General features: G+C 39.1%; 1 protein-coding gene across 1 annotated transcript; it reads left to right on the top strand.

Annotated features, from left to right (window-relative positions):
- Window positions 1-24,296: 24,296 nt before the first annotated feature.
- Window positions 24,297-64,435, top strand: LOC137032405 (uncharacterized). The gene is made up of 9 exons (XM_067404161.1): window positions 24,297-24,437; window positions 24,773-25,024; window positions 38,730-38,833; window positions 38,902-39,005; window positions 61,146-61,339; window positions 61,670-62,059; window positions 62,137-62,258; window positions 62,329-62,432; window positions 62,687-64,435. The coding sequence occupies exons 1-9, from the start codon at window positions 24,329-24,331 to the stop codon at window positions 62,826-62,828; spliced, it is 1,521 nt and encodes a 506-aa protein (XP_067260262.1). The 5' UTR covers window positions 24,297-24,328; the 3' UTR covers window positions 62,829-64,435.
- Window positions 64,436-72,089: the final 7,654 nt, after the last annotated feature.

Below are 72,089 nucleotides of genomic sequence, written 5' to 3'. Positions count from 1 at the left end.
AGGGCACAGCAGTTTCCACCGATCCTCCGAGGAGAGTCGGCCAGCACGTGATTCGTCTGTCTGCCGGTGCGCCGCGTCGGATAGACGAGCCAAGTGCTCAAAAAACACCAGAGACCAGTCTCGAGAGACTGGTTCCCTTAGTAGAATATTTGGAAGAGTGGAAAAATCCCGAATGTTTCGAAGTGGGTGCTGCTCATGATAGAACAGGTCTACAGAATTCAGTTCGGTTCACGACCGCCCAAGTTCAATGGGGTGCTTCCTACGGTGGTAACCCCAGAGCAGTCTCTGATGATGGAGAAAGAAGTAACGACGCTTTTGCAAAAAGGGGCTATAGAAAGGGTTTCCCCTCCCAGCAAAATGTCGGGCTTTTACAGCGGCTACTTCATTGTTCCGAAGAAGGATGGAGGGTTGCGTCCGATCATAGATTTACGTGTGCTAAATCGATCCATAAAGAAGCTGAAGCTCAAAATGCTTACACTCAGACAGATCATCCCTCAGATCAGGTCCGAGGACTGGTTTGTAGCGACAGATCTGAAAGACGCATAATTTCATGTATCCATCCATCCTTCACACAGGAAGTTCCTCAGGTTTGCTTTCGGGGGCGAAGCTTACCAACACAGGGTTCTTCCGTTCGGCCTATCCCTCTCACCCCGCACGTTCACGAAGCGCGTGGATGCAGCGCTGGCTCCGCTGAGACTCCAGGGCATCCGCGTGCTGAACTATATCGACGATTGGTTGATATTAGCTCAAACAGAACAACTGGCAGTTCAACATCAAGATGTTGTCCTGTCGCAAATGAAGTGGCTTGGGCTGAGGCTCAATGCCAAAAAGAGTGTGCTGGTCCCGAGTCAGGTTGCAAACTACTTAGGTGTAATCTGGGATTCCACCACGATGCAGGCGCAGTTGTCCCCTGCTCGTTTGAGTTCCATTCTCGGGGCCGTGAAAGGGGTGAAGTTAGGCCAGTCACTCACTGTAAAACCGTTTCAGAGACTGGTGGGTCTGATGGCAGCTGCGTCCAACGTTATTACTTTTGGCCTTCTGCACATGAGACCCCTACAGTGGTGGCTCAGGACCAAGGGGTTTTCCCCGAGGGGAAATCCTTTTCGCATGATCAAAGTCACGCGGCAATGCCTTCGTGCTCTGGTCATGTGGAAAGAGCCTTGGTTAATAACCCAGGGACCCGTGCTGGGGACTTCTGGTCGTCGTGTAATGCTTACGACAGATGCTTTCCTCACGGGCTGGGGAGCGGTCATGAGTGGCCGCTCAGCTCAGGGTCTGTGGGAGGACCATCAGCGCTCCTGGCACATAAATCGGCTGGAGATGATGGCGGTGTCTCTAGCACTGAAACACTTCCTCCCAGACCCGAGGGGCCACCACATGTTGGTCCATACGGACAACATGACGGTGGTCTCTTATGACCAGTCACTCACTGTAAAACAGTTTCAGAGACTGTTGGGTCTTATGGCAGCTGCGTCCAACGTTATTACTTTTGGCCTTCTGCACATGAGACCCCTACAGTGGTGGCTCAGGACCAAGGGGTTTTCCCCGAGGGGAAATCCTTTTTCGCATGATCAAAGTCACGCGGCGATGCCTTCGTGCTCTGGTCATGTGGAAAAAGCCTTGGTTCCTGTCCCAGAACCCATGTTGGGGACTTCTCGTCGTCGCGTAATGCTTACGACGGATGCTTCCCTCACTGGCTGGGGGGCGATCATGAGTGGTCGCTCGGCTCAGGGTCTCTGGGAGGACCATCAGTGCTCCTGGCACATAAATCGGCTGGAGATGATGGCGGTGTTTCTTGCATCAAAACACTTCCTCCCAGACCTGAGAGATCACCATGGGTTGGGCCGCACGGACAACACTGCGGTGGTCTCATACATCAACCATCAGGGGGGCTTGCGGTCTCGCCTGTTATTCAGGCTGGCCAGTCGCATCCTCCTCTGGTCCCAGGGAAAGCTCCTCTCGCTGAGAGCAGCTTACATCCCCGGGCGGTTGAATGTGGGAGTGGACGCCCTGTCGAGGCAGGGCGCGAGACCGGGGGAATGGAAACTCCACACTGAGGTGGTGGAGTTGATATGGAAAACTTTCGGTCGAGCTCAAGTCGATCTATTTGCCACAGAGGAGTCAGCTCAGTGCCCTCTGTGGTACTCACTTCAGCACCCAGCACCTCTAGGGCTGGATGCCATGCTACAGACGTGGCCGAGGCTACGTCTGTATGTGTTCCCCCCAGTCTCAATGCTCCTGGGAGTTCTGGAGAAGGTTCGCCAGGAGAAGGTCGACCTAATATTGGTGGCCCCGTACTGGCCGACCAGAATATGGTTTTTCGGACATAATGTCTCTACTTCAAGGCTCTCCCTTAGAGCTTCCTCTCAGGCAGGATCTCCTGTCTCAAGCGGGCGGCACGATTCTCTATCCCCGCCCAGAAATGTGGAAACTGTGGGCCTGGCCCCTGAGGGGGCAAGGCTCATAGGAACTGGTCTCTCAACCGAGGTTGTAGAGACCATCCTTCACTCCAGAGCTCCCTCCACGAGGAAGTTGTACTTATGTAAATGGAAATTGTTCTCTGTGTGGTGTGAACAGCATAATTTGGACCCGGTCCATTCTTCTGTCTTTGACATGCTTCAGTTCCTTCAGGAAAAGTTTTCGGAAGGTTTAACCCCTTCCACGCTGAAAGCATATGTGGCCGCTATTTCGGCTCATCATATCCCTGTAGGGGGCTCCTCGCTGGGTCGAGACCCCCTAGTAGTACGCTTCCTCCGTGGTGCACTCAGGTTGAGACCTGTGGTGCGCACAAAGACCCCGACCTGGGACCTCACTATTGTGCTCCAAGGGCTGGCTGAGGCTCCCTTCGAGCCAATAGAGGAGGTGTCAGACAAGTTCTTGACACTTAAAACTATCTTTCTCTTGCCGTCTCTTCTTTGAAGAGAATTGGTGATTTACAAGCGCTGTCAGTCGCTCCATCTCGTCTTGAGTTTGCGCCTGGTATGGTGAAAGCCTTTCTGCATACCAGGCCGGGCTATGTTCCGAAGGTTCCGACGAGGGTCCCAGGTCCCATTGTACTCGAGGCTTTCTGCCCGCCTCCTTTTACGAGTTCGGATCAGGAAAGAAAGTGGATAAACAAGTGGGTGGTCGAGGCCATCTCACTTGCATATGAGACAGTGGGATGTCCGTGTCCCTTAGTGGTGCGCGCTCATTCCACGAGAGGTATGGCCGCGTCCAGAGCTCTCTTATCTGGAGTCTCCATGGACGACATTTGTGGTGCGGCTGGATGGTCATCCCAGCACACCTTCATCAGATTTTATAATCTTAATCTTAATATCACTCCGGGGGCCAGGGTCCTACAAGATAGCAGCCAGGCACTCGGAGACACGGCGTAGTTGGGATTGCGTTCCCATCACGTCATTCGACGTAGCGTCAATAGTTCCCACGAAAGGGAACGTCTCGGGCTACGAGTGTAACCCCTGTTCCCTGAGTAAGGGAACGAGACGCTACGTCACGTGGCCGTATCTCCTGCATACCTGGTGCGCTTGCTTCAGACATTTTACAGAAGCTGGCGTGCTTTGTGTTCAGGTGTGCTTTATAGCTTCCTGATCCGTGACGTCACCCGCCTCTGACGTCACGTCTCTTCATTGGTTGGATACAGAGGTGCTTCACGAACACAAAATACAGAGGGTTCCCATCACGTCATTCGACGTAGCGTCTCGTTCCCTTACTCAGGGAACAGGGGTTACACTCGTAACCCGAGAAGTTTTTAGTTGTTCTCGTGGATCCGTGTGAACAGGGATCATTTTAACAAAGAATTTTGACAAAACTTTCCTGTTTTTAGTACATCGTTGCTGTGTAAATGTACTCAATTGGACACACTTAACCAGTGCATGATTGTGGTGCTTGAGTTAAAAACATTTTACAAAACACATATGGCACAGTCTCTGCACCAATAATGTGCAACTTAGCATTTTACACATCTAACTTACATTGGAAAGTGTTCCTAGACATGACACAAAATCGGAGCACATGTAAGTTACTGAACATGATGATTGACTGGATATGCTTAGCCCGCTACAAAGTGGTATTAGTCCCTATCCCAAATGGCACGCTGCATTTTTGGTCTTGACTTACTATGGTCTTGTGAAGCTTTATTCACTGTGGTGACGTAATTCCACTGAAACAGGAAGACAAGGCAGGACATTTTGAGAAGCTCTTCCCTTTTTTTCAAAATAGCCTTTGAGCTCGGTAATGCCACATTTTTCTCCTAACCTCTAACTGTTTCTCATCCAAATCACTTTAAAATATAGCATTCTTTGTAGAATTTAAATAGGTTCAATATATTTTGTGGTCTGGTCCATCTCGCATGTATGATCCGCATTATGCTCTTGTGTCTCAGGACTGCAGCAGACTGAGCGCACACTGCGGTGGTTCACGTTACACTAACACGAAAACTGACTTTATTTGCCTCAATAGAAAGCATGTTTACACTGTCTGAATCATTCTCTATCCCCTATATAGTGCACCAGAAAACATCACCTTAGCACAACTTGCATAAATGAGTTAGGAATACTCACAAAGTGTATTTTACTTGAAATGATTTAGTTGTTTAAAATAGTAATTCTGAGTAGTCTATACTAAGACAAGTACATCTAAAATAAATGATTAAGTATACGATACAAATTTGTTTTAAGTTACAGGAACTCTCTTGTAAGTGTACAATACTAGACAGGCACTTGTTAGTTCTACATACTATTCCTATTTCACCTTTTTTCAAGGCAATTCGTTTGCATGCTTTTTTTTAAGTAAGGTTTACTTATTAGATTTTACAGTGTACCTGAAGTAGAAGAACACCACTCATCATTCTAAAAAATGCATCTCATCTGTGAAGGTGAATAATGGAGTTAGATACCGTTTATGAAAATGTTAATCAAAAACATATTAAGGACACAAGTGGACCTCAAATACACAGACAGGATGAAGGGCAAGTTCAAAAGCTAAGTAAGTAGAAAGTTTAGTTTGAAGGAAATATAGTGTTGCTAATGTGTGAGGAACGTCTAGGTTACTATTGTAACCCCCATTCCCTGAAGGAGGGAACGGAGAGATTACGTCAATACTGACATAATGGGGTCTCGCTTGGGAGCCCAATCACCTCCAAGGGAAACAAAACATGCCAATGGGAATTGGCCAGTGAGATTTATATGCCGGGCCCCTCCCCCGGCATCCGGGTATAAATAGGGCCGGCATTACTCACTTCATTCATATTTTTGCTGAGGAGCCGAGCCAGGGCACCCGGCCATTCAGCGGTGACTCAGGGCTATGGCAAGGGGACGTAACATCTCTGTTCCCTCCTTCAGGGAACGGGGGTTAATAGTAACCTAGACGTTCCCATTCAGTCAGTCACGGTCGACGTAACATCGATACTGACGTAATGGGGTCTCCAGTGGAAAGCGCCATAGCTACTGAACCACGTTACAAGCGTTAGGGACGCAGATGCTGGCAAGCCGAAGCGTGCCCAAATGCAAGTGCGGCCCATACTCGTAACCCTACAGTGCCCAGAGTAAGCCCAGGAATGTCTTCCATACCAGTGGGATGGAGAGGACAGGGCGTTACAGTGGGAAAGGTTGAAGCTGCTGTTCCTTACCTCCAGGGAAGAGTGCTTTGGGACTCAATTCCCTCATTTTTCAGCCGTGACCAAAACGCCAGGAAAGCGTTCCCCGAGGAGAACACACCCTGCCTGAAGGGAGGTAATATGTGGAAAACACATATGGACTGGCCTGAGGACAGTAGTATATATGGAAGATCTCTGATGTAGGTCCTACCTCTCGGGAGGAACATACTAGCAATCAGAGATAGGGCAGAGCAAAGCCGCCCAGGGAAAGACATGGGTTTACCATCAGGGAAACTGTACCGTGGACAAATACATATGGGATTACCCAAGGAGTACTGCTAGCAACTCAAAGCAGTTGATGTGCCAGTGGCATTGGGGTCCTGTCCAGGAGCCCGACGCCACCTGGCCACTGCATATGGCACCCCAGTCGGTGGTGGAGGCATCTGTTGTGACAACAACATGCCTGGACACTTGTACTAGGGGCACTCCGACCTGTAGAAAACAAGGTCTGACCACGGGCTGAATGTACGACAACAACTCGGTGTGATGATCACACGGAGTGTGGCCTGGTGCCATGCCCACCTTGGGACTCGGTTGTGTAACCAGTGCTGAAGCGGTGTCATATGCAGCAATCCGAGCGGCGTGACAGCAGCTACGAATGCCATATGCCCCAGGAGCCTCTGAATCGCTTCAGTGGAACCGCTGTTTTCTGCGAGAATGTATTCAGGCAGTTCAGGACCGACTGTGCGTGCTCGCTGGCGAGACACACAGTTATACTGACCGAGTCCGTCTCCAGACTTAGAAAAGAGGTTTTCTGCCTCTTTTCCCAGTTGACCTGAAACCCCAGATGGCTGTGGTGTGTGAGCACCAGGTCCCTGTGTGAGCATGACTGATCTCGAGAGTGAGCCAGAATGGGTCAATGAGCTTCCGCGGCTTTGGAAAGACACAGGAAGGCAGGGACAGCCAAATAGGGAGGACCTAGTACTGGTATGGTCAACCATTGAAGCAGAGCGCAACACGGACTGTCGAGGTGAACAAGAGTACATGTCCTTCAGGGCAATCGCTGCAAACCAATCATAGGGTGAACGCAACTTGAACGGGAGCCTGTTAGGGATACGATTCAAGTCACGCACTCCAAAGACCGGCCATAAACTACCGCTATGTTGGGTTCGAAGAAGGACGCTTGCAACCTTCATTTCGGCTGGAGGGACAGGCTTTATTGCGTCCTTCGCCAGCAGGAATGCAATCTCCACTCACAGGACAGGGGTGCGCTTGTCTGCCATGAGGCAAGCAAGACACTGTTGAACCTGGGGGACCGCCCGGCGAACTGAATCTCACAGGTCTGGGAAGCTCTAGTGAGGCTCCCAAGGCCCGTATGAGTTGCACCAAAGGGACAACAGACATACCCGTGGGGGGCAGAGAGGGTGCTTGGGCCTAACCCAGGAAGCACAGCGTCCCGAAGTAGAGGCAATGAGTGTGGTGCACCCAGATTTATGGGTCCCATGAGGGACTGGGTAGGAAGACATGAGGAAGCAGCACAACCTCTAATGCACTCTTCCTACATGTGGCGAAAAAACAGGGGCTGGAAAGGAGGAAGCAGAGCGTCGCTCACTGCCCAGCACACCCTGTATGACCAGAGAGTTAGGAAACTGCTCTTTCTTGAGAATTTGGGACCACCGGCCATTGAGCCAATGGCGGAACAGTAGAAAAAATTCTTCACCCGGCCCTCCTCTGGGGGAAGGAGTGGTGCGTACACCAGCTCCTGAGAAAGAGCTGTTCCCTGAAACTCCGGGTCACCCAAGGCCGCCTCCCCAACCATTAGGTTAGTGGTGACCTGGGGATGGGCTGTATCACCTTCCTGCAGAGGGCTTGGCCTCACGGCAGAGCCGGGGCGAAGCACTGCTGGCCGGGGGAGATGTTCTTGGTGAGAAGCAGACTGGACCCTAGTCCACTTCTGCACTGACAGGAACTGCTGTGCAATCCCCGCCAGTGTCGCCAAGAGATCACCTTGTGAGATTGGAGTGTCAAGAAAGCGCACTTTATTGACTCCAGAGACACCAGCAGCTTCAAATACCTGTTTGCTGCTCAACACTGGCTTTTTTATAGCTGCCCTTTTAATACAATTAATTTTTTTTGATAGGAACTTTAATTAATAAGCCTTTATCTGACCAAGTTTTGCTATGCTCTAAATCACTCACAAATCTTATGATAATTTGATAATCTCCATTCAGTTTCACACAATATTAGTTGTTTTCATGCCTTTTGCACAACATTGCAGCATTTCATGCTTTTCATCTTCAGAAAGATCTTTCTTTCTCCCCATATTGCATGAGAACTGTGACTTGCTTAATAATGTGGAACAACCTCTAAGTAGGGTTTCCATAGATCTGGCAAATTATTTTGTCTGAGATACCAGTTATATAAAAAGACATGGACAAATAAACAAACATTTTCTTAGAAAAACTAAAATCTGAATGTTTATTGTACTGAAATCTTACTGATATGTCACTTGCATAATAATTTGGAATGCAGTGTACAACTGACTTCAGCCACAGTGTGAAACCAGTTCACAAACCAGTTTGACATTATTTCTTTCCTACATGTACAGAAGTTCTTGTTGAGAATTAACAGATATGGATGTTGATGTTTTATTGAAAATAATAAAGTTTGTAGTCACCATCATAGTGAGGTGTGTCTGCTTTAGTTGGACTCTTGACTCTTTTACATTAACTTTCTCTGGCTGCTGTAACTGAGTGTTTATAAAACACTTTTGTTATGGCAAGAAAAAGCCAACATAAAGTTGATCAGGTGTTTTTGGCTGTTGTGATCATCGTGGACTTGTCTAATTCACTGATCTCTTTCTGTCACGATCACCGTCGGCCCCTGTCAAGTTTCGGACTACATTTCCCATCATCCCCCCTGCCGGTCACATGCTCACACTCCTCTCCAATCATCATCTGCCACATCCACTCTTGCACACCACACTGATCCCCACACCCAGCTGCAGCTCATTTACAGGACTATAAAGGACTGTCACATACACCACCTCACCGCAAAGTCTTGATAACCTTGTGTGTCATTTCCGAGCGTTTATATCCTGTTTACCTTTTGTTACTGTTCCTGTCTGTTACCCGTTCTTGACCCGTTGCTCCTGTCCAGCTCCTTGCCCATGAACCCGCCAATGCCTCCCTTGATTTCCCCAAGAACTTTTTTTGGGGGGGCAGTATACCTAGGGGTGGGGACCCTGCCCAGCCACTGCTGTCATGGCCATTCATGGACTGTAGGCCACTAGGGCCAATGTATGGACTCTGACCCGCTGGGGTCACCCATGGACTCTGCCCTGCCGCGGCTGCCTAAGCCGCCTAACCTGCCGTGGTTACCCAAGCCGCCTGACCTGCCGTGGCTGCCCAAGCCGCCTGACCTGTCGTGGCCGCCTGAGCCACCTGACCTGCCGTGGCCGCCTGAGCCACCTGACCTGCCGTGGCTTTCTGACACTCCTGACCTGCCGTGGCTGCCCGTAGCACCTGACCTGCCATGGCTGTTCTGGAACCTGCATTGGAGATTCCGTTCCTGTCAGCTGCTTAATCTCCAATGCACCCACCCCCGTTATGTCACGATCACCGTCGGCGCCTGTCAAGTTTCGGACTACATTTCCCATCATCCCCCCTGCCGGTCACATGCTCACACTCCTCTCCAATCATCATCTGCCACATCCACCCTTGCACACCACACTGATCACCACACCCAGCTGCAGCTCATTTACAGGACTATGACATTCTTAATAAAGCTGCAAATGGATCTTACCATGAGTCCGCATTCGTTACACTTTCTGTGTCTAATCTTCGATTTCATTGTTATTTTATGTTTATTGATTAAACTATGCCTGAAATTTAAAAGCATGAGATCCAGCAATGTTTCAGTTATCAATTATTTAGAAGAATATTGAAGTCATGGAGTGCATTAGACACATAGAGACATCAACGATCAGAATTACATTGCTGTAGTTTCACAGCAATGTAAAACCAAAGTCCTTTAAGACAAGTCATTTCACTCAGCGGCCATCTTTGAAACACCTCTCGGTCATCCGAGTGCCACTCCTATCTCTTTGAATGGGGAAACATCAAATTCTCCACAGCTGTTTGCCAAGCTTTCGATTAAATTTCATATTTGTAATCACCAATGAAATCTGACAACAACTGTCATATCATTTATTTTCCAAATGCTCGAATCATGACAAAAAAAACTGTATTTTCAGGCTGGATCAAGCTAATGTGCATGCGCATACCTAAATGTGCATCTCTTCAGTGGTGCACGTCTGACTGTTTCTATAGAAACCGGTGATTCTAACGGCCGCTGAAGTGACACGATGACTTTACCAGCTGGCGACTGGCTCTTATTTAGAAAGCGGGACTTATTCTGCCATATTGTGCATTTTATTTCTCTCCTATTCCAAACAATATGAGTGACACATCTTGTGTTATTCTATAGTCTTCGGTAAAACTTCTTTCTATTAACAATGTAACCCAAGGGATTAAAAAAGAGGGGGGATAAAACTGATGTTAAAAAGTCAAGGGTCAAGAGCACAACAAAAGCAAACACTGTTCTCCTCAATGGTAACATCAAACCAAACTTTTTTCAATTAAACATCAACATCTAAACTTCTGTTAATTCTCAATAAGATCTTCTGTAGAAATGAATTCAAACTGGTTAGTAATAAGTGTAATAATGTGTAATGGCTTTAAGACAGTTTCTTGTGTTTCTGCTCATCTCTTTTTTTCTGTTCTTGTTGTTTCTCTTCTCTTTAGTGATTCTGCTGAACAAAATAAAACTAGCATTACAAGCACATAACAATGTTCTCAGAACATTCTAGAACAATACAATTTCTAGGTGGGGTGACCTCACATTGTGACCACATGTCGAGATCACTGTGAGTTCAAATTGTTGACTGGAAATGGAACCACTTCCTGTTTAAAGCTAGCACTATTTAATAATAATAATAATAATAATAATAATAATAATAAAACACTACTTATTCTGAGGACCACACCTCATCTTTGAAAATATACTGTCCGACACAGCAAATGATGGATTTAGAGGACTTTTATGAAAATTACGAACCCAGAGATATTAAGACCACAACTGGACCTCAAACATTGAATCACAAACGGGATGAAGGAAAAGATCAAAAGCTCAGTAAGCAGAAATTACTTTATAGTAGAAATGGTGTCATAGATGTTGTTCAATGTTTTGAGGAAATGAGAACTGTTACATACAATGTCAAATATTTTTTTCTGAGAACATTATGTCAGTGTATCTGCTTTTATATTTAATGTATTAACAGTAGGGTGACCATATTTCTCATGGTGGGGTGAGCAACGGGTGGGAAATATGACCATTTTATTTGTAAATTGTAAATTGTATTTCACGATAATTATTGTTATATAAAAAAAAGAAATTTACAAACATTACGACAAATACAATAGAGATACAAATTAAATAAACTTTGTTTCAGATACAGTAGGTTTTTATATATATATATATATATATATATATATATATATATATATATATATATATATATATATATATATATATATATATATATATAAAGTTTCCTTTAGTTGGGCAGTTTAACTTTTGGGTTTTTATGTGAGTTTGTGGTCTTTGTAACTGTGTTAGCCTGTGAACTGTATAAAACACATCATTTGTTGAAATTTCAACATTTTTCAACATTAATTGAGGGTGCAAAAGTGATATTGATTCAATGAGGTTAACATTGACACATTAACATTGATTCAACATTAGTTTGATCATTGTTTGCTATCTGGGCAATCAGTGCTGTGATTGACAAGGCCAAAATCTTAAGAATGGGCTGCAGGACAGCATGGGCCTGGTTTCACATTCAACCCTCTGGAGTCTGAGGCTGATTTGGGGCTTGGAGAAGTTTTGACATGCCCTGACATTTGTGCTTTTTTCAGTTGTTCATAAACATATAAATGACAAAAGTGTCATTACACTGTATTCAGCACAAACTAGGCTACCATAATATGTGAGGAACATGTTTGTATTTTTGAAGGAATAATGTTTATGCGTGGTTATTGAAAAAACAAAAAACTTAAGTCACTGAAATAAGGCCAAAAATGTATCTTAAATCTGTGTTGCAAACAAAACTATTATTTTCAACAAATCATCAACATCTAAACCTCTGGTAATTCTCAATAACAACTTTTGTAGATGTATGTCAGAAATAAAGTCAGTCTGGTTAGTAATAAGTGAAGCTGGTAATGTTGTTTGTGGAGTTGTTTGATCTGATCTTCAGAGATTTAATGTCTTTTATCTTCAGTTGATTTCAGTGAAGGCTGTGGCTGAAGTTGTAGTTCTTGTTGTTTCTCTGTCCTTCTGTGATTCTGCTCGTTATCACCTAATTATCTCATTAACTCCAACACAGATTCAGTGTTACATTTAACAGCATGTAGTGTGCACACTGAAGAGTGTGGACCTAAGAGATCTGGGCTAACCCATGTGGCGTCTACATGGGTGTGCTGGCTGGGAGGCGTCCCACCAGGGGGACAGTGACAGTTATTATCTGTGTTTTCTCTCTGTTTGTCAGGAGGAAGCAGGTGTTTGGTGTTGATGACAGTGTGTCTCGGGATCATTTGTGGTCTTCATCATAACGCAGCACATCTCCATCACAGCAGAGAGAGAATCTCTGTTCAAGAGTTACAAGAACACAGTTGAAGATTTCAATCAAACCATCAACAGCTTACAGGACAATTACACTGAACTAATGAAGAAACTGAAGTTAGAGACTGAACTAAGGAAGTTATATGAACAAGGTCTGTACAAATGGATTTATATGTATATTTGCACTTTCCAACACAATAAAATAGTTTGTATTTATTGAAAGAAAGTGGCAGATTCTTAATATCTGCTGAGCAGATGAACTGGTCTGACAGCAGGCAGTACTGCAGGGATCGAGGAACTGATCTGGTCATTATCGACACTGAAGAGAAGCAGGTGAGTTTGTGTGAGAGTCTGTTCATGAATGAGAGGAATCACACTTATTCCTGTTTTCATTCACACACAGAGACTCATATCTTCATTCATCAAGGGTAGAATGTGGATTGGTTTGACTGACACTGAGAACGAGAAGATAATGAAATGGGTGGATAATTCAACACTGAAACAAGGGTAAGTGCTAAAACACTTTGGATGCTCTTTAATGATGAATAGCCTTAAGCTCCTCATTTATAAATAAAAGTGTGGCAACAGATTACAAGCAATATTATTAATTAAATTCAACAAATAAGAATTGAGTTAGAATTAATCAATTAATTCCTTAAAATGCAATCATTTAATATTAATAAAAATTTAAACAAAATATCAGAATAACAGACAGACTTCAAAGATTAATTAAGAACTCTTTAGTTGTTATTGCCAACATTGGTCTACGGTTCATCTACAGTTCTTTTTGAGAATTAACAGGTGATCAGTGTTTCTTTTAGTTTGACTTTGTGTTTGTTAAATCAAATGATTTGTTGCAAAAAAAAAAAAAAAAAAAAAAAACCTGAACAAAAACAATCAGAAAAAGTTTAACACTCTTAAAAAAAATAGACTAATTTCAAATTAATACATTTTAAGTAACAATTTTGTGGATCCAGATGAGACATTCTTAATTTCTCTTTTTAAATACACTGTAGGATTTTATTTTTTGATTCACAGACATACAGAATCAGTATATGAGTCTCAACAATGGTAACATACTTCATGCTGCAATGCATGCTGGGAGCCATGAGTTTTATTCTATGGTGTCTCACAGGATGCATTGCAGCATGAAAGCGTGTCACTATTGTTGAGATTCATATGCTGGTTCTGTAAATCTGTGTGTATCTAAAAAATGTAAAAAAAAAAAAATAAAAAAAATCCAACAATGTATTTACAAACTAAAATCTGATCTGTCTGATCTGTGCCAACAAAACTAGATTGTTGAAAGTCTATCAATATCAAATATCTATTTTTAGTCAGTTAAAGCTGCAGTAGGTAACTTTTGTAAAAATGTATTTTTTACATATTTGTTAAACCTGTCATTATGTCCTGACAGTAGAATATGAGACAGATAATCTGTGAAAAAATCAAGCTCCTGTGGCTCCTCCCAGTGGTCCTATTGCCATTTGCAGAAATACACCGCTCCCGGTAAGAACCAACCAATCAGAGTCAGGAGGAGAGTCTTAGCAGTGTCAATCAAGCTCACATGCACGCTGATCACACCCCTCTCATGCAGAGCGAGTACAGGCGTTCAAATTCAAGATGTACCGGTGTGCCACAGCTTTGCTTATGCCAGACAAACAATCCAAACTGCCGATTCCTCGAGTGGCACCTGCTCATAAAATAAAGACGGAAAAAGACAGATGACGATGATAAAAAACCCAAAAAGGAAGAATTAGATAGAGGGTAAATATTGGAGCGGCTTTTCCAAGGTGGAGGGAGCTACGTGTCCCGAAAGGATTAAAAACCGATGCAGAGTCAGCCACATTTCTGCTTAACAAGTAAGTATCCCTGCTTGATTTGTTTCATTTTTTAAGAACTACACAACTAAGATCATTTCAAAACAGGCCTGCCCGTCCCCTGCCTGATGCTTCCTCTTCTCCCCGCCCGTTGACTCCTCGATGTCGCTGCGGGTGTGGATTCCTCGTCGGAGCCCATTGACTCGGTGTCAGAACTCTAGCCGCATAACATACAGATAAAATGTCACGCACTGTGCAAAGCAACTATTGAAACCTACTAATTCACTGGCTTGTCATGTTGCTGAAATAATGTACTAGCCAACCTTATTTAGCATTACATATCGATAGAATAATTACTTGCATACTGTAACGTTAGTTACCGTTATATTATCATACTAGCTATTTATTACTTAATAGTGCAACGTCATATAGTTACATTACATGTATTGCAAAATACGTAATGTTTTGAGGAAGTTTGTAGTCAAAGTATGGGCAGGCCATAGTCAATGTAAATCATATTGTTGATGTTTCGTCCGTACCAGTGAATGTGCCATAACTGTTTATCCGCCTTATGGCCCTTTCACACAAGATGCGGTATGCGCTGCGCTCGCCGCTGGGTTCAGCGCAGCCCTTCAGATACAAAGCGATTTGCGCTGCTCTGGCCAGAGCACAGTAGGCGGAGTTTTCCAAACTTGTACCGGGAGTTCTATACGTAGTCATTTGATTGTTGTTTCACCTTTCGGTCAGCAGCAAAGTATATGACCCGTGCTAGGAGTGTCTGTCATGTCTACATGACACAGCTTTTCTCCCGATGTCAATATACGACCAGCAAACTTGTATAGCTCTGGAAATTCCAACACAGTATTATAGCTGTTCATCCATTTTGCTTTCCGATTGTTTGGATGCCCCGTTGCTACTGGTCGCACGGGTAATCGTCACAGAGCGCAGCAGCAAAAGTTGAAATATTTTGAACTTTGACCGCAGCGTGCGCGCAAGCTGCGTGTGCGCTTTGGTCGATGCAGTCCTCACGCGGCGCAAGCCATTGAAACAAATGGGTTTCATAGCGCAGTGCATACCGCGTCCTGTGTGAAAGGGCCTTTACTAGCCTGCGCGTTCACGGCAGGCTCCGTTGTGATGAGGGAGGAGCTGTGGAGGGAGGGCTGTAGCGAAGCATAGAGCAGGGGGAGTGACCTGTGAGTTGTGCTTGTTCAAATTTTCAGGCTAAGTCAACGTTTTCTAAAAACTCCCTACAGCAGCTTTAAAAGACAAAACAATCAATTTATTTAGTTTTTTTTTTTTTACAACAAATTATGTGCTTTAGCAAGAACTTTCATTGAACATTCAGGGCTCTGAATAACTGAAAAACTGACACATTTTATTCAGGTTTTGGTTCAAAGGTGAGCCCAATAACGATGGAAATGAGGACTGTATTGAACTGGATCCTGAAAAAGACCCTGTGAACAACTGGAATGATCTGCCATGCTCTGAGAAGAGAAAGGGGATTTGTGAGAATTAAATTGTATCAAGTCTTGTATGTATAATTATATACTTGAATGTATAATTTCTGCCATGTGATGTTATTTGAATTTGTTAAAAGGAAAAAATGTAAAATTGTCATTATTTTCTCATTGCTTTTATAATCTCACAACATCCTGTTTCTCATTATGTGAATTAGGGTGATCTGAGACACCAAACCTCTGATGTGTTTATGTCTTGTTCCATCACAAGCAGTTCCATGATCTTATTCTAGCTGTTATCATGAGCCAGTCTGACGTGTTGAGGTGAAAATCAAAGTGCAGATGTTTAAATGCTCTGATTCACTATTCTGATATTGAGTGTCTGTGAAACTGCTTTTAAATTGCTTGTTTTAATAAAATTGTAATTTGGCATTATTATCATAGCATTTTGTTTTTATTTCATATTTAATGCTGCATATCTGAATCCAGGAGGGAAGTGGAACGGAGGCAGAACCGGTGGAGGGACAGAGAACCAGGCCCCAGTGGTGGAAGAATGAGTGCCCTCTGTTGGTTATCCTGGGCAGCTAGCAGGTGTAACATACATATCACTGTATTCATTTTAGAGATTATAAAAAATTAGATTATTACTTTATTTGAATATTTTATTAAATTATGGGATCACAAGTAGACGAGGGAGACGCATTCCTGTGTACACTTGCTGCTTTAATCTGTCTCTTTTGTCCACTTTTGATCTAATACTGTTGAAAAAAACAGCATATGCATAAGCATGGACCAGCTCAAACCAGCATACCAGCTTCAAAACCTACCTTATATGCTTTTTTTTTTTTTTTCAGCAGGGGGAATAAGCTGACGTAATGTTTTTTTTTTTCCCTCAAACCAAACTTGTGTCTTCAGCCAACACTTAAATCCGGGCTGGCTAGTGTGCTCCCTATATTGTTTATGCATTAGGGTAGAAGGCAGACAGTAGTCTTTTGTGGCTGTTCGAACGCATTCCACCACGTGAGCGTCTACACCACACTCTCAAAACTATTTTAACACATTTTGTGTCATTTTAAGTTGATCATGTGTAAAAAGAAAGAGAAAGAGAAAGAGAGAGAGAGAGAGAGAGAGAGAGAGAGAGAGAGAGAGAGAGAGAAACAACACTGTGACCAACACAACATGTGTTAACTATCATCCAATCACATTGCTGCTATGTCACTCTGCAAGCCGTTAAGCAAGTTCATGCCTCTTTCTTCATCAGTGGATAACTTGTGTTCATTTTGACACATTCATTGTGTTATGATTTTATCACAGTAAATGTGTCAGGAAGGTTGTCTGTTAACAAGCAGAATCACCAAAAGAGAAAATCACAATATTAAGTCACCATCATGGAGATCAGGATTTGCTTTAGTTGGGCTCTTGACCCTTGATTTTTTAAATAGTGGAGATTGTTTGACTGCTGTAACTGAGTTGTAACAGCCAGACAAGCAAACAAAAAAGATGATCAGGTGGTGTTGGTTATGTTTTCACGTAATCATTATTTGATCTGAATCGAACTCATTTAGAGCTCAATCTCTGAGTTAGATTTACATTATTGATTACAGCAGCACTGTGATTCAACAGCAGAAGATCAGCTTTATCAATATAATCCAGTCATTTCTCAAAAATTGTTCTGATAAAAAAAGCTTCTTCTTTTAGTCACACACAGACATCAAGAATCAGCCTGTGAATCTCAACAATGGTGACAAGAAACATATTCTGATCAACAGATCAACTCTGAACATTAGAAAACAAACTTCTGAAAGTCACATAAACAGAACAAAATAAAATAATGAGAATAAAGGAAATTACTAAGACAATTCAGCTCATAATTTGTTCATGCAGCAATGCATGATGGGAGCCATTGATGAATTTTGATTGGTGGCTACCAGAATGCACTGCAACATGCTTTATTATTCTCACCACTGTTGAGATTCAAAGACTGATTCTTGATGTTTGTGTGCCAAAAAGGAAGGTTTTTTTTTTAATTAATTATTTGATCAGAACACCTTTTGAGAGATCCTTTGGATTATTAAAAAAAAAAAAAAAGCTGATCCTCTGCTGTAGAATCACAGTGTTGCTGTAATCAATAATGTAAATCTAACTCAGAGATTGGGCTCTAAATGAGTTCAGTGATTCAGATCAAATAATGATTATGTAAAACATAACCAGCACCACCTGATCATCTTTTCTCTTTTTCTGATCTGGCTGTTATAATTAAAATTACAACAGCCCAAACTAAATCTAATATCAAAAAGTCAAGGGTCAAGAGCCCAACTAAAGCAAACACTCATCTCCATGATGATGACTTAAAATTGTGATTTTCTTTGGTGATTCTGCTTGTTAACATCAGATCACCTTCCTGACACATTCACTGTGTTAAAATCATCACACAATGAATGTGTCAAAATTAACACAATGAGTGTTGTCCCTAAACTCACACACTGATGTGTAAGAATTTTAAGGATTAGTTCACTTTCAAATAAAAATTTCCTGATAATTTACTCACCCCCATGTCATCCAAGATGTCCATGTCTTTCTTTCTTCATTAGAAAAGAAATGAAGGTTTTTGATGAGAACATTCCAGAATTATTCTCCTTATAGTGGACTTCAGTGGCCTCCAAATGGTTGAAGGTCAAATTACAGTTTCAGTGCAGCTTCAAATGGCTTTAAATGATACCAGATGAGGAATAAGGGTCTTATCTAGCGAAACGATTGGTCATTTTCGAAAAAAAAAAAAAAAAAATGTTACTGTATATGCCTTATATCAGGGAAGGACAACTCCGGTCCTGGAGGGCCAGTGTCCTGCAGAGTTTATCTCCATCCCTGATAAAAAACTCACTTGCCTATAACTTTCTACTAATCCTAAAGACCTTGATTACCTGGTTCAGGTGTGTTTGATTAGGGTTGGACCTAAACTCTGCTGGCTACTGGCCCTCCAGGACCGGAGTTGTCCATCCTTGGCTTATATAAACAAATGATCGCCTTCCAGTTGGTTCTGCCAAATCTGCACTTTCGTATTCTTCAAAAAGCTTTAAAAACTATTTTAAAGTGTAAGACAAATAACACATTGTTTGAGTTAAAAGTAACACAAAATGTGTTGTCCTTAAATAGACAGACACGGGTGTGTAAGGATTTAAACACAGGTTGTGTTGTTTTAAAACTTGTGTGTTAAAGGGATAGTTCACCCAAAAATGAAAATTTGATGTTTATCTGCTTACCCCCAGTGCATTCAAGATGTAGATGACTTTTTTTCTTCAGTCGAACGCAAATTATGATTTTTAACTGCAACCGCTGCCGTCTGTCAGTTAAATAATAGCAGTGATTGGGAACTTGAACAATAAGAGTCGAAAAAACTTCCATAGACAAATCCAAATTAAACCCTGCGGCTCGTGACGGCACATTGATGTCCTAAGACACGAAACGATCGGTTTGTGCGAGAAACCGAACAGTATTTATATAATTTTTTTACCTCTAATACACCACTATGTCCAACTCCGTTCAGCTTCCGGTTAGTGAGGTCTGATCGCGCTCTGACAACGGAAGTGATGTCTCGCGCTCATTGAAGTATATGGGCGAGACATCACTTCCGTCTTCAGAATGCGTTTTTTGACCTCACTAACAGGAAGCTGAACGAAGTTGGACATAGTGGTGTATTAATTATATAAATACTGTTCGGTTTCTTGCACAAACCGATCGTTTCGTGTCTTAGGACATTAATGTGTCGTCACGAGCCGCAGGGTTTAATTTGGATTTGTCTAAGCAAGTTTTATATACTGTTATAGTTGAAGTTCCCATCCACTGCTATTATTTGACTGACAGAGGGCAGCGGTTGCAGTTAAAAATCATAATTTGCGTTCGACTGAAGAAAAAAAGTCACCTACATCTTGGATGCACTGGGGGTAAGCAGATAAACATCAAATTTTCATTTTTGGGTGAACTATCCCTTTAAGTCATCCACCGATGAAGAAAGAGGCGTGAACTTGCTTAACGGCTTGCGGAGTGACGTAGCAGCAATGTGATTGGCTGATAGTTAACAGTGTTGTTTCTCTCTCTCTCTCTCTCTCTCTCACACACACACATTAGTGTGTTAACCCTTAAATGCATGACTGGTTCGCCAATCATTCTTACATATTCGGGTCTTTATCGACCCGGATCTATATCTAACACAGAAGAATCTCTACCTGTCGCGATAATATAAAACTCCTCTGATATTAGAGTAACAATTACAGAAGAATAAAATAAAGCATATTTTGTTACCTTTTGGAGCTTGAAAGGGCTCGGTTTGAGCAGATGTTTTATGCCATCCTCACTGTCCTCGTCAGAGCTCATTTCCCAGTACATTCAGCAAACAATGGGCTAGTTTTATGTTTGAGGTCGCAAATATGAGCCCATTCGTGATCTCAAAAGTATTCTCAAAACTATATAATTTTTAACATCTTCAAAATCAATATTTCGATCGCTAACAGCTTCACCAGATTCATCCTGTAACAGTTACAGTCATATTTGATTGCGTTCATACTTGCTCTGAAGTAAATCGCTGAGCCATTTCATGTTTTACTTATTATTTTGTTTTCTGTCTAAATGAGTCGTCACTTCAGCATTGTGTTTCAGACATTGCCACCTTGTGGAATAAAGGTGAATTGCACGTATTCCATCATCTAAGATTCAATTATTGTTGTGAAGAAAAAGTATATGTTCACTGATACACACCTCGGGTCGTTTGCGACCCTATACAATTTTTACAAAAAATAAATATAAAATTAGGCATTCTTTTATAATTTTATGTTTTTTTTTTCTTGTTATATTATTTATAATTAATTGATTGAGGAATACCAAGAAGGTTGATGTCTAACTTTAAAAAATGAACGAGGAGGAGGGTACTGAATGACGTCCCTGGTCACTAAAGACCCGAGATATGCATTTAAGGGTTAAATATTTTATGCCTGTGTTTAGAAGAATAACACAATGGTTGAGGTAAAAGTAACACAAAATGTGTTGTATAACAGAGGGTTCCTGTACCATGAAGCCGGATTATCTGGCTTTAATATTAGTTTGCGACAGTCCTGGGTTTTTGGTACCATCTTTCATGGTCAAGTATTTTTCTCTGAGTTTAAATACTTAATTTTCTTCAATCGCTTAACCTTCAGCAAAAGAGTTTTGAATCACGCTGGCTCTCTCACGAGAAGTGAATCATAGTTTCTCTCTTTTGAAAGGCATGTGATTGGCTGTTCACCACTGATGTCACTCATTGGTGTGCACGTGCTCTATGGACTCAGGATCAAAGCCTGAGTTGACAAAGATAGTTGATGATCAGCATCATGGTACCAACAAAACCGGATTGGAGTGGTTTGGTTTTGTCAACTTAAAACTAATCCTATAACCCTGAGTTTGTTCAACTAACATCATGGTACAGGTTCAGGTTGTGTTGTTTTTAACACATCTGTTTTAAGAATGTACGAAAGTAGTCCAGTCGAATGTGTTTTCAACTACTTCTAGAAGTGGTCAAGAGTGAACAAGCTTAAAACATTTTAGGGCATGTTTACACAACAACAATGTACTAAAAATGGAAAAGTTTTTCCTTTGCGTTTTTCGCATACAGACAACAATGTTGTCAAAATGATCCCCGTTCACATGGATCTGTGAAAACAAATAAAAAGCTGTATTCTGCTGCCAGGCCAGTAGTTGGCGTTGTCACTTTGTAAAGAAACAGTATGAGCCTATAGACTGAACACGTAATACACATGTGCATGACGTCAGCATTGTACAAATTTGCATTTTGTAGTTTACATGGAGACAAATGAAACTTAATATGAAGGGTATTAGTGCGTTTTCTCTCTGTCACGAGGAAGTAGATGTTTGATGTTGATGACAGTGTTTCTCGGGCTCATTTATGTTCTTATGCTGGTCATAGGAAACACTTTACAACATGTTACTCATTTTCTTTTTTAAATAAAAACTGTGTATAGTTGTAGCCTATATCCTTGAAGTATAAACCTCTGTGGTTTATCCATTCATTGACATTAAGCAAAATGTCAAAATTTTGCTCACTGTACATCATGATATCTTATGCATTTTGCATCATGAACAGAAAAGGGACTTTGTTTAAAAATATTGTTGTTAAATATTGTTGTCATCAATTCGATCAAAAATCCATGTGAAAACAGCTTATATTTATCAAAAGAAAATTACATGTCTGGGTAGCGTAACTATGACTGTCTAAGCCCCGTCCCTCACTTCCGGTTCTGAAACTGCTGATGCTGCTGGATATGTCTCGAAACATCAGATTCAGGGCACTTGCTGCTGTTTCCTGCATCATCAATACAAAGTTTGACCTGTTTAAGGGTGTTTGAATCCATTTGAGTGGTCACAGATTCCTCTTGTTGGATTTTGAAGCTGATAACATGTGCTTGAATGTTCAATACACAAACATACCAATTCTCAGAGAATGTTCTGGGAACGTAAAATTTCTAGCGGGGTAACCTGTCACCTAGTACTGTTCCCAGAACGTTCAGAGACGGTCACAATCTGGAGTTCTTTTAAGGGTTGGGGGATGTTATTTGGTCTACCTTCAGGGAACATTCAGGACGTTATGGGAATATTTAGGGGGCTATTACTATGGGATGTTCTGTTAACGTCCCAAATGTCCTCTTTGTAACATTCTCATGCAACCATAAAATAACCAAAATAGAACATCCCCCTAAACTCATTGGGAACGTTATTAAATGACCAACAGAGGACCGTTTGGGAACGTTCTGTTAACGTCCCAAATAACCTCTTTGTACGTTCTTTTTTGACAATAAAATAACCAAAATGGAACGGCCCCCTAATGTCATATAAGGAACCATAAACAGCAGCCATTTTAGTACCAAAAGAGGACGTTTTAGGAATGTCACTAATGTTCTGTAAATGTTCGGAGTCTTCGTCACCTTTAGAGAACTTTTAGGGAACATTGGTCACAAGGTCACTGTAAAAAAGCCCATGTTCAGTTTGTGTTCTTTTATTCTAAGGGCTATACAGCTATTATGTTGGTCACTGAATTGAATTTAAAGGGCGTGGCTTGTTTGACGATTGCGCGAGAGCGGATCAGTTTCAATGCGCGAACGGCAGAGTGAAAGCATAGGTCCTGCAGTCTTCCCTGTAAATCAGCAAATTAATGCTAGTTAAGATCTCTTTCTGTAGCGATTTCACTTTGTGAACTGCAGGAAGAATATTTGTGATCTCGAATGGCAGCAGATGATGATTATATTGTCCCAGACTTCTCGTTGAAGTTTCCTTCATGACGATTCTGGAATGTGCGTCATTGAAGACCGTGAGTTTCGTTTTGAGTGTTCATTATATTATTATTATGACATTTATTCACTGTTTAACTTGATATACCGCTGCTAGATTATGATTTATGTAAAATGAGTGTGTGTTTCCTCGATTATGTGAAGTATAGCGTTTTTATGATAGCAAGAATGATCGGCCATTATACAGATACAATGACGCAGCAATTTATGTTGTGCTGTTAACGTCATCGCACATTTATGCAGTTTTCTGTTACTGATTAAGTTTATTTGCTTATTATAGAACCACATTTTAGAGTCATATACAGCAACGGGATAAATCAATAACACGCATCATAGACTTTGCATGCTTCATTGCCGAAGATTCATCGTGCTTCGGGGGACCTGATACTGCAGCTAAACGACCAGCTTCACATCGCTATCCTGACATCTGAACGTCCTAAAGAACTGTGGTGACCAACACAGACTGTTGCACTCATTGTTTTCACTACATATTTGTGAGACCAGCCTCCATCTGTATCCTTGATCTTCAAATCTGTTACAATAATTCAGTTTGTTTGTTTATTATTTTGCGTAGGCCTACGCTCTTTATATGTACATTTTATTTGTTATTTTGTGATCTCCTTTGATGGTAAACATATAAACAGTGTATTTGATTATTGATTTTCAACATCTTAAGTAAATTAGTACAATTTAGTACAACTGCCTCCTCTTTATTTCTCTCATGGCCATTGGACATCAGATGTGGTAATTGACTCTCTGAGACGGTTGATACCGTAGTAGTAATTGGTGCAATACAGTTCCTTTCAAACAGTCACAAGAACGTTGCCTTCTACGTGGGTAGTCAAATGAGTCTGCAAAGAGTTTTTGAGTTGGTCTGCAAGTCTTTATTCTCGTTTAAAGGAACACTCCACTTTTTTTTGAAAATAGGCTCATTTTCCAACTCCCCTAGAGTTAAACAGTTGATTTTTACTGTTTTCGAATCCATTCAGCCGATCTCCGGTTCTGGCGGTACCACTTTTAGCATAGCTTAGCATAGTTCATTGAATCTGATTAGACCGTTAGCATTGCACTTAAAAATGACCAAAGAGTTTTGATATTTTTCCTATTTAAAACTTGACTCTTCTGTAGTTAAATCGTGTACTAAGACCGACAGAAAATGAAAAGTTGCGATTTTCTAGGCTGATATGGCTAGGAACTATACTCTCTTTCCGGCGTAATAATCAAGGAACTTTGCTGCCGTATCATGGCTGCAGCAGGCGCAATGATATTGGAAAATTGGAAAGTTGGAAAATGAGCCTATTTTCAAAAAAAGTGGAGTGTTCCTTTAAGGTCATTGTGAAATGAAACTTCCTGTGAAGGTTTAACACTATTGTAAAAACACTACTCATCATTCTGAGGACCACACCTCATATTGTGAAGACATACTGTCAGACACAACTAATAATGGATTTAGAGGACATTTATCAAAATGTTGAACGCAGAGATATTGTGGACACAACTGGACCTCAAACACTGAATCACAGACAGAATGAAGGAAAAGATCAAAAGCACAGTAAGATGAAAATTACTTTAAAGTAGAAATGTAGCACAGATGGTATTGTTATTGGTGTCACTAATGTTTGAGGAAGTGTCACGTACGAGTAAAAAAAAAAAAAAAAAATCTAAGAACAATATGTCAGTGTTTCTGCTTGTATATTTAATTTTTTTTCATTTCATTTACCTTTTCAATATGTTCATCTTACTGTACTGCAATGTTTGTCTTGTAAAGGAATATAAAAGCACAATAAGAGAAAGGTAGATTACTGAAAAAAGGTTGATTTGATACTTAATTTCTTATTATATGTAGGGTATTCACTGATATTTGTGTGATTTCTCTCTGTTTGTCAGGAGGAAGTAGGTGTTTGGTGTTGATGACAGTGTGTCTTGGGATCATTTGTGTTCTTCTGCTGATCTTCATCATAGTGCAGCACATCTTCATCACAGCAGAGAGAGAATCTCTGTTCAAGAGTTACAAGAACACAGTTGAAGAGTTCAATCAGACCATCAACAATTACACTGATCTAGCGCAGAAGAAACTGGAGTTAGAAAGCAAAGTCAGGTCTTTGAGTGATGAACTAAAGAAGGCAGCTTCTAAACGAAGTTAGTATGAATCTATTTTTGTGTAAACAGCATATTTTCCCTAGTTTTCATTGACTTTTACATTTACATTTACATTTACATTACATTTAGTCATTTAGCAGACGCTTTTATCCAAAGCGACTTACAAATGAGAGTAGTAGAATCAATTAAATCAACATGAGAACAACAGTATGCAAGTGCTGAGTGAAGTCACAGTTATGTCAGTAAAGTGCTCATAGCGAAATTTTTTTTTTTTTTTTTTTTTTTTTAAATAAATAAATACACAGATAGGAGAAGAATATTAGTCAAGGTAAGTGCTACTACTACTGGGTCAAGTGCTGACGAAAAAGATACGTCTTTAGCATTTTTTTGAAAATGGCTAGAGACTCGGCTGCTCGGATAGAGCGTGGTAGGTCATTCCACCAGCCAGGAACAGTCCCGGAGAAGGTCCGTGAGAGTGATTTTGTGCCCCTATGTGATGGCACCACAAGGCGCCGTTCACTTGCAGAACGCAGGTTTCTGGAGGGCGCGTAAGTCTGAAGTAGTGAGTTAAGGTATAGCGGTGCAGAGCCAGCTGTCGTTCTGTAAGCAAACATCAGAGCCTTGAATTGGATGCGAGCAGCTACTGGCAGCCAGTGCAGACTGATGAAGAGAGGAGTGACGTGCGCTCTCTTCGGTTCGTTGAAGACCAGTCTTGCTGCAGCATTTTGGATCAGTTGTAGAGGCTTGATAGTGCATGCTGGAAGGCCAGCCAAGAGAGCATTACAGTAGTCCAGTCTGGATAGAACAAGAGCTTGGACAAGAATTTGTGTGGAATGTTCAGATAGGAAGGGTCTAATCTTCCTGATGTTGTACAAGGCAAATCTGCAGGACCGGGTCGTTGCTGCAACATGATCTGTGAAGGTTAGACCATCATCCATCACCACTCCAAGGTTTCTGGCTGTCCTGGAAGGAGTGATGGTTGAAGACCCAAGTTGAACTGAAAGGTTGTGATGAAGTGTTGGGTTTGCACCGATCACAAGCAGTTCCGTTTTTGCAAGGTTGAGTTGGAGGTGGTGGTCCTTCATCCAGGCAGAAATGGCTGTCAGGCAGGCTGTGATGCGACCAGCAACCGTCGGATCATCTGGTTGGAATGAGAGGTAGAGTTGTGTGTCATCAGCATAACAGTGGTAGGAGAAACCATGATCCTGAATGACCGATCCTAGTGATGACGTGTAGATGGAGAAGAGAAGTGGACCAAGCACAGAGCCCTGAGGTACCCCAGTAGCAAGATGATGTGACTTGGACACCTCACCTCTCCAAGATACCCTGAAGGACCTACCTGAGAGGTAAGACTCGAACCACTGGAGCGCGGTTCCCGTGATGCCCTTCGACATGAGTGTAGACAGGAGGATCTGGTGGTTCACTGTGTCAAAGGCAGCAGACAGGTCCAGCAAGATGAGTACTGATGATTTTGAAGATGCTCGTGCCAGTCTCAGGGCTTCAGTGACTGAGAGCAGGGCAGTCTCAGTAGAGTGGCCACTCTTGAAACCAGACTGGTGGTTGTCAAGGAGGTTGTTCTGTGAGAGATAAGTAGACAGTAGGTTGAATACAACTCTCTCAAGTGTCTTAGCAATGAAAGGAAGAAGGGATACTGGTCTGTAGTTTTCTACAAGAGCTGGATTCAGAGTGGGTTTCTTAAGCAGTGGGGTAATCCTAGCCTGCTTAAAAGCTGTGGGAAATGTTCCAGTGTGAAGGGAGGAATTGATAATGTGAGTGAGTGCAGGTAGAATTGAGGAGGAGATGGCCTGAAGAAGAGGAGTGGGGATAGGGTCTAGCGGACAGGTAGTAGGGTGACTGGAAAGAATGAGTTTGGAAACATCTGCCTCAGAAAGCATGGAGAAGGAGGGGAGAATTTGTGTGTTTTCAATTAAGATGTTCTTGTCAGTGTGTGGTGTGGAGAATTGGCCGCTGATGGTTGTTATTTTATGTGTGAAGAAAGTGGCAAAGTCATCAGCTGTAAGAACTGATGTGGGAGGGAGGGGAGGAGGGCAAAGAAGAGAAGAGAAGGTTTTGAAAAGTGTTCGGGAGTCAGTTGAGTTGTTAATTTTAGTGTGATAGTAGGAGGTTTTAGCATTGGTGACATTAGTAGAGAAAGAAGAAAGGAGTGACTGATATAAGCTAAGGTCAGTAGGATTATTAGATTTGCGCCACTTCCTCTCTGCAGCCCTGAGTCTAGACCGATGCTCACGGAGAACATCAGAGAGCCAGGTGGCAGAGGGGGTGGCGCGGGCTGGTCTGGTTAAGAGGGGGCAGAAATCATCTAAGCAGGATGATAGAGTGGTGCAGAGAGTGTCAGTAGCAGTGTTAGTGTCCATTGATGAGAATTGGTTAGCGGGAGGAAGTGTGGATGAGACCGAAGAGGATAGATGAGATGGTGAGAGGGAGCGTAGGTTTCGCCGAAAAGTGACGTGTGGTGGGGTGTGTGATGAGTTGGGGGTCAGGTTGAGTGTGAAAGTAATGAGAAAGTGGTCTGAGGTGTGTAGTGGAGTAACCAGTGTATTGTCGGTGGAGCCACAGCGTGTGTAGATGAGGTCCAATTGGTTACCTGATTTGTGGGTAGCTGAGGTAGCCACTCGCTTGAGATCAAATGAGGCAAGCAGCGTGTGGAAGTCAGCAGCCTGAGGTTTGTCTAGATGGATGTTGAAGTCACCAAGTACTAGCAGAGGAGTGCCATCCTCAGGGAAGGATGAGAGTAACACATCCAACTCCTCCAAGAAGTTACCTAGCTGACCTGGGGGACGATAAACAACTACAACATGAATTTTGGTAGGGTAGGTGATGGTAATTGCATGTGATTCAAATGAGCCATTTTCAGAGAGAGATGGTAAAGGATTGAACTTCCATTCATTGGACATAAGCAAACCAGTACCACCACCCCTCCCGATCTGGCGTGAGGTGTGAGAGAAAGTGAAATTAGAGGAGAGGGCTGCTAGTGTGGCAGTGTCCTCTGGTTTGATCCATGTCTCAGTCAGAGCCATGAGATGGAGATCTGAATAAGTAGCAATAGCTGTGATGAACTCTGCTTTGTTGACAGCAGACTGACAATTCCAGAGCCCAATCGAAATAGAAAACAATGTACTAGGTGACATGGGTAAAGAACGCAGGTTGTTATGGTTGCGCTGGTTACAGCGTGTAGCATGCGATTTACGAGGGTTAGTAATAGTGGGAATTTGGAAGCACATATCTAAAACAAGTCAAAAGACAGACAAGAACACACGGTATAAAGAGGAAAGAAAGAAAAGAGCAATACTCAAGTGCCTTGTCGGTGTCGTTGCTCGGTGGAGTCGCACAGGTAGAGTCGCTGGTCTTTACACTCTTCGGTCTTCACACGAGGAGGGCTTCACATGAGGGCTGCCGCGTCCGCTGCCGCGGTACACTGTGCACTTATACCAGCTTATTACAACGTTAGTTCAGCAGGCCACGCCTTACTGACTCAGAGCAAACGAAACCAAACGCGATTTGCCACGTGACCTCAGTAAACAAGCAGTAAAGCAACTATACAGCACTAAAATCAACTAGAAACGACAGCAAAACACTTACAGTATGCAGATCCTCTTGTAGCTTCAATGATTCTCTCTAATGAATGCTAAATAACAACTGTTTATATACTAAGCTGGCTTTGACCACGCCTTACTGACTCAGAGCAAACGAAACCAAACGCGATTTGCCACGTGACCTCAGTAAACAAGCAGTAAAGCAACTATACAGCACTAAAATCAACTAGAAACGACAGCAAAACACTTACAGTATGCAGATCCTCTTGTAGCTTCAATGATTCTCTCTAATGAATGCTAAATAACAACTGTTTATATACTAAGCTGGCTTTGACCACGCCTTACTGACTCAGAGCAAACGAAACCAAACGCGATTTGCCACGTGACCTCAGTAAACAAGCAGTAAAGCAACTATACAGCACTAAAATCAACTAGAAACGACAGCAAAACACTTACAGTATGCAGATCCTCTTGTAGCTTCAATGATTCTCTCTAATGAATGCTAAATAACAACTGTTTATATACTAAGCTGGCTTTGACCACGCCTTACTGACTCAGAGCAAACGAAACCAAACGCGATTTGCCACGTGACCTCAGTAAACAAGCAGTAAAGCAACTATACAGCACTAAAATCAACTAGAAACGACAGCAAAACACTTACAGTATGCAGATCCTCTTGTAGCTTCAATGATTCTCTCTAATGAATGCTAAATAACAACTGTTTATATACTAAGCTGGCTTTGACCACGCCTTACTGACTCAGAGCAAACGAAACCAAACGCGATTTGCCACGTGACCTCAGTAAACAAGCAGTAAAGCAACTATACAGCACTAAAATCAACTAGAAACGACAGCAAAACACTTACAGTATGCAGATCCTCTTGTAGCTTCAATGATTCTCTCTAATGAATGCTAAATAACAACTGTTTATATACTAAGCTGGCTTTGACCACGCCTTACTGACTCAGAGCAAACGAAACCAAACGCGATTTGCCACGTGACCTCAGTAAACAAGCAGTAAAGCAACTATACAGCACTAAAATCAACTAGAAACGACAGCAAAACACTTACAGTATGCAGATCCTCTTGTAGCTTCAATGATTCTCTCTAATGAATGCTAAATAACAACTGTTTATATACTAAGCTGGCTTTGACCACGCCTTACTGACTCAGAGCAAACGAAACCAAACGCGATTTGCCACGTGACCTCAGTAAACAAGCAGTAAAGCAACTATACAGCACTAAAATCAACTAGAAACGACAGCAAAACACTTACAGTATGCAGATCCTCTTGTAGCTTCAATGATTCTCTCTAATGAATGCTAAATAACAACTGTTTATATACTAAGCTGGCTTTGACCACGCCTTACTGACTCAGAGCAAACGAAACCAAACGCGATTTGCCACGTGACCTCAGTAAACAAGCAGTAAAGCAACTATACAGCACTAAAATCAACTAGAAACGACAGCAAAACACTTACAGTATGCAGATCCTCTTGTAGCTTCAATGATTCTCTCTAATGAATGCTAAATAACAACTGTTTATATACTAAGCTGGCTTTGACCACGCCTTACTGACTCAGAGCAAACGAAACCAAACGCGATTTGCCACGTGACCTCAGTAAACAAGCAGTAAAGCAACTATACAGCACTAAAATCAACTAGAAACGACAGCAAAACACTTACAGTATGCAGATCCTCTTGTAGCTTCAATGATTCTCTCTAATGAATGCTAAATAACAACTGTTTATATACTAAGCTGGCTTTGACCACGCCTTACTGACTCAGAGCAAACGAAACCAAACGCGATTTGCCACGTGACCTCAGTAAACAAGCAGTAAAGCAACTATACAGCACTAAAATCAACTAGAAACGACAGCAAAACACTTACAGTATGCAGATCCTCTTGTAGCTTCAATGATTCTCTCTAATGAATGCTAAATAACAACTGTTTATATACTAAGCTGGCTTTGACCACGCCTTACTGACTCAGAGCAAACGAAACCAAACGCGATTTGCCACGTGACCTCAGTAAACAAGCAGTAAAGCAACTATACAGCACTAAAATCAACTAGAAACGACAGCAAAACACTTACAGTATGCAGATCCTCTTGTAGCTTCAATGATTCTCTCTAATGAATGCTAAATAACAACTGTTTATATACTAAGCTGGCTTTGACCACGCCTTACTGACTCAGAGCAAACGAAACCAAACGCGATTTGCCACGTGACCTCAGTAAACAAGCAGTAAAGCAACTATACAGCACTAAAATCAACTAGAAACGACAGCAAAACACTTACAGTATGCAGATCCTCTTGTAGCTTCAATGATTCTCTCTAATGAATGCTAAATAACAACTGTTTATATACTAAGCTGGCTTTGACCACGCCTTACTGACTCAGAGCAAACGAAACCAAACGCGATTTGCCACGTGACCTCAGTAAACAAGCAGTAAAGCAACTATACAGCACTAAAATCAACTAGAAACGACAGCAAAACACTTACAGTATGCAGATCCTCTTGTAGCTTCAATGATTCTCTCTAATGAATGCTAAATAACAACTGTTTATATACTAAGCTGGCTTTGACCACGCCTTACTGACTCAGAGCAAACGAAACCAAACGCGATTTGCCACGTGACCTCAGTAAACAAGCAGTAAAGCAACTATACAGCACTAAAATCAACTAGAAACGACAGCAAAACACTTACAGTATGCAGATCCTCTTGTAGCTTCAATGATTCTCTCTAATGAATGCTAAATAACAACTGTTTATATACTAAGCTGGCTTTGACCACGCCTTACTGACTCAGAGCAAACGAAACCAAACGCGATTTGCCACGTGACCTCAGTAAACAAGCAGTAAAGCAACTATACAGCACTAAAATCAACTAGAAACGACAGCAAAACACTTACAGTATGCAGATCCTCTTGTAGCTTCAATGATTCTCTCTAATGAATGCTAAATAACAACTGTTTATATACTAAGCTGGCTTTGACCACGCCTTACTGACTCAGAGCAAACGAAACCAAACGCGATTTGCCACGTGACCTCAGTAAACAAGCAGTAAAGCAACTATACAGCACTAAAATCAACTAGAAACGACAGCAAAACACTTACAGTATGCAGATCCTCTTGTAGCTTCAATGATTCTCTCTAATGAATGCTAAATAACAACTGTTTATATACTAAGCTGGCTTTGACCACGCCTTACTGACTCAGAGCAAACGAAACCAAACGCGATTTGCCACGTGACCTCAGTAAACAAGCAGTAAAGCAACTATACAGCACTAAAATCAACTAGAAACGACAGCAAAACACTTACAGTATGCAGATCCTCTTGTAGCTTCAATGATTCTCTCTAATGAATGCTAAATAACAACTGTTTATATACTAAGCTGGCTTTGACCACGCCTTACTGACTCAGAGCAAACGAAACCAAACGCGATTTGCCACGTGACCTCAGTAAACAAGCAGTAAAGCAACTATACAGCACTAAAATCAACTAGAAACGACAGCAAAACACTTACAGTATGCAGATCCTCTTGTAGCTTCAATGATTCTCTCTAATGAATGCTAAATAACAACTGTTTATATACTAAGCTGGCTTTGACCACGCCTTACTGACTCAGAGCAAACGAAACCAAACGCGATTTGCCACGTGACCTCAGTAAACAAGCAGTAAAGCAACTATACAGCACTAAAATCAACTAGAAACGACAGCAAAACACTTACAGTATGCAGATCCTCTTGTAGCTTCAATGATTCTCTCTAATGAATGCTAAATAACAACTGTTTATATACTAAGCTGGCTTTGACCACGCCTTACTGACTCAGAGCAAACGAAACCAAACGCGATTTGCCACGTGACCTCAGTAAACAAGCAGTAAAGCAACTATACAGCACTAAAATCAACTAGAAACGACAGCAAAACACTTACAGTATGCAGATCCTCTTGTAGCTTCAATGATTCTCTCTAATGAATGCTAAATAACAACTGTTTATATACTAAGCTGGCTTTGACCACGCCTTACTGACTCAGAGCAAACGAAACCAAACGCGATTTGCCACGTGACCTCAGTAAACAAGCAGTAAAGCAACTATACAGCACTAAAATCAACTAGAAACGACAGCAAAACACTTACAGTATGCAGATCCTCTTGTAGCTTCAATGATTCTCTCTAATGAATGCTAAATAACAACTGTTTATATACTAAGCTGGCTTTGACCACGCCTTACTGACTCAGAGCAAACGAAACCAAACGCGATTTGCCACGTGACCTCAGTAAACAAGCAGTAAAGCAACTATACAGCACTAAAATCAACTAGAAACGACAGCAAAACACTTACAGTATGCAGATCCTCTTGTAGCTTCAATGATTCTCTCTAATGAATGCTAAATAACAACTGTTTATATACTAAGCTGGCTTTGACCACGCCTTACTGACTCAGAGCAAACGAAACCAAACGCGATTTGCCACGTGACCTCAGTAAACAAGCAGTAAAGCAACTATACAGCACTAAAATCAACTAGAAACGACAGCAAAACACTTACAGTATGCAGATCCTCTTGTAGCTTCAATGATTCTCTCTAATGAATGCTAAATAACAACTGTTTATATACTAAGCTGGCTTTGACCACGCCTTACTGACTCAGAGCAAACGAAACCAAACGCGATTTGCCACGTGACCTCAGTAAACAAGCAGTAAAGCAACTATACAGCACTAAAATCAACTAGAAACGACAGCAAAACACTTACAGTATGCAGATCCTCTTGTAGCTTCAATGATTCTCTCTAATGAATGCTAAATAACAACTGTTTATATACTAAGCTGGCTTTGACCACGCCTTACTGACTCAGAGCAAACGAAACCAAACGCGATTTGCCACGTGACCTCAGTAAACAAGCAGTAAAGCAACTATACAGCACTAAAATCAACTAGAAACGACAGCAAAACACTTACAGTATGCAGATCCTCTTGTAGCTTCAATGATTCTCTCTAATGAATGCTAAATAACAACTGTTTATATACTAAGCTGGCTTTGACCACGCCTTACTGACTCAGAGCAAACGAAACCAAACGCGATTTGCCACGTGACCTCAGTAAACAAGCAGTAAAGCAACTATACAGCACTAAAATCAACTAGAAACGACAGCAAAACACTTACAGTATGCAGATCCTCTTGTAGCTTCAATGATTCTCTCTAATGAATGCTAAATAACAACTGTTTATATACTAAGCTGGCTTTGACCACGCCTTACTGACTCAGAGCAAACGAAACCAAACGCGATTTACCACGTGACCTCAGTAAACAAGCAGTAAAGCAACTATACAGCACTAAAATCAACTAGAAACGACAGCAAAACACTTACAGTATGCAGATCCTCTTGTAGCTTCAATGATTCTCTCTAATGAATGCTAAATAACAACTGTTTATATACTAAGCTGGCTTTGACCACGCCTTACTGACTCAAGAGCAAACGAAACCAAACGCGATTTGCCACGTGACCTCAGTAAACAAGCAGTAAAGCAACTATACAGCACTAAAATCAACTAGAAACGACAGCAAAACACTTACAGTATGCAGATCCTCTTGTAGCTTCAATGATTCTCTCTAATGAATGCTAAATAACAACTGTTTATATACTAAGCTGGCTTTGACCACGCCTTACTGACTCAGAGCAAACGAAACCAAACGCGATTTGCCACGTGACCTCAGTAAACATGCAGTAAAGCAACTATACAGCACTAAAATCAACTAGAAACGACAGCAAAACACTTACAGTATGCAGATCCTCTTGTAGCTTCAATGATTCTCTCTAATGAATGCTAAATAACAACTGTTTATATACTAAGCTGGCTTTGACCACCCCAGCTAACACACGACGTAACAGTTACGTAATGTATTCGTACTTTTTGGTAATTTCATGACTTACTAACTGACAACGTAACTACGACGTCGCATGCCAGTAATTTCATTACCTTCAGATTACCATCTCACAACGTTGTCAGTACGACCCCCTAACGTTATAAGATTACCAAGGACGTTCCAGATACGTACTCTATTCGTAATATATTGGTAATTCCATGACTTACTAGTAACGTAACTACAATGTTGTATGTCCGTAATATTATTACCATCAAATTACCATATCACAACGTCGTCAGTTAACGTTATAAAAAAAACCAAGGACGTGATACGTACTCTATTCGTAATATAATGGTCATTCCATGACTTACTGGCAATGTTACAGCAACGTCATGTGCTGGTAATTTCATTATACCATCATTTACGCATTCTTTATATGTTATTATTACCAGAATTTGCCATTTAAAATGTGTAATTAAACGTCAGACACAAGACTGAAATGTCCCTTAAGAAAAAAGAATGTTTCTTTTCACCAAGTCAGAATATGGATGATTGCTTTTTATATATAGTGACGTGACATACAGCGCGCGCCTCCACAAATGGAGTGCGCGCCGCGCACACAGTATGTTGACAAGAGAGTAAAGTTAATTTTTCTGAGAGAAGAATTTATTTTTCCGAGGTAACAACGAATAAATGGCTTTTATAAAAATGCATAAAGTTAACTTTGGAAAGACGCAAAACCTTTTTTTATTGTTATGTTTACATTAGTGCTGGTGGCCGTTAGAGTTGCCATGGCAACCGGGAAAACATTCAAGCTGCTGGAGAGGACGGCATCGACGTTTCTCCGTGTTTCTCGTCAGTTTAATAGCAATAAAGTTCAACAACTGCGTCAGATTGGTTAATTACCCACAGTCGTACTTTATGTCAATATTTTTACCTCTGTGATTGAACGTCTGAAATATATGTTGGCAAAATGTTACGCTAGCATAGCATATGTTTTTAATGATACTGAGTGCAAAACGTCTTGAATGCTTTTATTTTATGTATCGCTGTAGGCGATATGTTTTTATTTATAGTTTGGGTGTATTTCATTATTTTTATTTGGATTTTTGTTCATGTTCTGCGTGTTTTTCAAAAAAATGAATTGAATTCATTTTGAGCTCTGCATTCATTGTTCACAGCTGTTGGAATAGCCTTTAAATTAGTTTGGGCGAATGAGGACATAAATTAGGTTAAACTACTGCATGTCCACCCATAGAAAAATAAATAAATATAAAAATTACCAACTGATTACCAACACACAACCATTGATACACAACGTTGCCACGACGTCACAGTTACTAACTGACAACGTCACAAAGTTACGTTGTGGCAACGTATCCGGGAATTTCACTTTTCCGGTTGCCACAACGTAACTAGTTACGTCGCCACGACGAAAGTTTGGTCACCAAATTACGTTGCAGTTACGTAACAGTCACGTATTTTGGTTAGCTGGGACGCCTTACTGACTCAGAGCAAACGAAACCAAACGCGATTTGCCACGTGACCTCAGTAAACAAGCAGTAAAGCAACTATACAGCACTAAAATCAACTAGAAACGACAGCAAAACACTTACAGTATGCAGATCCTCTTGTAGCTTCAATGATTCTCTCTAATGAATGCTAAATAACAACTGTTTATATACTAAGCTGGCTTTGACCACGCCTTACTGACTCAGAGCAAACGAAACCAAACGCGATTTGCCACGTGACCTCAGTAAACAAGCAGTAAAGCAACTATACAGCACTAAAATCAACTAGAAACGACAGCAAAACACTTACAGTATGCAGATCCTCTTGTAGCTTCAATGATTCTCTCTAATGAATGCTAAATAACAACTGTTTATATACTAAGCTGGCTTTGACCACGCCTTACCCAGCTAACAATTTTTGGTTCCCAGAACGTTCTGGGAACGTTAGTTTCTAGTTCCCAGAACGTTCTGGGAACGTTCCCAGAACATACATCCTAACGTTCTCTGTTGGTTAGCCAGGAAAGTTTTCTTTACGTAAATAGAACGTTCCCTGTTGGTTTGGAGAACGTTCCCCTAACCTTCCCAGAACGTTCTTAGAACGTTCCCGGAACGTTCCCCTAACCTCTTTTTACTCCGATATAATTTACTGTTGTAGGCTCGTTGTCACTCCGCGTCCCATATGATGTCAGCGGCACGGAAGATCGCATGAATGGACGTCAATACTACAGACCATGTTTTGTTTTGAACTTTTATTTAATCAATAGAAATATGTTATAAATAATCCGAGCACATAAACCTTATGGAGGATTAAATAAGATCGAATTTATGCATTAATATGTAAGATTTCGTGAATTGTATCAGTGACACTGTACCAATAGCAGATTTTACGTTTCTTAAGCGACAAACAATGACTTCAACACAATATTGGGTTTTTAAATATTAATTTTATTCACAGACACTAAAAAAAATTATAACAATTATGTGACTTTAACTGGGATAACATTACATTAATTTCTTACCACTGAATTAGCGGGTGCTCTCTTTTGGTCGGTTAACAAAAACTTCTCGGTTAACATCATGTTGTCTTCAATTACATGTCAAATGTCTCTGAAATCACACTATTTACACTCGTACATATATTAATTATAAATAATTATTGAATAAGGAGATCGATAAACAAATGTTAGCCAGTCAGTAAAATGAAATGACCGTTAATTTTTAAATTACGCGAGTGCGCGGCTCTCTGTGGAAGACAGAAGCGCGTGCTGGAGAAGCGCGTGATCAGACACTTCTGCAATAGTTTGGTTATAATGAAATCTAAAAATAAAAATAACCTGCAGGGAACGTTCTGGGAAGGTTCTCTTTAGGTTGCAAAAAGGAACAAAAAAATTACCTGCAGGGAACGTTCTGGGAACCTTCTCTTTAGGTTACAAAAAAGAACCAAAAAATAACCTGCAGGGAACGTTCTGGGAACGTTCTCTTTAGGTTACAAAAAAAAGAACCAAAAAATAACCTGCAGGGAACGTTCTGGGAAGGTTCTCTTTAGGTTGTCAAAAAAGAACCAAAAATAACCTGCAGGGAACGTTCCCAGAACGTTCTCTTTAGGTTATAAAAATAAATCCCAAATATAACCTGCAGGGAACGTTCTGGAAACGTTCTCATTAGGTAGCAAAAAAAGAACCAATAGAGAACGTTCCTAGAACGTTCTTATTTGGTTCCCCAAAAAAATAACCAAACGGGAACCATATGGGAACGTTAGGGGAACGTTTGTGTTTGCTGGGTACTGACTCAGAGCAAACGAAACCAAACGCGATTTGCCACGTGACCTCAGTAAACAAGCAGTAAAGCAACTATACAGCACTAAAATCAACTAGAAACGACAGCAAAACACTTACAGTATGCAGATCCTCTTGTAGCTTCAATGATTCTCTCTAATGAATGCTAAATAACAACTGTTTATATACTAAGCTGGCTTTGACCACGCCTTACTGACTCAGAGCAAACGAAACCAAACGCGATTTGCCACGTGACCTCAGTAAACAAGCAGTAAAGCAACTATACAGCACTAAAATCAACTAGAAACGACAGCAAAACACTTACAGTATGCAGATCCTCTTGTAGCTTCAATGATTCTCTCTAATGAATGCTAAATAACAACTGTTTATATACTAAGCTGGCTTTGACCACGCCTTACTGACTCAGAGCAAACGAAACCAAACGCGATTTGCCACGTGACCTCAGTAAACAAGCAGTAAAGCAACTATACAGCACTAAAATCAACTAGAAACGACAGCAAAACACTTACAGTATGCAGATCCTCTTGTAGCTTCAATGATTCTCTCTAATGAATGCTAAATAACAACTGTTTATATACTAAGCTGGCTTTGACCACGCCTTACTGACTCAGAGCAAACGAAACCAAACGCGATTTGCCACGTGACCTCAGTAAACAAGCAGTAAAGCAACTATACAGCACTAAAATCAACTAGAAACGACAGCAAAACACTTACAGTATGCAGATCCTCTTGTAGCTTCAATGATTCTCTCTAATGAATGCTAAATAACAACTGTTTATATACTAAGCTGGCTTTGACCACGCCTTACTGACTCAGAGCAAACGAAACCAAACGCGATTTGCCACGTGACCTCAGTAAACAAGCAGTAAAGCAACTATACAGCACTAAAATCAACTAGAAACGACAGCAAAACACTTACAGTATGCAGATCCTCTTGTAGCTTCAATGATTCTCTCTCTTTTATATAGGCAATTTTGAGAAGTGTTGATATGAAAATATTTGTGGTCCAGTTTTTTTCCCCACATCCAGTGAGTCGAAGAGCTGGTCTGACAGCAGGCAGTACTGCAGGGATCGAGGAGCTGATCTGGTCATTATCGACACTGAAGAGAAGCAGGTGAGTTTGTGTGAGTGTCTGTTCATGAATGAGAGGAATCACACTTATTCCTGTTTTTATTCATGCAGAGACTCATATCTTCATTCATCAAGGAGAGAGTGTGGATCGGTTTGACTGACATTGAGAACGAGGGCAGAATGAAATGGGTGGATAATTCACTCCTGAAACGAGGGTAAGTGCTAAGAATCACTGCGTATTTGTTTTATTCTCATTTAAATGCGAGACCATCACTTCAGAATAAGGCTGAAGACAGCTCAAGCACCATAACCAAAGACATTTTTTGTTTCATTTCAGCAGAAAAATAACCCTTCTCATCTCTTTTACTTTTCTGCACATTCACTTCTGCTCAAGCATCTACATGACACTTGTCATTGCGGTACTGCGGCTATTCTTGATTTGTGAATTGCTTGTGACCTTCTTTTTTTTTTTTTTTTTTTTTTTTTTTATTATTTTAGTTGCTGAATAAGTAAAAAAATCATTAATGCTGATATGATTAAACTTTTGGGGTTTCATAACTGAAAATCTGACTTAATTTATTTAGGTATTGGTTCAAAGGTGAGCCGAATAACTATGGTGGAAAGGAGCACTGTATTGTACTGAATCCCTCAAGAAGCATCCTGAGCAACTGGAATGATGTTCGATGCTCAATTACGAAAAAATGGATTTGTGAGAATTAGGGTTTTATCCTTTTTTTATCTTATGGAATCATAAGTCTTATTTTTTATCACATAATTGTATTAATTTTCATTTCAAAGACATTTAGTTCACTTTTTTTGTACCTTAAACAATTTCTATATTTTGTTACCACTGTAATGTCCTAATGCAAAATTCTTTAGCGGTTCTTCAGCGGTTCTTTGGGGTGGTTGAGGTGCTATGTAGCACCACTACTGTATAAAGAGCTTATTAAGACCTAAAATAATAAAGTTTGATGTCACCGTTATGGAGGTAAGTGTTCGCTTTAGCCGGGCTCCTGACCCTTGAGCGTTTAACATTAGTATTGCTGAAATAAGTTTATAAAGTACATTTGTTAAAGTGACACATACAAAACAGATTCTAGTCAGTTGAAACTGTTTACTTGATGTTGATGCAATCATGTCCTGGTTCACTGATCGCATGTGATCTCTGACTGCATCAGCTGTTAGATTTGTATTAAGCTTTACAATAATTATGAAGAAGTCACAGTGAGATATACACATTATTTTGTGTATATGTAGACTCGCACAGACATCAAGAGTCAGCGTATGAACCTCAACAATGGTGACAATCAAAAAAAGCATTTTTGTGACTTTAGTAGCTTGTTTTGTGATGCTCAGAGTTGATCTGTTGAGCTGAATATTTTATCACCATTGTTGAGGTTCATATGCTGAATCATGATGTCATCAAGATACTGTCTGAGTAATGACTTTAAAACTTTCAAAATATCAAAGCAGGATAAGATAATCTGCAGTAGTATTATAGGGCTATAATAACATAAAACAACTTGATCTGAATACTATATCAGGCCACTATGATGAGTGTATCAAAGTACTGACACAATTTTCACGATTCAATTTCTATTCACATGCTTTCGATTCGATTACGGTTATGATTACTATTACGATTCGGTTCAAATCAATATTTTTTTGCCAGCCCTAATCATAACCAACAAGCAACCAAGATGATCAGTTAGTAATCTTATCTGTTCTTCTGCTGCAATGTATTTGTTGTAACAAATGTGATTTAGAAGCACAATTACAACAGGCAGGAAACAAGAGAGTAAAAAGTCAGGGGTCAAGAGCCCAACTAAAGCAAACACTCACCTCTATAATGTTGATTTCAAAATATATTATTTCAAATTAAAACACCAACATCTAAAGCTCTGTTAATTCTCATACCTTGGTTTAACAGACAAGGCTTAAGCTAGTCCCAGACGAAAAAAAAAAAAAATGCATGTAGTGTAGCGTCTGGACTAATCAGCCACACAAAATGATTCAATATAGTTAATGAATTACCTATGAACTCACTTTATCAAAGCTCTGTGAACCCATCCCCCTAAAACTGCAACTAGCATCCCAAACTAGCTAAACTACAGGAAGAACTAGGTGTCCTGTTACAGTTATATGGTACTTTTATGATCCATAAGAATGCTGTAGAGACTAGTGACTCATCCTTCCTGAGAAGGACAAATAAACTCTCTTAATCCTACGTATTCTCTATATAACCACTTGGGAAATGTATAAACATGTATCCAAGTTTCCCATCTCATGACTTTCCTTTTATAGGCTTTATTCTATGTATTAATTCTCTCTTTTGAACTATTTTGGTATTAATGTTCCATAGTTGCAAATGTATAGTTAACTGAGATCACATTGGCAGCATGCTTGGTATCTACGGACTCCAACTTTAATTTCCTATTTGGTAATTTATGTTACATGTTACTAACTCTGTGACACATTAGTATTATAAGAATTTAGAGGGTTCTTTTCTCATTCATCCAATCCAGTGTCTTATGCTAATATCTTGCTACAGAACAAAGACTCGTAAAACTTCCCTCCGAGGGGGCAACTCCTTATTGGCTCAGACACCTTAAGAGGGTGTGACCTTCTTCACCTCTTATATTCACTGATCACAAGGAACCCCTTCTCTTCCTGCTCTTCCTCCTCTTCTTCTCTTTTACTGATGAATGCTGACGTCAAGATGATGCTTTAAGAAGCTAGAAGCTTCTAAGGAACCCCAAGCTTGTGCCAGGCCTCGGCCTAGACCTTCCATTCACCAAAGATCCTCTGAATCCAGCTGGTTCTCTTTCGTCAAGAAAATATCAGCAAAGATTCAACAGGAGCCTCCACAAATTGCATCAGGACAGTTTTAATTCAACTTGGAGAGACATGCAAGTATCAAACTTAGTCTCATTATCGGATACATTGAGTATCCTTACCCCTTTTAAAGAAGGGCCTGTTAAAACTAAACTGATGGTTTGCTCAAGGCTGTTGATCTGCTGAATGTCCAACAATGCTGTAACTTCTTGCTTCCTGTACTCTGCTTTCTCTCTCTCTCTTGGTAAACTGTATGCATGTATGTGTGTGAATGTTAGAGTAGTTTAAGTGTTTAGTCTAGTTAATAAAGTCTTGTTCATGTCACACGTAAGGTTGTCCGTGTTTTGCGCTCATGTACGGGAGTCCCTATTCATGTCGGTCCTGACTACAGGCTTTTAGTAGAATAAGATTGTTATTTCCCATAACCTGGAAATGAACATTTCTTAGTTAATAAACAATTAACACTGTGTGTTCATTGAACAACAGGTTAATTGATTGTAATATTAATTTTATTACATTAAGTTAATTTTATTGACTGATTAAAATATTAATAATTAATTATAACTAGTTATGATTAATTATTCATATTTATTTTGAGCTAATTTGCTACAAATGGTGGAGAATTCGGGGCATGAATAAACAAAGGTTATGAGCTTAAACCACTGTCAATTTAAAAGCGTGCATTTGATAATTCCAGTCAGAATATGTCAGACGATGCGCATTTTGGTCACTAATTGCTGGCTTGTTAGATGCTGATAAAGTGATGGCTTGAATTGACATCTCTACTGTAACTGAAAGAGTCTACTCTTGACACATTTTAGCATATGTTCAAATGGTATCAGTGTAAAGTTAATCTGATTTTAGCGAAGAAATCCTAATCTCAGTATTAGAGCGTAAGCCTGTGTTGACGAAGGAATCTCAGCTCAGCGGCATGTAAACTGTACCAGAATTGATTATTCTGCTTTGGTTGGAGAAATACCAATTGCAGTATTGCTTAACCTGTTTCTGATGAATGAATCTCAGTACAGTGTTATATAAATGTAGATTTGGGTAATGCTCCACTGTTATAGTTAAGATTGATGTCATTCATCTAAACTTTGCCTGCACCTACAAGCATAGCTACCTTTTGACCAAAACTGTGTTTCACTCGCTGAAAGGAACATCAGTATTCATGCACAAGACGGACTTAACTATATATGCTTAAACAAGCTTTGACTTACAGCAAACTGTGTAATTACCCTTTAAACAAGTACAAGACGTTGTTTAAAGTAGAGAGAAGAGTTTACATGAGTAAAATTTGCAAATGGCAAAACATATTTGCATTTTACTGAATGTAAAATCAAGTTTTTGAAAATCTGAAAGTATAGGCGTCACATTTTAACTCTATACGTAACTTGTTTGAAATGAGCAGACAGTCTCAATAAACTGTTTGAATTGCTCAGATGTGCATTGGTTCCCATGACAACGACTTGTCACAGGAAGTGCTAACTCATCACCCTGTGATGCCATATTGTAAACAAACCAGGCTAGGTGGCTAAGCTAACCTCACCTAGCAGCCCTGCACCTCAGGCTAAGCTAAATAATAGCTTCTACAGTTAGTGGTTAGCATCATTTATGTGAAGCCTTTAACTACAGCTTGTGTGTATGCAGTGTGAACTGATCTAAACCCATTCTGCTGTTTTAGTCACTTCTTTAAATCTTTTTATTGATTTTAATTATAATAGCAGTCAGCTATTAATTTTTACTAGTATTATTTTCTTTCATCTTTGTGATTTACTTACATCTTCCCTTTTTTCTTCTGTGGTTTAATTTCCCAATATAACCACAAGCAACTAGACATACTCTCCTTCTTGATTTTGTTTATTTACAACAGTTGCTTCAATTTTATGAACCAGCTACAAAAGTAATCTGAACAATTACTAGGGCATAATTTTGAGCACCACTAATAAGCAGAATCTAATAGGAAAGCTCTCTTCTTCCTCTCCCTTTTTCTTTCCTATTTGTTCAGAGGTCAAGCCTGTCGTGAGCCATCAGTAAGAAATACTAAGAAATAATTTGACCACAAGAACCATCTTAAGTCATTTGTTAAACCTAGCTGTATTTTATACACCTGGCTGCTCACTGTGCCTTTAGCCCTAAATTCTGTTTGATCTTGCAGTAGTCTCTTGCCCTTACTCTCACCACAAGCGTGCCTAAATGTTGCAGATGCTCAGCCTAACTGCCCAGATGGCAGACCAAAAGGACTGGCTAGGTGTCGTGAGGAACACCCTCCTAACCAGTGCTGCTGATCAATTACAGCACCAGAGCCAAAAGCAACTGGACAAAGATGGAAGAGAAGTAAAGGCAGATGACTCAAACCAGAGGTATGGTCACAATGATCTGACTGAAGTCAACTTCTTCCTGGCCCACATCCTCACTGTTTTGAAACAGGAGGTGAACAACCTCAAACTCCAGATCACAGAGACTCACTAGGAGCTGATGCATGCTAAAAGCCACATAGACCAGCTAGAGATGGAGGCTCGGGACAGACACAAGGACCCTGACAGAATAGAGACACAGAAGAAAAGAGAACTGAGACTCTCTTACCTGCAGCAAACAGAACCACTGCAGGAGAAACATCTCACTTCACCACATGGAGTCAGCAGAAGAACCTCCCCCAGCCAAGCACAGAGGTACAGAGGGGGAGGCCAAAGCCTTCTGCTTGACACCTTATCAGCCATTTTCCTGAAATCCTCTGCAGCTGCAGAAGGAGAAGGATTAATTCAGACAGACCCAGGTACCAGACCTACCACAGGGAGAAGCCAGGGATGGGAGCATCCTCTCCCTGCAGACACAGCAGGATCTCCAACAGCAGGCAGCACAAGGACGACTGGACACGCCGGCATCGGACCTGCAGGAGCTTCTAACGCTAGTAAGATAGCTCCTTGAACAGTTCTTACCTGAGGAGTACTCAGAAGTAGAAGCTTCTGACCACTCACACAACACCAGCTCAGAGACCTGAGCTTGTCTACTGTCTACATCAACCGCCATGGAACGATCACCACTCCAGGAGACACATACAACCAGAGTCCATCACAGCCTTCCAGCCTTGTGTGCTAGTGGTGTGCCTGATCTTTCTGCACCTTCAATGTCGCTCGCTGTTGTCCACAGAAAGAACAACAACGATCAAAAGGGGGGATATATCTAGCGTCTGGACTAATCAGCCACACAAAATGATTCAATATAGTTAATGAATTACCTATGAACTCACTTTATCAAAGCTCTGTGAACCCATCCCCCTAAAACTGCAACTAGCATCCCAAACTAGCTAAACTACAGGAAGAACTAGGTGTCCTGTTACAGTTATATGGTACTTTTATGATCCATAAGAATGCTGTAGAGACTAGTGACTCATCCTTCCTGAGAAGGACAAATAAACTCTCTTAATCCTACGTATTCTCTATATAACCACTTGGGAAATGTATAAACATGTATCCAAGTTTCCCATCTCATGACTTTCCTTTTATAGGCTTTATTCTATGTATTAATTCTCTCTTTTGAACTATTTTGGTATTAATGTTCCATAGTTGCAAATGTATAGTTAACTGAGATCACATTGGCAGCATGCTTGGTATCTACGGACTCCAACTTTAATTTCCTATTTGGTAATTTATGTTACATGTTACTAACTCTGTGACACATTAGTATTATAAGAATTTAGAGGGTTCTTTTCTCATTCATCCAATCCAGTGTCTTATGCTAATATCTTGCTACAGAACAAAGACTCGTAAAACTTCCCTCCGAGGGGGCAACTCCTTATTGGCTCAGACACCTTAAGAGGGTGTGACCTCTTCACCTCTTATATTCACTGATCACAAGGAACCCCTTCTCTTCCTGCTCTTCCTCCTCTTCTTCTCTTTTACTGATGAATGCTGACGTCAAGATGATGCTTTAAGAAGCTAGAAGCTTCTAAGGAACCCCAAGCTTGTGCCAGGCCTCGGCCTAGACCTTCCATTCACCAAAGATCCTCTGAATCCAGCCGGTTCTCTTTCGTCAAGAAAATATCAGCAAAGATTCAACAGGAGCCTCCACAAATTGCATCAGGACAGTTTTAATTCAACTTGGAGAGACATGCAAGTATCAAACTTAGTCTCATTATCGGATACATTGAGTATCCTTACCCCTTTTAAAGAAGGGCCTGTTAAAACTAAACTGATGGTTTGCTCAAGGCTGTTGATCTGCTGAATGTCCAACAATGCTGTAACTTCTTGCTTCCTGTACTCTGCTTTCTCTCTCTCTCTTGGTAAACTGTATGCATGTATGTGTGTGAATGTTAGAGTAGTTTAAGTGTTTAGTCTAGTTAATAAAGTCTTGTTCATGTCACACGTAAGGTTGTCCGTGTTTTGCGCTCATGTACGGGAGTCCCTATTCATGTCGGTCCTGACTACAGGCTTTTAGTAGAATAAGATTGTTATTTCCTATAACCTGGAAATGAACATTTCTTAGTTAATAAACAATTAACACTGTGTGTTCATTGAACAACAGGTTAATTGATTGTAATATTAATTTTATTACATTAAGTTAATTTTATTGACTGATTAAAATATTAATAATTAATTATAACTAGTTATGATTAATTATTCATATTTATTTTGAGCTAATTTGCTACAGTAGTAACTAAAAATAACTTGCACTGACATATTATGAAATATGTCAGTTGCCATTGTTTTGTCTCAAGAAACACAGCAGTTATGTTTTATTCTAAGGAATTTTTATAAAACCAGTTTAAACATGTTAATTTAACTAATACTTAGTCCTGGCTTAAAGGATTAGTTCACTTTCAAATAAAATTTTCCTGATAATTTACTCACCCCCAAGTCATCCAAGATGTTCATGTCTTTCATTCTTCAGTTGAAAAGAAATTAAGATTTTTGGTGAAAACATTCCAGGATTATTCTCCTTATAGTGGACTTCAATGGAGCCCAAATGGTTGAAGGTCAAACTTACCATTTCAGTGCAGCTTCAAAGGGCTTTAAACGATACCATAAGTGTCTTATCTAGAGAAACGATCGACCATTTTCTAAAAAAAAATACAACTGTATATGCTTTATAAACAAATGATCGCCTTGCAAGTGCTTCCTCTTTCCATATTCTTCAAAAAGCTTAAGCTGTATGTCCTACACCTTCCCTATTCAACTTATGGAACGAACATAGCATCAGTAATGAAAAAAAAAAAGAAATCCTTTGGATTATGTTGATAAAGCTGATCTTCTGCTGTAGAATCACAGTGCTGCTGTAATCAATAACATAAATCTAACTCAGAGATTGCGCTCTAAATGAGTTGATATCAAAAAGTCAAGGATCAATAGCTCAACTAAAGCAAACACTCATCTCCATGATGGTGGCTTAAAATTGTGATTTTTTCCTATGGTGATTCTGCTTGTTATCATCAGGTGTCTTCAATAATGCTCAATCATCACTTAATTAATCACTTAATTATCTCATTAACTTTAACACTGCTTCAGTGGGTGGAATAAAAATATGGCAGGACTTTTACTTTCTGACCCCTGGACTTTGCACCTCTGCTTGAAGCAGAATCACTGAAGGACAGAGAAACAAGAACAGAAAAAAAGAGAAGAGACGAGCAGAAACACAAGAACTACAACTGACTTCAGCCACACTGAGTGTGAAACCAGTTCACAAACCAATTTGACATTATTTCTTTCCTATATGTACATAAGTTCTTGTTGAGAATTAACAGATATGAATGTTGATGTTTTATTGAAAATAATAAAGTTTGTAGTCACCATCATAGTGACCAGTGGCTGCTTTAGTTGGACTCTTGACTCTTTTATGTTTAAGAGGATTTAGGATTTAGAGGACTTTTATGAAAATTACAAACTCAGAGATATTAAGACCACAACTGGACCTCAAACATTGAATCACAAACGGGATGAAGGAAAAGATTAAAAGCTCAGTAAGCAGAAAATTACTTTATAGTAGAAATGGTGTCATAGATGTTGTTCAATGTTTTGAGGAAATGAGAACTGTTACATACAATGTCAAATATTTTTTTTCTGAGAACATTATGTCAGTGTTTCTGCTTTTATATTTAATGTATTAACAGTAGGGTGACCATATTTCTCATGGTGGGGTGAGCAACGGGTGGGAAATATGACCATTTTATTTGTAAACTGTAAATTGTATTTCACGATAATTATTGTTATATAAAAAAAGAAATTTACAAACATTACGACCAATACAATAGAGATACAAATTAAATAAACTTTTTTTCAGATACAGTAGGTTTATTTACCATATATATATATATATATATATATATATATATATATATATATATATTTCCTTTAGTTGGGCAGTTTGACTTTTAGGTTTTTGCTTGCCTCAGCACAAACTAGGCTACCATAATATGTGAGGAACATGTATGTACATGTTTGTATTTTTGAAGGAATAATGTTTATGTGTGGTTATTGAAAAAACAAAAAACTTAAGTCACTGAAATAAGGCCAAAAAAGTATATTAAATCTGTGTTCACAAGACTTCTGGGTATTGGAGGTTGTAGACTAGAGTTTTTGCTTCAGAATTATGTAAAAATTATGCTGCCTACACCTTCATATAAAACAATATATTGATTTAGTTTTTGTAAGACACTTTTTGTCAAGAAACACAGTATGTGTGGAGGCATGAATCACCATGAATAATGGGCCATTTACACCTGAGAATACAAAAGAATCACATAATAATGACCTGAAATGACTTTCATATTATTGAGGCCTTTCAGTCAGGTAGGCTGTGAAAAAAACCCTCTGTAATAATGTCTCAGCTCATCATAAACAGCAATACTGTGAAATATTATTACAATTTAAAATAATGGTATTCTATTACATTCTTCAAAATATAATGTATTTCTGTGATGCAAAGTGTCTGAACAATTATGTTACCTCTATGGCATTTCATATAAGCTTTTAGCTTAAAAGCATGCACATTTTGAGAAATATTGATGGATTCTCATGTTTATGACAATTTTCTATACTAAGGAGTAATATTTATTCAATATTTATTGTCATCACTATGAGTGCTGGATACTGTGTTTTCAATTCATACTTGCAGCCGGAGGGCGCTCTGTACACCTTTAGGCCACAAATTCATATAAAGAAGTAAAAGAACCAGGAACTAACGGCATGTCTTCTAGAGATCACTAACCATGGCTTTAACATCCAGATAAACACTTTTCAAGACAATAAATACACGATTGAGACAATGTATATAAGTATTGACTCTGAATTTGCATCTGAATAGTGCTCGCTCCGTGGTCGTGGCAGCATTAGTGGATAATGAGCTGAAACACGGACTTCTGACATGGCTCTCTTTTCATACAGATTACATAAACACAAAATATTTGTTTTTGATTTGACTTGCACGATTTAAAACCTGACATTTCAACGTTTCTTTAGACGTAAATGTCATTTTTAGTATTCACTAAGTTACAGTTAATTTTCTGAGAACTATCAGATTGGACTTTTTTCTTTATTTTACAAAAAGCACAACATTGTGATTTTATTGTGTACACAAATAAAAGAAGACATTCTATAGTTTCAATTGATATATTACTTATGTCTCTATGACAAAAAAATGACTATTTTAAGTCTGTTTTGCTGCAATGTGAAAAAAATCCTGCAAAACACGCCAGCGCATTTTCAGATCTCAGAAAATTAACTATGGTGAGATTTACTCACAAACATACATCAAGAATCAGCGTATGAATCTCAACAATGGTGACATGGTTAATGCCGCAATGCATTCTGGGGGCCATGGATGAGTTTTGCATGATGCACCCAGAATGCATTGTGGCATGAAGCATGTCACCGTTGTTGAGATTCATATGCTGATTGTAGATGTCTGTGTGTGAGGAAGTTTTGCTGGAGTTTTAGAGTGTTTGGTGTATTAAACATCAAACACGGTGACATCAAACAATATTATTTTCAACAAATCATCAACATCTAAACCTCTGGTAATTCTCAATAACAACTTTTGTAGATGTTTGTCAGAAATAAAGTCAGTCTGGTTCATAATAAGTGAAGCTGGTAATGCTGTTTGTGGAGTTGTTTAATCAGATCTTCAGAGATTTAATGTCTTTTATCTTCAGTTGATTTCATCGAAGGCTGTGGCTGAAGTCAAAGTTCTTGTTGTTTCTCTGTCCTTCAGTGATTCTGCTCATTATCACTTAATTATCTCATTAACTCCAACACAGATTTAGTGTTACATTTAACAGCCTGTAGTGTGCACACTGAGTAGTGATCATTTCATCTGGGCTAAACCATGTGCTAAACATGGGTGTGCTGGCTGGGAGGCGTCCGACCAGCGGGACCGTGACAGTTAAGGGGTTAACACATTTTGTGTCATTTTAAGTTGATCATGTGTAAAAAGAAAGAGAGAGAGAGAGAGAGAGAGAGAAACAACACTGTGTCCAACACAACATGTGTTAACTATCATCCAATCACATTGCTGCTATGTCACTCTGCAAGCCGTTAAGCAAGTTCATGCCTCTTTCTTCATCGGTGGATAACTTGTGTTCATTTTGACACATTCATTGTGTCATGATTTTATCACTGTAAATGTGTCAGGAAGGTTGTCTGATGACAAGCAGAATCACCAAAAGAGAAAATCACAATATTAAGTCACCATCATGGAGATCAGGGATTGCTTTAGTTGGGTTGTAACAGCCAGATACGCAAAGAAAAAAGATGATCAAGTGGTGTTGGTTATGTTTCACGTAATCATTATTTGATCTGAATCGCTGAACTCATCTAGAGCCCAAACTCTGAGGTAGATTTACATTATTGATTACTAGTGATGTCCGGTTCGCGAACGAATCGTTCTTTTTAACCGGTTCTTTTCAGTGAACCGATGAACCAGTTCACCAAATCGGTCTGAATCGTTCCAAACAGTTCGCATCTCCAGTTAGCAAACACGAATCCACAAATTACTAAAGATACTCACTTTTTGACGTGCCTGACACTACCTCTCGAAATAAACCAACATCCCGGAGTTATTCAGTTACTCCAACAGTACAGTGACTTAACCTGCTGTGAAGAGAGAACTGATGATGAGCACGACCTGCAGAACAGCTGATATGAGTGCGCATGCGCGGCGCACACGAACATACACGGCCTGTCACCGTTCTCGTTCTCAAGTCAAGAACCGGTTGCAACGGTTTTTGGATCATCAGTACACAACCGAGAACCGCTTCTTTCGGACATGTCCGATTTGAGAACCGGTGAGCTGATGATACTGCGCATGCGTTTAACTTTTCAAGTGATCGAAAAGCATGTTATTCAAGTTTTGTGGAACATTGGACAGTGTGATAATATAAAACATACTGAAAATATGTTTATGACTTTATTCAAAATACAAAAAAGTTTATTGTGCTTTTCCAAATACACCATAGCAGATTAATAGCATAAAATACTGTACATAATAAACTACATGCCAACATGAACATAATATTTTGTACACAGATCAAACTAATGTTCAGAAATAGTTCTACAAATTCATTTTTCTATATTAATATTATTTAAAAAGCAATATAGTAAAAGTTGTGCAGTTGTGCTTTCAAGTTATTATTTTTTTAAAGATTGAAAACAATTAGATTTATCAAACTAAACATTATTTGTTTCATAAATAATCCATGGACAGCTTTAATTCTAAACAAGGTGATATAAAGATAAAAAATGACGTAATCAAACTACAGCGAGAGCAAACTGGCGACTCCTTTTGAATCGCTCTCGCGGTTCTCGAATCTCAATCTCGTTCTCGAGTAGAACCGATTTGAGAACCGGTGAGCTGATGATACTGCACATGCGTGATTCAGCGTGTGATCTGAAGCTACCGAACAGTAACATCACGGCACCGGCTAACTAGGACAACTGATGCTATGAGAGGACTCGAATGAGGGGCCAATCTGGCGAAACGTAAGTTTATTTAATCATAATCCCAGCTAACCAAAATACGTGACTGTTACGTAACTGCAACGTAATTTGGTGACCAAACTTTCGTCTTGGCGACGTAACTAGTTACGTCGTGGCAACCGGAAAAGTGAAAGGTGCCTATACGTCGCCACAACGTAACTTTGTGACGTTGCCAGTTAGTAACTGCGACGTCGTGGCAACGTTGTGTATCAATAGTTGTGTGTTGGTCATCAGTTGGTAATTCTTATTTTTATTTATTTTTCTATGGGCGGACATGCAGTAGTTTAACCTAATTTATGTCCTCATTTGCCCAAACTAATGTAAAGGCTATTCCAACAGCTGTGAACGATGAATGCAGACTCGAAATTAATTCAATTCATTTATTTTGAAAAACACACAGAACATGAATAAAACTCCAAATAAAAATAATGAAATACACTCAAACTATAAATAAAAACATATAGCCTACAGCGAAACATAAAATAAAAGCATTCAAGACGTTTTGCTCTCAGTATCATTAAAAACATATGCTATGCTAATGTAACATTTTGCATAACATATATTTCAGACGATCAAGGAAATCACAAAGGTAAAAATATTAACAAAAGTACTTAAAGTAGACTGTGGGTAATGTTACTTAACCAATCTGACGCAGTTGTTGAACTTTATTGCTATAAAACTGACTAGAAACACGGAGAAACGTCGACGCTGTCCTCTCCAGCAGCTTGAATGTTTTCCCGGTTGCCATGGCAACTCTAACGGCCACCTGCACTAACGTAAACATAACAATAAAAAAAGGTTTTGCGTCTTTCCAAAGTTAACTTTATACATTTTTATAAAAGCCATTTATTCGTTGTCACCTCGGAAAAATAAATTCTTCTCTCAGAAAAATTAACTTTACACTCTTATCAACATACTGTGGGCACGCGCGCACTACATTTGTGGAGGCGCGCGCTGTATGTCACGTCACTATATATAAAAAACAGTCATCCATACTCTGATTTGGTGAAAAGAAACCTTTTTTTTCTTAAGGGGACATTTCAGTCTTGTGTCTGACATTTAATTACACGTTTTATATTGCAAATTCTGGTAATAATAACATATAAAGAATGTGTAAATGATGGTAATGAAATTACGAGCACATGACGTTGCTGCTACGTTGCCAGTAAGTCATGGAATGACCATTATATTACGAATAGAGGACGTATCTGGAACGTCCTTGGTAATCTTGTAACGTTTGGAGAACGTACTGACGACGTTGTGATATGGTAATTTGATGGTAATATTATTACGGGCATACAACGTTGTAGTTACGTTACTAGTAAGTCATGGAATTACCAATATATTACGAATAGAGGACGTATCTGGAACGTTCTTGGTAATCTTATAACGTTAGGAGAACGTACTGACGACGTTGTGAGATGGTAATCTGAAGGTAATGAAATTACTGGCATGCGACGTCGTAGTTACGTTGTCAGTTAGTAAGTCATGACATTACCAAAAAGTACGAATACATTACGTAACTGTTACGTCGTGTGTTAGCTGGGATGTAGGGGGTTTCATGGTTTCTGCGCTGATGAAGACTAATTTATTCACTTTATAACTGTAAAACTTTGTTTACACATCACTGCCTGTATATGTGTTTGGATGCTTTAGATGCAAAACTAAATTGTAAGAAACGCTTCAGATTATAATGTTTTAGTTGACTGATGTTATTATTACTAACTTTATATATTTGAATCACTTGTTTATTGAATCAAACTGTCCGAAAGAACCGGTTCGCGGAAAAGAACCGAACTTCCCATCACTATTGATTACAGCAGCACTGTGAATTAGAGTTGTGACGTTCGCGAACGAACCGATTCTTTTGAACGGCTCATAAACATGAACGATGGGAGCCGAGTCGCGGCTGGAAGGGAGCCGTTCTTTCTGTCTATGTGTGTTTCACACAGATGCACACAAATGAGCTCCTCCGCGAGACAGAACAGTTATAGGGGGAGGGGCGCACCCAGCGCAGGCCAACCCTTTATAGCGTGATGATATTAGTTATTAGTTGTGCACGCATCCTTCACGTGAGTACTCCAGTGGAAAAAAACCCTGCGTTCCTCTGTCATTGGGTAGGAGCGGAGCCATGACGTGTGCACGCTGCCGTCACATGCTTACTCCAGTTAAAAAAAAAAAAAAAAAAAAAACACGTGCGATTGCCTCTCTGTCTCAAGCCGCCTTTCCACTGCACACGACATTCGCATCCGATTGTCGCATTTCGCCCCCTAGCGGCAGTCGCACGGAACTTAGAAATTGGTAGTGAAGCAACCGTTACCCTCGGCTTATTCCAACCCAAGCAACCACCATGGTAAACTGAACGATTTTAATGAATGTAACGTTAATGCATGTATGAATATATCCATACAAAGCAAATGACCCTCAATACATTTGAAATAAAAACATACTAGTAGATTTTATAGAGCTTCAACGTAAAAATTTATTTAATAATCATAAAATATCTTTTTTTGTTTTACATAATTATTGATAACCACCATTTAAAAGAAATAGTGTTTATATAATAACGTTAAAGTGTTAAAATATTGGTAATTCTAACTTCGTGCTCATCGTTTTGACTAGAGTACATCATATCCGGTCGGCCGGTCGCATACGGTCTAGCCGCAGAAGTTCAAATATTTCAACGCATCTGAAGCTCAAATCGGATCCGAAATTTCCGCATTCGCATATGATCGGAACTCCACGCAGCCCCCGTACTACTCTCCATTGGAAACGAATGACTTCCGGTCCAACGGCTGTCGTTTGTCGTGTGCAGTGGAAAGGCGGCTTCAGTGCCAACGTCAGTAATAGCGGGTCGTTCGGACTTCGAAAGGATGAAGACACACACGTCTTGTGTGATAACAATGTTCTTGTGTGGAAGTGTTTGTAGTAAAAGCTGTTTTGCACAGAAATTCATTGCAGCCGGCTTTGTTTTTGATGTTTATTTGTGAGTAGGTATTGTATGAATAACATAAGTCAACGTAGCTTTACACACACACACACACACACACACACACACACACACACACACACACACACACACACACACACACTTTGTACTAAAGGTAAATCCAAAATAGTGATGTCACTGTCTAAGCAGAGGGATTTGTGCAACCCTATGGAATATAGTCCACACATGACAAATGAGGTAATAATCAATATTTCAGAATAATTCAAACTCAGATATTGGTGTGTGATATCCGAGTTTTAATTATTTGACTACATTCACCTCATCATTCCTCCCAGTGATTATTTCCAGGATAAACTTAGATGCCCCCAAGCTGGCTTCTTAAAACTGACTAAATATTTAAAAAGAGCCAAAAGAGCCGTTCTTTTGAACGGCTCTTTGAGAGCTATAAATCCCATCACTACTGTGATTCTACAGCAGAAGATCAGCTTTTACAATATAACCCAGTCATTTCTCAAAAATTGTTCTGATAAAAAAAGCTTTTTCTTTTAGGCACACACAGACATCAAGAATCAGCCTGTGAATCTCAACAGTGGTGACAAGCAACATATTCTGATCAACAGATCAACTCTGAACATTAAAAAACAAGCTACTGAAAGTCACATAAACAGAACAAAATAAAATATGAGAATAAAGGAAATTACTAAGACAATTCAGCTCATAATTTATTCATGCAGCAATGCATGATGGGAGCCATTGATGAATTTTGATTGGTGGCTCCCAGAATGCACTGCAACATGCTTTATTATTCTCACCACTGTTGAGATTCACAGACTGATTCTTGATATTTGTGTGTGCCTAAAAGAAAAGATTTTTTTTTTTATTAATTAAATCAGAACACCTTTTGAGAGATCCTTTGGATTATATTGAAAAAAGCTGATTCTCTCTGTAGAATAGTGATGGGAAGTTTGAATCATTTTACTGACTCTGACTTTTGAGTCTTGTTCAACAAAATGAACGAATCTTTTTTCGAGTCAATTCGTTCATTTCGTTCATTTTAGCAAAATGTAATTAAAATGTTATGTGTTACTTCCCCAACACATCTACTACTTATGCAAACGTTGATCCCACTACAAACAATACAAAACTACAATGCTATAAGATTCAGAAATGATTAATTCATTCTTTACCTGGGTCTTCAGTTTATGACAAGCTGATTAAGCTCATCTCACCTCTTGTCTGACAAGTCTTCGGGTTTAAGTCATTCCTTAATGACGTGACAGGCAGTCCCATGCTAAACCAATGCAGTCTGAGCCGGTAAGAGAATTGATTAGTTCATCTCATGAGTCTTTCGGGTTTTTGAGTCGTTCCTTAAACACGTGACAGACCCATACACTATTTCTGACATTTCTGTCACTGTTTTTGTTACTGTTTCTTGAGGATCTGTGGTGTGTTATTATAAATAAATAAAGCCCTGTTATAAATAAAGTATTGATTAATTTATCTTTTTGACTGTCTATCTGTAAATAAACACTAGGCTATATAATAATATAATAATCCAAGCCTACAATACAAAGTATTTATAGCCTAGTTTGTTCATTTTTACTCCAATTTTGAGTTTGCTGTTATAATAATTGCTTTTCCTAGGCAGACTTGACATATTGGTCTAATATATGTATAAGAAGATTGCTCAAAAAGGACATAATGACATAAATTAAAAGCAAATAACATTTTGAATTTGAATTATTAATGTTAGTTTAAAACATCAAGGTTATGATAACTTCAGCTTTAACAGTTGTAACACAAACTCAAACAAAACTGGAGAGTTAACGTTATTTACTAATAAATATAATGTGCTTGGGTCACACAGCATAGCGTATGGGTCTGTCACGTGATTAAGGAACGACTCAAAACCCGAAAGACTCATGAAATGAACTAATCAATTGAATCATCAGGTGAACTACTACTAGCAGTACAGAACCTGTAGAATATTGCACGAATCACCCCCCGAGACGACTCGTTCTTCCCGAGTCACATTAAAGATTCGTTCAAAATGAACAAATTGTTCAAGAACGACACATCACTACTGTAGAATCACAGTGCTGCTGTAATCAATAATGCAAATCTAACTCAGAGATTGGCTTCTAAATGAGTTCAGTGATTCAAATCAAATAATGATTACGTGAAAACACAACCAACACCACCTGATCATCTTTTCTCTTTTTTTGGTCTGGCTGTTATAATTAAAATTACAACAGCCCAAACAAAATCTAATATCAAAAAGTCAAGGGTCAAGAGCACAACTAAAGCAAACACTCATCTCCACGATGGTGGCTTAAAAATTGTGATTTTCTCCTTTGGTGATTCTGCTTGTTATCATCAGATCACCTTCCTGACACATTTACTGTTAAAATCATCACACAATGAATGTGTCAAAATTAATACAATGAGTGTTGTCCCTAAACTCACACACTGATGTGTAAGAATTTTAAGGATTAGTTCACTTTCAAATAAAAATTTCCTGATAATTTACTCACCCCCATGTCATCCAAGATGTCCATGTCTTTCTTTCTTCATTTGAAAAGAAATGAAGGTTTTTGATGAGAACATTCCACAATTATTCTCCTTATAGTGGACTTCAGTGGCCTCCAAATGGTTGAAAGTCAAAATTGCAGTTTCAGTGCAGCTTCAAATGGCTTTAAATGATACCAGATGAGGAATAAGGGTCTTATCTAGCGAAACGATTGGTCATTTTCGGGGAAAAAAAATGTAACTGTATATGCCTTATATAAACAAATGATCGCCTTCCAATTGGTTCTGCCAAATCTGCACTTTCGTATTCTTCAAAAAGCTTTAAAAACTATTTTAAAGTGTAAGACAAATAACACACTGTTTGAGTTAAAAGTAACACAAAATGTGTTGTCCTTAACTAGACACACAGGTGTGTAAGGATTTAAACACAGGTTGTGTTGTTTTTAAAACTTGTGTGTTAAGTCATCCACCGATGAAGAAAGAGGCGTGAACTTGCTGAACGGCTTGCGGAGTGACGTAGCAGCAATGTGATTGGAAGATAGTTAACAGTGTTGTTTCTCTCTCTCTCTCTCTCTCTCTCACACACATTAGTGTGTTAACCAGAGGTGGAAAGTCCAGGGGTCAGAAAGTAAAAGTCCTGCCATATTTTTATTCTACCCACTGAAGCATTAATGAGATAATTAAGTGATAAATTGAGTGATGATTGACCATTATTGAAGACACCTGATGATAACAAGCAGAATCACCAAAGGAGAAAATCACAATTTTTAAGACACCATCACAGAGGTCAGGGTTTGCTTTAGTTGGGCTCTTGACCCTTCACTCTTTAATATTAGAATTTGTGTGGTTGCTGTAATTGAGTTATAACAGCCAGACAAGCAAAGAGGAAAGATGGTCAGGTGTTGTTGGTTATGTTTTCACATAATCATTGGATCTGAATCACTGAACTCATTTAGAGCTCAATCTCTGAGTTAGATTTACATTATTGATTACAGCAGAACTGTGATTCTACAGCAGAAGATCAGCTTTATCAATATAATCTGAAGGATTTCTTAAAAGTTGTTCTGATCAAAAAAAAAAAATCCTTCTTTTAGGCACACATAGACATCAAGTATCAGCCTGTGAATCTCAACAACGGTGACAAGAAACATATTCTGATCAACAGATCAACTCTGAACATTAGAAAACAAACTTCTGAAAAGTCACAGAAAAACAGAAAAAATAAAATATGAGAATAAAGGAAATTACTAAGACAATTCAGCTCATAATTTATTCATGCAGCAATGCATGATGGGAGCCATGGATGAATTTTGATTGGTGGCTCCCAGAATGCACTGCAACATGCTTTATTATCCTCACCACTGTTGAGATTCACAGGCTGATTCTTGATGTCTGTGTGTGGCTAAATAAGCCTTTTATTTTTTCTTTAGAACAAATTTTGATAAACCTTTGAATTATTTTGAAAAAAAACTGGATCTTGTGCTGTAGAATCACAGTTCTGCTGTAATCAATAATGTAAATCTAACTCAGAGATTGGGCTCTAAATGAGTTCAGTGATTCAGATCAAATAATGATTATGTAAAAACATAACCAACAACACCTGGTCATCTTTTAACTTTGCTTGTCTGTTTGGTTTTAATGCAGTTACAACAGCTCAAACAAACTCTAATATTAAAAATTCAAGGATCAAGAGCTCAACTAAAACAAACCCTGACCTCGATGATGGAAACTTAAAAACTGTGATTTTCTCCTTTGGTGATTCTGCTTGTTATCATCAGGTGTCTTCAATAATGGTCAATCATCACTCAATTAATCACTTAATTATCTCATTAATGCTTCAGTGGGTGGAATAAAAATATGGCAGGACTTTTTCTTTCTGACCTCTGGACTTTACACCTCTGGTGTTAACCCTTAAATGCATGACTGTTTCGCCAATCATTCTTACATATTCGGGTCTTTATCGACCCGGATCTATATCTAACACAGAAGAATCTCTACCTGTCGCGATAATATAAAAGTCCTCTGATATTAGAGTAACAATTACAGAAGAATAAAATAAAGCATATTTTGTTACCTTTTGGAGCTTGAAAGGGCTCAGTTTGAGCAGATGTTTTATGTCATCATCACTGTCCTTGTCAGAGCTCATTTCCCAGTACATTCAGCAAATAATGGGCTAGTTTTATGTTTGAGGTCGCAAATATGAGCCCATTCATGATCTCAAAAGTATTCTCAAAACTATATAATTTTTAACATCTTCAAAATCAATATTTCGATCGATAACAGCTTCACCAGATTCATCCTGTAACCAGAGGTGGAAAGTCCAGGGGTCAGAAAGTAAAAGTCCTGCCGTATTTTTTTTTCCACCCACTGAAACAGTGTTAAAGTTAATGAGATAAATAAGTGATTAATTAAGTGATGATTGGCCATTATTGAAGACACCTGATGATAACAAGCAGAATCACCAAAGGAGAAAATCACAATTTTTAAGACACCATCGTGGAGATGAGGGTTTGCTTTAGTCGGGCTCTTGACCCTTGACTATTTAATATTAGTTCTTGTTTGGGCTGTTTTAACTGAGTTATAACAGCCAGACAAGCAAAGAGAAAAGATGGTCAGGTAACGTTGGTTATGTTTTTTTGAGTTAGATTCACATTGTTGATTACAGCAGCACTGTGATTCTACAGCACAAGATCCAGTTTTCTTCAAAATAATTCAAAGGTTTCATCAAAAGTTGTTCTTAGTTGTTCTTAAAAATTGTGATTTTCTCCTTTGGTGATTCTGCTTGTTATCATCAGGTGTCTTCAATAATGGTCAATCATCACTCAATTAATCACTTATTTATCTCATTAACTTTAACACTGCTTCAGTGGGTGAAAAAAAAATATGGCAGGACTTTTACTTTCTGACCCCTGGACTTTCCACCTCTGCCTGTAACAGTTACAGTCATATTTGATTGCGTTCATACTTGCTCTGCAGTAAATCGCTGAGCCATTTCATGTTTTTCTTATTTCTTTTTTCTGTCTAAATGAGTCGTCACTTCAGCATTGTGTTTCAGCCACCTTGTGGAATAAAGGTGAATTGCACTTATTCCGTCATCTAAGATTCAATTATTGTTGTGAAGAAAAAGTATATGTCCACTCATACACACCTCGGGTCGTTTGCAACCCTATACAATTTTTACAAAAAATAAATATAAAATTAGGCATTTTACAGAAAAGGGACTTTGTTTAAAAATATTGTTGTTGAATATTGTAGTCATCAATTCGATCAAAATCTATGTGAAAACAGCTTATATTTATCAAAAGAAAATTACATGTCTGGGTAGCATAACTATGACTGTCTAAGCCCCGTCCCTCACTTCCGGTTCTGAAACTGCTGATGCTGCTGGATATGTCTCGAAACATCAGATTCAGGGCACTTGCTGCTGTTTCCTGCATCATCAATACAAAGTTTGACCTGTTTAAGGGTGTTTGAATCCATTTGAGTGGTCACAGATTCCTCTTGTTGGATTTTGAAGCTGATAACATGTGCTTGAATGTTCAATACACAAACACCAATTCTCAGAGAATGTTCTGGGAACGTAAAATTTCTAGCGGGGTAACCTGTCACCTAGTACTGTTCCCAGAACGTTCAGAGACGGTCACAATCTGGAGTTCTTTTAAGGGTTGGGGGATGTTATTTGGTCTACCTTCAGGGAACATTCAGGACGTTATGGGAATGTTTAGGGGGCTATTACTATGGGATGTTCTGTTAACGTCCCAAATGTCCTCTTTGTACGTTCTTTTTTGACCATAATATAACTAAAATGGAACGTCACCCTAAAGTAATATAAGGAACCTTAAACAGCAGCACTTTCATTATCAAAAGAGGACGTTTTAGGAATGTCACTAATGTTCTGTAAATGTTCGGAGTCTTCGTCACCTTTAGAGAACTTTTAGGGAACATTGGTCACAAGGTCACAAGAATGTTGCCTTCTACGTGGGTAGTCAAATGAGTCTGCAAAGAGTTTGCGAATTGGTCTGCAAGTCTTTATTCTCGTTTAAGGTCATTGTGAAATGAAACTTCCTGTGAAGGTTTAACACTATTGTAAAAACACTACTCATCATTCTGAGGACCACACCTCATATTGTGAAGACATACTGTCAGACACAACTAATAATGGATTTAGAGGACATTTATCAAAATGTTGAACGCAGAGATATTGAGGACACAACTGGACCTCAAACACTGAATCACAGACAGAATGAAGGAAAAGATCAAAAGCACAGTAAGATGAAAATTACTTTAAAGTAGAAATGTAGCACAGATGGTATTGTTATTGGTGTCACTAATGTTTGAGGAAGTGTCACGTACGAGTAAAAAAAAAATTCTAAGAACAATATGTCAGTGTTTCTGCTTGTATATTTAATTTTTTTCATTTCATTTACCTTTTCAATATGTTCATCTTACTGTACTGCGAAGTTTGTCTTGTAAAGGAATATAAAAGCACAATAAGAGAAAGGTAGATTACTGAAAAAAGGTTGATTTGATACTTAATTTCTTATTATATGTAGGGTATTCATTACTGATATTTGTGTGATTTCTCTCTGTTTGTCAGGAGGAAGCAGGTGTTTGGTGTTGATGACAGTGTGTCTCGGGATCATTTGTGTTCTTCTGCTGATCTTCATCATAGTGCAGCACATCTTCATCACAGCAGAGAGAGAATCTCTGTTCAAGAGTTACAAGAACACAGTTGAAGAGTTCAATCAGACCATCAGCAGATTACAGCACAATTACACTGAACTAATGACTGAAAAAGACCAACTGAAGAACAACTTCAGCTCTCTGAGTCAGAAGAATCTGGAGCTGGAGACCAGAGTCAATGGTCTCACTGCTGAGAAAAAACAGTTACAGAGAAACATTGATTCTTTGAGCCAGAAGAAACTGGAGTTGGAGACCAGAGTCACGTCTTTGAGTCAGAAACTGGATACAAAAGCTTTTAAAGAAGGTTAGTATCCATTTTTTGTTATCCTGGTTTTATTTATCTTTCATGTACACAGCTTTAAAAAAAAGTGTTTCTGTTAGGATGTCTGTGCAGATTAGATGGCTTGTTTATCTCTAATGATAAGATGAGCTGGTCTGACAGCAGGAAGTACTGCAGGGATCGAGGAGGTGATCTGGTCATTATAAAGAGTGAAAAGAAGCAGGTGAGTTTGTGTGAGAGTCTGTTCATGAATGAGAGGAATCACACTTATTCCTGTTTTTATTCACACACAGAGACTCATATCTTCATTCATCAAGGAGAGAGTGTGGATTGGTTTGACTGACATTGAGAAGGAGGGCAAAATGAAATGGTTGGATAATTCACCACTGAGACAAGGGTAAGTGACAAAACACTTGCAGAAAATCACTGTGGATTTAGTTAGTTGTTCTTTTGTACTCTCATTATAAAAATGAGACCATCACAACCCAACAAGAAAACAGCTGGAAACATATTTTCTACAAACACAATCATGACAACAACCACAATAAATTATACTTCTATAAGTAAAATCAAAAACATCTACTTATTTTGTATTTCTGAATGAGAAAATTTGGGGTTGTGAATAATTAAAAAAATCGAATATGTATTTAGGTTTTGGATGGAAGGTGAGCCGAATGATGCTAATGGAAAGGAGGACTGTGTTGAAATGAAGTCTTCTTGTACATCTTCTGAACTGAAGAACTGGAATGATCTCCCATGCTCTGAGAAGAGAAAAGTTGTTTGTGAGAAATAGGGTTCATCTCGTCTTGTTGTGGTTTTACTTCTTTTATTTTATGGAATCATTCTTATTGTGAATGCTGAATTTCTGATAGAGCACAGCAAAATCCCCAGTGTTAAATTAACACCCTAAGGCTACGTTTACACATGGGCGGCTATTTTTATAAACGGACATTTCAACCTCTCCAGTTTCAAAAATAACATCATGCACACATGTCAGTTTTCAGAAAAGTTTTAATTTACACGTACCCGTGTATGTATGATGTCAAGAGTGTAACGAGCAGTTCAAGCCCATGTAAGCCAATCAGAATCCTGAAAAAAAATCCCGAATTCCTCTTGAAGTGATTCGAAGTTGTTGCAAAATTGCTGATTTCTGAGCACTCATTCGTCTCTGCTCCTCAACATAATGGAGCAGCTGTATTTGCAAATGCAAACACACGAGAAGAGTTTGCACCAACATAAATGCGACTGCTACTCTAAACGCTTCCATGATCACATGTAAACATATGTCGCACTTTTGACATAGGTGCGAGCTCTGGCGCATACTGTGACGATGGCTGCTTAAACACCCGTTTGTCTCAGTTTACATGCAAACGTGCAAACGAAGATTTTCAAAATCTCCACTCTGGCCGGATTTTTTAAAAAGACTCGTTTTCAGAGGCGAATTCTCCGTTTGCGTGTAAACGAAGGGAAATGTCTTCGTTTTTCAAAATAACCATGTACGTGTAAATGGGGCCAAAGTGTGCATATGACTCCATCTTGCCGGGTGTTAAAAAGTAACACTGAAGCAGTGTTAAAGTTAATGAGATAATTGATTGATGATTGAGTGATGATTGACAATTAGTGGAGACACCTGATGATAATAAGCAGAATCACTGAAGAAACAACAAGAGAAAAAGAGAGAGACACAACATCTACAACTGACTTCCAGCTATTAACCTCTTAACTGTCACGATCCCGTTGGCGGGACGCCTCTCAGTCAGCACACCCATGTAGGGCCCACATGGTTTAGCCCAGATGAAATGAACATTGTTCAGAGTGCACACTACAGGCTGTTAAATGTAACACTGAATCAGTGTTGGATTTAATGAGATAATTAAGTGATGATTGATAATTATTGAAGATAGCTGCTGTTAACAAGAAGAATGAATGAAAGAAAGAAACAACAAGAACAAAAAAAATCGAAACACTAGAACTACAACTGACTTCAGCCGCAGCCTTAGATGAAATCAACTGAAGATAAAAGAAGACATTAAATCTCTCCAGATCTCAGCAGAGGATTAAACAACTCCATATACAGAAGCTCTTATTGAGAATTAAGAGACTGTTGTTGATGTTTTATTGAATTTTTTTTTATGTTACCATCATGGTGATCAGAGTTTACTTTAGTTGAGTAGTTTGACTTGTTTTTAATAATGTCAGGGTTTCTCTGGCTGCTGTAACTGAATTAGTTATAACAAGAAAAACAAGAGAAAACTCAATCTGATGCTGTGACTGCTTCATGATAAGAATATGATCACTGCGCAGTGGCTTGATTCACTGATCTTCTGAATGAATTTAATATGAGCAATATCTTACTAACTGTGTTTTATTGTGATTCATGTAAAGATCCAGCACAGTTTTAATCAGAAAATCTGAATGATTTTAAAATAGATTGTACACTAAACACTTTGATCTACGGCAATATTTACTCACAAACATACATCAAGAATCAGCGCATGAATCTCAACAATGGTGACATGCTTAATGCTGCAATGCATTCTGGGGTCCATGGATGAGTTTTGCATGATACACCCAGAATGCATTGTGGCATGAAGCATGTCACCATTGTTGAGATTCATGCGCTGATTGTAGATGTCTGTGTGTGAGGAAGTTTTGCTGGAATTTTAAAGTGTTTAGTGTACAATGTGTTTTAAAATTCATTCAGCTTTTCTGACTAAAACCGTTTTATCATTTTATTTCTAGAAGAGTCAACACAAACTTAACATTTTATTCATATAAAGCTCAGCCATTAGTTGAGTGAAAAAAAGCCACTACATGACAGTTATGTTCTTATCATAAAGCAGTTGATCATATTTTCTCTTGTCAATTTTGCCATAACAAACAGCTATAACAGACACAGGAAAACTAACATTAAAAAAGTTAATAGTCAAACTGCCTAACTAAAGCAACGACTGACCTCGATCACGGTGACACCAAACAAAACTATTATTTTCAACAAATCATCAACATCTAAACCTCTGGTAATTCTCAATAACAACTTTTGTAGATGTATGTCAGAAATAAAGTCAATCTGGTTAGTAATAAGTGAAGCTGGTAATGCTGTTTGTGGAGTTGTTTGATCAGATCTTCAGAGATTTAATGTCTTTTATCTTCAGTTGATTTCATTGAAGGCTGTGGGTGAAGTCGTAGTTCTTGTTGTTTCTCTGTCCTTCAGTGATTCTGCTCATTATCACCTAATTATCTCATTAACTCCAACACCGATTCAGTATTACATTTAACAGCCTGTAGTGTGCACACTGAGTAGTGTTCATTTCATCTGGGCTAAACCATGTGCTAAACAAGGGTGTGCTGGTTGGGAGGCGTCCGGCCAGTGGGACTGTGACAGTTAAGGGGTTAAACATTATTACACTTATTATTAACCAGTTTGATTTGATTTCTGTCATACATCAACAAAAGTTCTTACTGAGAATTAACAGATGTTTAGATGTTAATGTTTTAATGAAAGTTTAGTTTGAAGTCACCATGATGGTGAAAAGCATTTCCTTTAGCTGGGCTCTTGACTCTATTTATTAACATTAATTTATCTTTGGCCAGAGAAACTATTAGTGATGGGAAGATTGGTTCTTTTCCGCGTACCGGTTCTTTCGGACAGTTCGATTCAATAAACCGGTTGAAAAAACCGGTTTACCGGTTCTTTTACGCTCCGACGCGATGACGTCGTCTAACACGGGCTGGGTTGAAAAAACAAGTGATTTAAATATATAAAGTCAGTAATCATAACATCAGTCAACTAAAACATTATAATCTGAAGCGTTTCTTACAATTTAGTTTTGCATCTAAAGCATCCAAACACATATACAGGCAGTGATGTGCAAACAAAGTTTTACAGTTATAAAGTGAATAAATTAGTCTTCATCAGCGCAGAAACCATGATCCTCTTACATTATGAATAAATAAACTTACGTTTCGCCAGATTGGCCCCTCATTCGAGTCCTCTCATAGCATCAGTTGTCCTAGTTAGCCGGTGCTGTGATGTTACTGTTAGGTAGCTTCAGATCACAAGCTGAATCACGCATGTGCAGTATCATCAGCTCATCGGTTCTCAAATCAGACACGTCCGAAAGAAGCGGTTCTTCGGTTGTGTACTGATGATCCGAAAACCGTTGCAACCGATTCTACTCGAGAACGAGATTGAGATTCGAGAACCGCGAGAGCGATTCAAAAGGAGTCGCCAGTTTGCACTCGCTGTAGTTTGATTACGTCATTTTTTATCTTTATATCACCTTGTTTAGAAATTAAAGCTGTCCATGGATTATTTATGAAACAAATAAATGTTTTGATAAATCTAATTGTTTTCACTCTTTAAAAAAAAAATAACTTGAAAGCATAACTGCACAACTTTAAATATATTGCTTTTTAAATAATATTAATATAGAAAAATGAATTTGTATAACTATTTATGAACATTAGTTTGATCTGTGTACAAAATATTACATTTATGTGGGCATGAAGTTTATTATGTACAGTATTATGTACAGTATTGTATGCTATTAATCTGCTATGGTGTATTTGGAAAAGCACAGTAAACGTTATATTTTCAGTATGTTTTATATTATCACACTGTCCAATGTTCCACAAAACTTGAATAACATGCTTTTCGTTCACTTGAAAAGTTAAACGCATGCGCAGTATCATCAGCTCACCGGTTCTCAAATCGGACATGTCCGAAAGAAGCGGTTCTCGGTTGTGTACTGATGATCCAAAAACCGCTGCAACCGGTTCTTGACTCGAGAACGAGAACAGTGACAGGCCGTGTATGTTCGTGTGCGCCGCGCATGCGCACTCATATCAGCTGTTCTGCAGGTCGTGCTCATCATCAGTTCTCTCTTCACAGCAGGTTAAGTCACTGTACTGTTGGAGTAACTGAATAACTCCGGGATGTTGGTTTATTTCGAGAGGTAGTGTCAGACACGTCAAAAAGTGAGTATCTTTAGTAATTTGTGGATTCGTGTTTGCTAACTGGAGATGCGAACTGTTTGGAACGATTCAGACCGATTTGGTGAACTGGTTCAACCGGTTCACTGAAAAGAACCGGTTAAAAAGAACGATTTGTTCACGAACCGGACATCACTAGAAACTATGATGTGAGCTGTGTTTTAGTGATGGGAAGTTTGGATCATTTTACTGACTCTGACTTTTGAGTCTCATTCAACAAAATGAGCGAACCTTTTTTCGAGTCATTTCGTTCATTATAGCAAAATGTAATTAAAATGTTATGTGTTACTTCCCCAACACATCTACTACTTATGCAAACGTTGATCCCACTACAAACAATTCAAAACTACAATGATATAAGATTCAGAAATGATTAATTCATTCTTTATAGAATGTAAAGTTATAGGGGGAGGGGCGCACCCAGCGCAGGCCAACCCTTTATAGCGTGATGATATTAGTTATTAGTTGTGCACGCATCCTTCACGTACTCCAGTGGAAAAAAACCCTGCGTTCCTCTGTCATTGGGTAGGAGCGGAGCCATGACGTGTGCACGCTGCCGTCACATGCTTACTCCATTTAAAAAAAAAAAAAAAAAAAAACACGTGCGATTGCCTCTCTGTCTCAGTGCCAACGTCAGTAATAGCGGGTCGTTCGGACTTCGAAAGGAAGACGACACACACGTCTTGTGTGATAACAATGTTCTTGTGTGGAAGTGTTTGTAGTAAAAGCTGTTTTGCACAGAAATTCATTGCAGCCGGCTTTGTTTTTGATGTTTATTTGTGAGTAGGTATTGTATGAATAACATAAGTCAACGTAGCTTTACACACACACACACACACACACACACACACACACACACTTTGTACTAAAGGTAAATCCAAAATAGTGATGTCACTGTCTAAGCAGAGGGATTTGTGCAACCCTATGGAATATAGTCCACACATGACAAATGAGGTAATAATCAATATTTCAGAATAATTCAAACTCAGATATTGGTGTGTGATATCCGAGTTTTAATTATTTGACTACATTCACCTCATCATTCCTCCCAGTGATTATTTCCAGGATAAACTTAGATGCCCCCAAGCTGGCTTCTTAAAACTGACTAAATATTTAAAAAGAGCCAAAAGAGCCGTTCTTTTGAACGGCTCTTTGAGAGCTATAAATCCCATCACTACTGTGATTCTACAGCAGAAGATCAGCTTTTACAATATAACCCAGTCATTTCTCAAAAATTGTTCTGATAAAAAAGCTTTTTCTTTTAGGCACACACAGACATCAAGAATCAGCCTGTGAATCTCAACAGTGGTGACAAGCAACATATTCTGATCAACAGATCAACTCTGAACATTAAAAAACAAGCTACTGAAAGTCACATAAACAGAACAAAATAAAATATGAGAATAAAGGAAATTACTAAGACAATTTAGCTCATAATTTATTCATGCAGCAATGCATGATGGGAGCCATTGATGAATTTTGATTGGTGGCTCCCAGAATGCACTGCAACATGCTTTATTATTCTCACCACTGTTGAGATTCACAGGCTGATTCTTGATATTTGTGTGTGCCTAAAAGAAAAGATTTTTTTTTTTATTAATTAAATCAGAACACCTTTTGAGAGATCCTTTGGATTATATTGAAAAAAGCTGATTCTCTCTGTAGAATAGTGATGGGAAGTTTGAATCATTTTACTGACTCTGACTTTTGAGTCTTGTTCAACAAAATGAACGAATCTTTTTTCGAGTCAATTCGTTCATTTCGTTCATTTTAGCAAAATGTAATTAAAATGTTATGTGTTACTTCCCCAACACATCTACTACTTATGCAAACGTTGATCCCACTACAAACAATACAAAACTACAATGCTATAAGATTCAGAAATGATTAATTCATTCTTTACCTGGGTCTTCAGTTTATGACAAGCTGATTAAGCTCACCTCACCTCTTGTCTGACAAGTCTTCGGGTTTAAGTCATTCCTTAATGAAGTGACAGGCAGTCCCATGCTAAACCAATGCATTCTGAGCCGGTAAGAGAATTGATTAGTTAATTGATTGTGATAATGTCTTATCACACTTTAACTTTTATTATCTTGAATAAATTGAATCATTCTTATTGTGATTGTATCATTTCCAGAGGGGTCAGAAAGTAAAAGTCCTGCCATATTTTTTTTCCACCCACTGAAGCATTAATGAGATAATTAAGTGATAAATTGAGAGATGATTGAGCATTATTGAAGACACCTGATGATAACAAGCAGAATCACCAAAGGAGAAAATCACAATTTTTAAGCCACCATCGTGGAGATGAATGTTTGCTTTAGTTGGGCTCTTGATCCTTCACTCTTTAATATTAGAACTTTTTTTGATTGCTGTAATTGAGTTATAACAGCCAGACAAGCAAAGAGGAAAGATGGTCAGGTGGTGTTGGTTGTGGTTTCACATAATCATTGTTTGACCTGAATCACTGAACTCATCTAGAGCTCAATTTGTGAGTTAGATTTACATTATTGATTATATTCTACAGCACAAAATCAGCTTCATGAATAAAATAAAAAAAATTTAAAAAGTTGTTCTGATCAAAAAAAGAAAAGTCTATCTTTTTGGCACACACAGACATCAAGAATCAGCCTATGAATCTCAACAACGGTGACAAGCAACATATTCTGATCAACAGATCAACTCTGAACATTAAAAAACAAGCTACTAAAAAGACATTAAAACAGCAAAATTTAAATAGTGAGAATAAAGAAAATTACTAAGACAATTCATCTCATAATTTATTCATGCAGCAATGCATGATGGGAGCTCTGGATGAGTTTTGATTGGTGGCACCCAGAATGCACTGCCACATGCTTGATCACATGATGATTCTTGATCTCTGTGTGTCTAAATAAGAGCTTTTTTTCTCTAAGAACAACTTTTGATGAAACCTTTGAATTATTTTGAAGAAAACTGGATCTTGTGCTGTAGAATCACAGTGCTGCTGTAATCAATAATGTAAATCTAACTCAGAGATTGAGCTCTAAATGAGTTCAGTGATTCAGATCAAATAATGATTATGTGAAAACATAACCAACACCACCTGATTATCTTTTCTCTTTGCTTGTCTGGCTGTTATAACTCAGTTAAAACAGCCCAAACAAGATCTAATATTAAAGAGTCAAGGATCAAGAGCCCAACTAAAGTAAACCCTCATCTCCACGATGGTGTCTTAAAAATTGTGATTTTCTCCTTTGGTGATTCTGCTTGTTATCATCAGGTGTCTTCAATAATGCTCAATCATCACTCAATTAATCACTTAATTATCTCATTAACTTTAACACTGCTTCAGTGGGTGGGAAAAAAATATGGCAGGACCCCTGGACTTTCCACCTCTGATCATTTCTGATTGAGGTTAAAACAATGTCAGTCTATTTCAGTTTTCATGTGAAAGAGTAACATCTGATGTGTTCATGTCTTGCTTCATCTTATTCCAGCTGACGTGTTGAGGTGAAAATCACAAACTAAAAGTCTAAAGTGCCCCATATTACAATAATTCCCCCTATTGTGCTGATATTGTGTGTCTGTGAAGCTGCTTGAGATTTGAATTGATTTCTGTTTTCATTAAAATGGTCACTTGACACATTATCACAGCATTTTTTGTTCATATTTCATTCTCAAGCAGGCTGTAATCTTCTTTATTGCTCAAAGCAGAGATTTCCTCCAGTCCAGCAGGCTGCAGAAGAGAGCAGGTTTATTCCATTAAAGTGATCAGAGAGGAAGAAAAAGACATCAGCTCCACAGCACTTGCTGCTGTCATTCAGTATCTTTGCTGCATCTTGGGACTGTGGAAAGGACATATTTTGATTATTTTTATTTTGGTTACTTAATAGACATTTGTGATCATATGGTACTGCACATGTAATATATGCAGATATATTTATTCATGCAGTATAAAAACACATGCACAAAAACACATACAATATAATATATTTCTCATATTTTTAACTTATTTACATTACAAATGTTTCATTTTTTAAACTAGCTAACACAAGCACATCTGCACATACTAAAGTATTTATCAAGAAGACTATCACTGTGCTGAAGAGTGCACAGCTGTTAGCTTTTAAACAAAATAATTATAGTCTTAAACTTGTTCAGCCGATCATCAACCTAACCTTAGGCTCTACTCTTCAGCACAACGGTGACCCCAAAAACTCACACCACAAAACCATTAAATTCCAAAATAATAGAACTTTAAACACTAATAGATCTCCCCCTGTATTACTATTATTATTAACACTTAAATCCCGGCTGGCTAGTGTGCTTCCTATATTGTTTATGCATTAGGTTAGAAGGCGGAGAGCTGGCGGTCTTTTGTGGCTGTTCGAACGCATTCCACAGCGTGAGCGTCTACACCACACTCTCAAAAAGGATACGTTAATTAATAACACTTTTTTGTGTTATAACTATTTTAACACATTTTGTGTCATTTTAAGTTGATCATGTGTAAAAAGAAAGAGAGAGAGAGAGAGAGAGAGAGAGAGAGAGAGAGAGAGAGAGAGAGAGAGAGAGAAACAACACTGTGTCCAACACAACATGTGTTAACTATCATCCAATCACATTGCTGCTATGTCACTCTGCAAGCCGTTAAGCAAGTTCATGCCTCTTTCTTCATCGGTGGATAACTTGTGTTCATTTTGACACATTCATTGTGTTATGATTTTAACACAATGCATTAAATGTGTCAGGAAGGTGATCTGCTGTTAACAAGCAGAATCACCAAAGGAGAAAATCACAATTTTTCATACACTATTTCTGACATTTCTGTCACTGTTTTTGTTACTGTTTCTTGAGGATCTGTGGTGTGTTATTATAAATGAATAAAGCCCTGTTATAAATAAAGTATTGATTAATTTATCTTTTTGACTGTCTATCTGTAAATAAACACTAGGCTATATAAAAATATAATAATCCAAGCCTACAATACAAAGTATTTATAGCCTAGTTTGTTCATTTTTACTCCAATTTTGAGTTTGCTGTTATAATAATTGCTTTTCCTAGTCAGAATTGACAT

The sequence above is a fragment of the Chanodichthys erythropterus genome, chromosome 12, assembly GCF_024489055.1.
Source record: "Chanodichthys erythropterus isolate Z2021 chromosome 12, ASM2448905v1, whole genome shotgun sequence".
Lineage (NCBI taxonomy): Eukaryota > Metazoa > Chordata > Actinopteri > Cypriniformes > Xenocyprididae > Chanodichthys > Chanodichthys erythropterus.
The sequence above is the reverse complement of the archived record's forward strand: the minus strand, read 5'-3'. Positions and strand labels throughout refer to the sequence as shown.

Excerpts from the sequence above, each read along its gene's own strand:
- LOC137032405 (XM_067404161.1), top strand. The coding sequence starts at position 24,329 with ATGGATTTAGAGGACATTTATCAAAATGTTGAACGCAGAGATATTGTG. Across the intron at positions 62,060-62,136 it reads TACAAAAGCTTTTAAAGAAG|GATGTCTGTGCAGATTAGAT; the intron begins GTTAGTATCCAT and ends TGTTTCTGTTAG. Across the intron at positions 62,259-62,328 it reads TAAAGAGTGAAAAGAAGCAG|AGACTCATATCTTCATTCAT; the intron begins GTGAGTTTGTGT and ends ATTCACACACAG.